Source organism: Oncorhynchus clarkii, chromosome 3, assembly GCF_045791955.1.
Source record: "Oncorhynchus clarkii lewisi isolate Uvic-CL-2024 chromosome 3, UVic_Ocla_1.0, whole genome shotgun sequence".
Taxonomy (NCBI): domain Eukaryota; kingdom Metazoa; phylum Chordata; class Actinopteri; order Salmoniformes; family Salmonidae; genus Oncorhynchus; species Oncorhynchus clarkii.
The window spans coordinates 30,662,206-30,734,294 of record NC_092149.1 but is presented as its reverse complement, the minus strand read 5'-3'; the positions used below and the strand labels follow the sequence as shown (position 1 = coordinate 30,734,294).

The following is a 72,089-nucleotide window of genomic DNA, read 5'->3' as shown; positions in this document are numbered from 1 at the left end:
CCTCCAATTGACTCAAATTATGTCAATTAGCCTATCAGAAGCTTCTAAAGCCATGACATAATTTTCTGGAATTTTCCAAGTTGTTTAAAGGCACAGTCAACTACTGGAATTGTGATACAGTGAATTATAAGTGAAATTATCTCTCTGTAAACAATTGTTGGAAAAATGACTTGTGTCATGCACAAAGTAGATGTCCTAACCGACTTGCCAAAACCATATTTTGTTAACAAGAAAGTTGTGGATTGGTTGAAAAACGAGTTTTAATGACTCCTACATAAGTGTGTGTAGACTTCAGACTTCAACTGTACATGTTCAAGCCAGAAGGTATGAATGAGTCATATTCATCTTATTTGAGATTTCACTCATTAAAAACGTAATTCATCTCTATGCTAATATATAATATTGATACTCTTGAACCTACAGTATTGGTCCTAAAGCAACAAAAAAAAACTGGCATCAAATGTGTGTACTGGGACAGTTGCTTCGCTAAAGCTTGATTGAATCAAACATCTCCCAATATGTGCCCCCCCCCCCCCCACATTGAGAAAAACAGAGTCTCTCAATTTTCAATTCAATTCAATTTCAATTCAAGGGGCTTTATTGGCATGGGAAACATACGTTAACATTGCCAAAGCAAGTGAAGTAGATAATATACAAAAGTGAAATAAACAATAAAAATGAACAGTAAACATTACACTCACAGAAGTTCCAAAAGAATAAAGACAATACAAATGTTGTATTATGTATATATACAGTGTTGTAACGATGTGCAAATGGTTAAAGTACAAACGAGATAATAAATAAACATACATTTGGGATGTATTTTCAATGGTGTTTGTTCTTCACTGTTTGCCCATTTCTTGTGGCAACAGGTCACAAATCTTGCCGCTGTGATGGCACACTGTAGTATTTCTCCCAGTAGATATAGGAGTTTATGAAAATCGGGTTTGTTTTCAAATTCTTTGTGGATCTGTGTAATCTGACAGAAATATATGTCTCTAATATGGTCATACATTTGGCAGGAGGTTAGGAAGTGCAGCTCAGTTTCCACCTCATTTTGTTGGCAGTGTGCACATAGCCTGTCTTCCCTTGAGAGCCAGGTCTGCCTACGGCGGCCTTTCTCAATAGCAAGGCAATGCTCACTGAGTCTGTACATAGTCAAAGAGTTCCTTAAGTTTGGGTCAGTCACAGTGGTCAGATATTCTGCCACTGTGTACTTTCTGTTTAGGGCCAAATAGCATTCTAGTTTGCTCTGTTATTTTGTTAATTCTTTCCAATGTGTCAGGTAATTAGCTTTTTGTTTTCTCATGATTTGGTTGGGTCTAATAGTGTTGCTGTCCTGGGGCTCTGTGGGGTCTGCTGGTGTTTGTGAACAGAGCCCCATTACCAGCTTGCTTAGGGGACTCTTCTCCAGGTTCATTTATCTGAAGGTGATGGCTTTGTTATGGAAGGTTTGGGAATAGCTTCCTTTTAGGTAGCTGTTGAATTTAAAGGCTTTTTTCTGGATTTTGATAATTAGCAGGTATCGCCCTAATTCTGCTCTGCATGCATTATTTGGGGTTTTACGTTGTACACGGGGGATATCTTTGCAGAATTCTGCGTGCAGTCTCAATTTGGTCCCATTGTCCCATTTTGTGAATTCTTGGTTGGTGAGTGGACCCCAGACCTCACAACCATAAAGGGAAATGGGTTCTATAACCAATTCAAGTATTTTTAGCCATATCCTAATTGATACGTCAAATGTTATGTTCCTTTTGATGGCATAGAATGTCCTTCTTACCTTGTCTCTGTCACGTCTGCTCCCGCTCTTCCCTCCCTCCGACGCTTGAGCGCGCCAGGTTGCCCTGCATCACGCACTCCTGCCATCCATCACGCACACCTGCCTTCCCTCATCACACGCATCAGCGTTATTGGACTCACCTGGACTCACTCATCACCTGTTTATTTCCTCCCCTATTTTTGTCAGTTCCCAGATCTGTTCCCCGCTGCTGCATTGTATAGTTTTTGTCTTTAATATTAGTTTGCTTACGCTGTTCCTGTCTCATTCAATATCTGTCTTTATTAAATGTTTTACTCCCCGTACCTGCTTCGTCTCTCCAGCGTCAGCTCATGTGTGCTCTAGGGCAACGGTGTCTAGATGGAATTATTTGTAGTTCTGGCGACTGGACCTTTTTTGGAACACCATTATTTTGGTCTTACTGAGATTTACTGTCAGGGCCCAGGTCTGGTAGAATCTGTGCAGAATATCTAGGTGCTGCTGTATGCTCTCCTTGGTTGGTGACAGAAGCCCCAGATCATCAGCAAACAGTAGACATTTGACTTCAGATTCTAGTAGGGTGAGGCCAGGTGCCGCAGACTGTTCCACTGCCCTCGCCAATTCATTGGTATATATGTTGAAGAAAGTGGGGCTTAAGCTGCATCCCTGTCTCCCTCCACGGGCCCTGTAGGAAGAAATGTGTGTTTTTTGCCTTTTTTAACCGCACACTTGTTGTTTGTGTACAAGGATTTTATAATGTCGTATGTTTTTTTCCCCAACACCACTTTCTATCAATTTGTATAGCAAATGTCAAATTGAGTCAAAAGCTGTTTGAAGTCATCAAACTTGGCCTTTGCCTTTGTTTCGGTTTGTTTGTCAATTAGGGTGTACAGGGTGAATACGTGGTCTGTCGTACAATCATTTGGTAAAAAGCCAATTTGACATTTGCTCAGTATATTGTTTTCACTGAGGAAATGTACGAGTCTGCTGTTAATGCTGTTAACTGCTGTTAACGCAGAGGATTTTCCCAAGGTTGCTGTTGACGCATATCCCAAGGTAGTTATTGGGGTCAAATTTGTCTCCACTTTTGTGGATTGGGGTGATCAGTCCTTGGTTCCAAATATTGAGGAAGATGCCAGAGCTAAGTTTTAGTATAGCCAATTGGAATTTGTTGTCTGTATATTTTATCATTTCATTGAGGATACCATCAACAACACAGCCATTTTTGGGTTGGAGGGTTTTTATTTTATCCTTTAGTTCATTCAAGGTAATTGGAGAATTTACACCTTCACTATTACAGTGGAACATTTTGTCCAGGAAGTTGCCTAAAAGTCATTGAATTTGTTTTAGCTTAATTGTTTTTTGGTACTTTTCCACACTACATTCCTTCCATCTATAGCATTTCTTAATATTACTCAGTTCCTTTAGCTTTGATGCCTTATGATTGACTATTGCTCTGTTCAAGTAGACTGTGATTTTGCTGTGATCCGATAAGGGTGTCAGTGGGCTGACTGTGAACGCTCTGAGAGACTCTGGGTTGAGGTCAGTGATAAAGTAGTCTACAGTACTACTGCCAAGAGATGAGCTATAGGGGTACCTACCATAGGATTCCCCTCAAAGCCTACCATTGACTATGTACATACCCAGCGTGCGACAGAGCTGTTTTTGTGCTGCATCTGGCCCAGTGAGCGATATACAGTTACCAACCTATATTTCCAGTTGTATTCTCACCTCGCGATGCTGAGCGGCAAAGTGAAAATTGAAGGCAGAAGGCTCATGTGACAGGATTAATTAGACAGGGCCAAGTGAAGTCACACTCCTCATGGCAAACACACTTCAACCTTCAATTACACACAGTGCACAAAGCAATTAAAAGCTCCTTCTCCCCTCCTTCCTATGGAGTTCTACCTGTGACTGGCTCTCAGGCTCCAGGTCTGTCTATAGCACCGGCCCCGGGGGCCTAAGAAGCAGCACTAGCAGCACTAGGCCAATCCACAGGTAGGTAATTACAATTGATCAATTGGTGTTGGAGGTGTAATGGTTATTTTTAGCAAGCGTTCACCTTTTTTTGGGGAGATGTTGTTTTGCAGGTGAGGATCTGGTGGAGAGGAGGGGGGACTGTGTTTCTCAGTTCGTGAGACTTTGTTGCTCTAATGGGCTCTGCCTTTGAGTGTGGTAAAGCTCATGTTAGGAAACATTTGTATTTTTACCATGTAGTCTATATTTCACCTTTCTATTCATGGCATTTCAGAGGAATGGAAAAATAGTATTTCCACTGTTTTGACTGAAGTATATAGGTTCATCGATAACCTATTACCACATATCTGTCTTCACAGTATAATGACAGAGATCATGAGCCCACTCTTGCTAAGTCAAACAGCAACTTATTATAAGACTTTAGCATGGACATGATGGCTATGCCCACCATAAAGTTAAAGCTGCTAAACACAGCAGTCTATAAAACAGTCTCTCTCCCTCTTATCTACTGCACAATACAACACTAATGGGAGTTTTACACTGTGCTCTTCTCATTAGCACTGTCTCTTCATGCTATTCCTCAACAGGGCGATTGACACTGTGCGCCATTCACCCTCTCCCTTGGTCCCCCTCCCATGCCCGTGGTGACCCCTGGGCCTGGGGCTGGGTACACCCTGTTACCACCCGCCCACCCTCCTCCCCACCCATTGATTTAGATGTCTTGCTGGTGCTCCACCGCCCCTCTAGTGTTCTAGTGACATGTATAGCGCGGAGCTAGACAGACTTAGACACTACCGGATGGCAGTGATGATGTTTACTATATCAGACGCCTTTGCACTCTTTCTCTCTCTTTCTATTTCTCTCCCTCTTCTGTTTCTCTCTCTCCCTCTCTTTTCTTTCTTTCTCTCTCCCTCCCACATCCTCTCCCTCTTTTCTCTTATTCTTTTTTTACTTCTGTTTCTTGCTCTCTTGTTCTCTCTGTCTCCTACGGCGATTCTTAGCTGGAAGCTGTTTGCAGTGTCTGCCTCCCTCACAAATAGAACGCCTTGGGGAGAAAACCAGTTATCTTACAGATTTACACCTCAAAGCAGTGATTTTAGAGATTCTGAAAGTCCAGCCAAAAGCGCCATGGGTCCTTTGAGTCTTTATGGTTGTTTTATAAATCAGAGATGCACATTTATTCTGAAAATCAGTTCATTTAGGGATGCATATCCAAATGGAAACCACACGGAGCTCTTTTTTTTTTACTCAATGGTTGAGTATTTGCACATGCCAGATGCCAAATAATCAAAGGAGAAAACCATTGGTTTGTCTGTATCTTGTGCTACATCAACAGATTAATAAAGGAATGGACATACATTTTTGTGTCTCTGATTGAAGAGTGATGTGGCTCTGCGTCTGTTCGCGTGCTGTGTACATAGCTAACAAAATAAGCCTCCTTGGAAAAACAGACCTAACTTGAGCAATGCTTGGGTTAATTCCAATTGAAGCAGCAAATTGACATACTTCCCTTAAGACCTTGACATATTATTAAGATTTAATGGTGGAATTATGATCATTAAAACAACATGACTGATACTGAGGGCAGATGATGAGCTATTCATTTAACCCTACTCTTCCTGTAATAATATTGAGACAGTCTGCCAGTTATTAGATCATAATTAGCTGGTGCAATCTGTACGGAATCTGAGGAAATGACGCCAAGTTAGCAGTGCAACAGAGCTCACTCTTCCGTGTGTACCATCACTGTATGGACCCACAGACATCAGTAACATTGTTGCTTACACAATGACTTAAAGTGAAAAATGTGAAGAAATAATTGCAGTGGATAGGGTAATTATTATACCTTCAGTTTGGTGGCTAATGTAATGAGCAGTATATGAAAGGACATGAGTCCTTCACCGAGCCAATTTGAATTGGAAGGAACACAATCCATGTGGCACCGGGCCAGATGGTAGCTAACCAAAACATAACTGGTCCGGTGCTTTATTGTGATACTGCAACCACCCAAACATCAAACCTTGTTTTGATTGTGTGCTGTCATAGTGTTGTCCCTCAGCGTTGACTCAAAGCAGAGGTCAATTGAGGGTTGGACTCACTTCCTGCCAGCTTGCCTTTTTCTTTGTCCCCCAGCTCTCTCTCTCTCCCTCCCTCTCTCCCTCTCTCCCTCTCTCTACCTCTCCCTAACTCACATCCTTTGTCCCGATCTTGTCCACATTCTGATTGTGCCTACATTTTTAGACAGGTGTAGGCATTCAAAAGACACATTGTGATCTGATTGTGATTAGATCATCCTGCCCACAACGGGAGAGTAGTCAGACATGCATAGTGTCTGGATATCTTACAAGTGTAGCTAGATGTGGACAGAGAAACCATTTAAATCATCATTATTCTGACATCTAAAATCATTGAAAGGTGGCACCATTGCCTGATTACATCAATATGTGTCTAAGTGAATACTGTGAAATACTGTGAAATAATTTGCATAAAGGAAGGGACCAGGAAATCTGGACACAGTGGGCGGATAACAGACACATTTTAATTTAAATGTGTAGACACATTTCTGGAAATGTGGGCACAATCAGAATGTAGACAAGATCAGGACAAAGGACCCATGTTACCACCAGGTATAATCAGGGCTCTCTCGCTCGCTCTCTCTCTCTCTCTCTCTCTCACACACACACACACACACACACACACACACACACACACACACACACACACACACACACACACACACAGTTTGTCATGCATGGCTGGCCTAACTCTCTGATTTCCATACAGTGCGTGCTTGCATGTTTGTGTGTGTGTGTGGGTGTGTGTTCACTGTGCCAGTTTCAGTGATGTCAAATCTGCACCCTCAGCTGTTTCCCTCACTCACATGAGAGAGCATTACCCTATGGGCGCACTTCTTTCAGCCTCCCTTAGGCATTTCTCCAGGTAGTGTTCGCCAAAGCCACCCTGTTAATAAGCAACATATTTGATTTTCAACATGCAACATATTGTGTCGGGCTCCAACTCTGTTCTGATATCCAACACGGTGACACCAGACGTATGGTAAGAGTTGAATTATTCAGGGAAGATCAGGAGTGTGGGAGAGGTGTCATACCACTCTGGGGTGCACACCATGCTTTGGGTGGGTGAGAATGTGAAACTGAGAACGTAGAGCCTCACTACATACATACTGTAGCCCCAGGCGGACTGTGAGCTGAGCAGGCCAAGTCTTGCAATTAGATTCCATTTTCCTTGTCACCACATGTTGAGATGTAAACCTGTACATCTGGAACCCACTGAAGTGGTAATGTAACTGTACACTGATATCATTGATAGGAATCGTGCATAGCAATATGTTTGTGTTGATCAGAACGCAGAAAAAACATCACATAGCATAGACATTGCGCTTATTTCCACTCAGTGCCTATATAACCTGTCATGTAGGTATTGCAAGTCACATCTAATGTGCGTACAATTTTAAAAGAGTACATTGGAATGTCCAACGGTTCAGATCCTATTTGAAGACACAACAACAACATGAGATTGGTCCATGCTGGTTGCCCCATCGCTGTCCTTGCGTGTCATTGTTTGGGAGTGGTGAGCGAAGGAGAGGAGCTTGTCCTGTGTTGATTACAGTACTGATGGGCCTCCATTTGTCACCGCTCTCGCTAGCTCCAGCGCCGAGCAGCGGGGTTCCCTGATTACTTAATTGCTTGTAAGAGCTCATTAAAGCTTCCTATCCATCATAAGTCATATGGTGACTATCCGTTTGAGAGAGAGAGAGAGAGAGAGAGAGAGAGAGAGAGAGAGACAAGGATGTTACCACAGCAGCTCAGAATTTGGTCAATGGGAAACTGACTAGTCGAGATGTCTATGCATTTGCTGAGAGACAACTAGGTTAGTGGTGAGCTATAAAAAAAGGACAGGACAAAAATGCTACATTGTACCTGATGATCAAGAAAAAAAACTGAACTGAGATGGTGGGCCAGAGTCATTTGTCTCGGTTTGGATTTCAGGAGGATTTCACATACTCACCAATACAATGAGGATCTTTATGGAATTTCAATCCATTGGATCCTTATCATGTATTAGATTTGGAGAATCTCAGAGACTTAACCAGGTGCAGGACTAGAATTGGATGCTGTTCATATTAATTGGTGTTCATTTGCAAAGCGGCTGGAAAAAAAACGTCTTTTGCCAAGAGCAAGTCTTACAAGCCCCCAGCTGGGGTTGTCAGGGGCAGGCTTGTTGGCATTGTGGCAGCATATGTTTGGTGCCAAGAACACCATCGATTTGCATTTCTTTTATATCAATTTCACAAAGCAGAAATACTCTCTCTTGTGCAGAAATGATCCAAATGTGAGTGTTGCAATTAATCACAAGTGAAATATATCGGCTGATGAAAAGCCGTAATTCTAGTTGCGACATTTTTGGGGAAAGTGGGAGCAATCATTTACGACACGCGTAACATCTGCACCATGCTCGCTTTCACATTTTGACAAATGTGCCGTTAAAGTGGTGTGGCTGGGCTCCATTTGAGACTGGCTGGAAGGATAGACAGAAAAAGAAGCTGTATGAGCATTGAGATATTGCAAACACAATAAGTCACAAAGATCTCCCCTCTGTCTCGAAAACATATACTGCAAATATGACAAGACATGGAAACTTCAAAACTGCTTTCATGATTGAAATGGAATTAAAATGTTTGTGATACAGACCAAAGCCTCCTAAATACAAAACTGCATGTGTTGCCTAAAACCTGGAAAGGATCAAGGATTAATTCAAATTCCACTTTAGAGACACTTCATGCAATCTTTTTCAACATTTTTGAGTAAATGTTTGGCGGATTGTCTTTTTTTATGTAGGTGAATAGTAGCAGAATGGAACGTGTTGTTATATTGTGTTAAAGTTTTCCATACATTTATAAACCATAATTCAACTAGGGCAGATCAGTGTGACCAATTGGGATGCCTAATTGATTCAATTACGCAATTAATTGTTTGGTAGGATTAGAGCCTTAAACAGCCTCGTACAGTATCTGTAGAGAGACAGGACTGGCCTTGCCAAGAGCTGTCTAACGAGGTCCAGGTTTCTGCTTCCTCAAAACGGTCTCCAGATGGGTAGGGGACTGGAGACTCACCAATGGCCAAATGGTACAAACCGCCTACTGGGATTCTACAGATTCAGTATCATCCAAGGTCAGGGGGACAATCTTTCTTTGGTGGTAACTGAGGAACACACAGTACAATAGTTCACCAATAATACAAGGGGTGTTTGTAAAACTCAGAGTAAACAGTTTGTTCAACTATCTCTTGCTGATGCTGAGCGATGGTGGTTTCACTTTACTTCCTGTTTTCCCTGCTCACTTTCTGTCCTCCATAAGATCCCCAGTGATCAATATAGATGAGGGGAAGGACAGAGCTCCACCAAAGGCTCTGTGGAGAAACCAACCTGTATCTCCTCCTCTTGGTGCCTTGAGTAAGATTAGTTTAATTAGCTAAGTATCTCACTCTCTCAACACTCCCGTGCAACTCCCAGTCGACTTCTCAACACACATCCCCGCGTGGATAGAAGTTGCGATCACAAACCCACAACAACAAAAAATTATCGCTGGGGATTTTTTGGGGGGGGGGGACAAATGACCCCACTTTTCACCAACTTTTTCTCCTTACACCTAGCATTGTTATACCCAGTTCAACGGCCGAGAAACGCTACACCCCTTTTTTCTCTTGCATGGATAATGCTTTACAAAATGCCCCTCATCAAAGAATTCATTAACAACGAACATTAATTAAAAAATAAATGAGTAAACATCAATATCAAATCTCAGCACTGTGGAAGTGAATACATTATGCACAGTAATGATGTTTGAAAGAGGCTTTAGCACCTCTGTGGGACTCTTTTAAACCCCTTACCTCTTTAGGCAGTTGCTTATTTTGCAACCCTTTGTTGTTAAACAACAAAGAGAATGGGCTCTCATAATGTTATATTAATCAGCGGATTAATATTTCAATTTGATTTGCTTTATAGTTGAGGTGCTGTTGGCATTTCCATTTTCCCTCCATATGTGCAGCGATGTTAAGTGGTATCATTACCATTTTCTACCTGGGGGTTCGGGAGATAACAGGCCCCAGTGATAGCTCTATTGGAAGGAGGGAGAGGGAGGTTTAGGGAGCGCTCATGCATTTTTAAAGGGCCTGTTTGGTGTGCCTTCACGTTCATTTTCTATAATGCAGCATGGAAACAGCTGAGTCACAGGCTTTCTGCTCGCCACAGGACGGGAAAGAAACAATAACGCCTTAGATTCAAATCAAATCAAGTGTTATTTGTCACATGCTCCGTAAAACAACAGGTTTAGAGACGAACAGTGAAGTGCTTACTTACAGGCCCTTCCCAACAATGCAGAGAGAAAATAAGAGAAGTAATGGAAAAATAAGACAAAAAAATACATAAATCGGTAACGATAGCTTTGGTAGAAGCTAGGAAACATGGTAGGCTTTGGAGGGGACAGGTAGACCTCATAGATGATAAGTCTGATAATGAGTTTCATTCCAAAACGCTATACATCCCTTTTTAGAAATGTTGGAATATCAGCTTTTATTGTTGAAAGAAATTATGAAAGAGATTGGTGTGTTTTTTCACTATTTAATCATGGCATGGGGTTGTTCAATGACATTCCATGTATTTGTTTTCAAATCTATCACTTGATGGTTTCATTTCAGAGACAAATAATCATATTTTTTTTTTGCAAAATGCTATACATCCACCTCACTCTCAGAGAAATAAGTAGTACTGATAGGTTTTACACAGTCAAATGTAACAAAAAACTATGTTTAAATATAGAACTGTACAATGATACATGTGATATCAATATTATATATTTCTTTCAACAAATAATTACGTCAAGTAATATCTGTATGTAAAACATTTACATTTGACATTTAGCAGATGCTCTTATCAAGAAAGACTTACCTTAAGTTACCTAAGTTACTTACCTTTACCTTCATCTTAAAGATAGTGTATGGATATAGCGTTTTGGAAATAAAATCTTCAGTATACACCAATGCTTGAATGAACTAGATAATAAACGGCACGAGTTTTAACACAGTGGGAATGATGACCAACGTCTATAGCTTCGCTGTAATTATACACACACTGTAAAGCACTTATCTAATAGTTTCGATATATAATTTAACACATTTTCATAGCGGCGTGACACTATTTTTAAAAACATTTTCACACGTTGTCATCGCATGTTTGATGACCACTTTACAAGTGCAAAGTTGTTTACATAAGGTTGTCAATGTTCGTGTTAACTTTAAGGCTAATTTGTCTAATGATGTCAATCCTACTGCTAGCTAATCATACAGCACACCTCTTAAAGAAAACAGAGGTGCAATTACATAATGGTTCATTTGTCATAAACACCACACTGCCAAGCAGTAAAAATAAACATAATTGCCAGACGGATTTTGAGTGACAAGTCATTAGATAATTGTTTGCGAAAGCTGATTAGTATGACAGGCATTACTGGAATATAAACGTATCCCCTGGATGTGCAACTAATGCAAACTATTAACACTATAATAAGCAGTGACTTTACTAAAGTATACCGTTGAAATAATTTGACAACACAATGAGCAATGACAAACAATGCAGTTAATGTTGGGACATATATTGAGATATCGGTTCGAAATAACATCATCCTTTATGCTGGGATCCATAGCGGTAAACTGCCATGTCCGTTTGCGATATTAAAGAAGCATACATACACCTTACTTCAAACAACTAACGTCCGACATCATTGCACGTGCGATAGAACAGTGATGTTTTTTTTTCTACCACGATGCTAGATGTTCATTTCCTCAAAACAATAATAAATGCACCTGGGGCGAACAGTGGCGCTGTTGCGCCTATTTCTGATTTCAGCTATAAATACTTTTGATAATCCTCAGGAAAACACTGTATGTAATGGAATTAATTCAAAATGTGTGTTTTTTTAAATCATTTTACCTCAATGTATATTTTAGAGGGGCAGTTTTACCAATGCATCACTTCCTGTCTTACAGTAATCACAGCTGATTGGTTAGAGAGCTCATCCTCTGACTCACTGACCCCTGCTTTTCTGTGTTTATGAGCAACTAATGGGACAGTTAACTAATGCTCCCTAATTACCCCAGTGACCTGTGTGTGTGTGTGTGTGTGTGTGTGTGTGTGTGTGTGTGTGTGTGTGTGTGTGTGACGTGTCTCTCACCCTTCATAATCAGGGGTCTAAACTGAAAAGGCCCCTCACTCCCAATGAAATGCTCCCAGCTGTGGGCCCCTCGTAGCGCTGGCAGCCTCAGCCCTGTCATCGAGCTCCTGCCTATCTGACCTGCTAATTTGGATCATATGTAAGTGCTCTTAAAGTGGCGGCCCTTTTGACATGCCACAAACAGCAGCTGTGGCAGCTGCCCCCAAGAAAGCTTCATTTAATTCAATTACATCTTTGGGAGATATGTAAACGAGTCGCAGAGGGGGCGTTAGGGTGGTGGTGGGGTAAGAGGGATTTGTAAGGAGGGTTAGGTGGGTAGAGGGAGTTTGTGTTGGATGGGGGGGGGGGGGTTCACGGAATGTTGAAACAACCCCTCAAACCTCCTAAACCGCAGCCCTGCCACCCCACCAGCCTTGCCCTTGCCCCCACAGACCCTCCAAATCCCCCCCCCCTTCCACACTCGCCACCCCTAGTGTCAAGGCCCAGGTGGCTCGATAGGCAAATGATTGGGTGAATATCTGTTGCAACCCCCCTCGCCCTCCCTACCTCCCTCCTTCAACGGGGGATAATCAGGGTCAGGATCCTCTACCACACTGATCAGTGCGTCTCAACCCCCGGGCAGCCCTGCAATTAATGCGCCGTTGAAAGGGAGCGAAAATATTCGCCATCTGGCAATTAAGGTTCATAGGCTTCCTCTCTCTCTCCCTCTCGTTCCCTCTCTGGGCTTTAAATGCAATTGTGATCTTATTCTTACCAGCGCTCCACCAGCGCCTAATACTGGCCCTAGGCCCAGTGGCTGCTCAGTGCTCACAGGGCCTAGCGCTGGAATTAGACACATGTAATCCAGGGCAATTCAGCAGCCCCTCTTAGCCCCTCAATAGAGGTATAATAACAACTCTACCCCTCTGTTCTCTCTCCTCATGTGGAATTCATCCCTCGTTCATCTTGTGCTCTTAGCTCCAGCTGCTTATGGCCTGAAAAGGCCTGAAAGAGCCTGGTGTCATCAAGATCAAATTAACTCTCACTGCTCGGGAGCAAAGGTTGTCAATGACACCGCGTTTGTTGTTTTACACTTCAATGATGTTATGATTAGTCATTTACCCCCCAACAATGGATGCCAAATGCGTGTGAATGCCCTTTTCACGTAAAAGAGTGAGAGGGGCTGTTGAAAGACAGTGATTTTGTGTGACGCCAGATTCTTTCCAGGTTTTTTGGAGCACATTATGAGATTAAAATCTGGAGATGACAAATAGAGTGATTAGCTCTGGCATTAATGTAAATGGTTTTGAGTTGCAAATCCTTCACCTCAAAATGTGGGCCCTGAGTGAATCACAGGCACAGACAAAGGAGGTACATATCTGAGGAAGCAATAGGTCACAGTTCATTTAGGTTACTCAAAACTCCAGAGCACACTGTGAACCTGTGAATGTTAAGCAGTAGCCTAGTGTCTCGTGAATTGATTGAGATGAACACATTTCCTCCAGGAATATATGGAATTTGAGAAAATGCTGTCATTTGTGCCCTTGTCTGTCATCTGAAGTGGCATGTAAATCATATTGTCAGTCATCCAAAGAATCCCATCGTCCCTTGATAGACGGAGGAAACAGAAGATCAAGTTAGTTTGACGGAGTCGGTCCCGACAACAACACCTGTGCGTTCAACAAAGTCGACTCGACAAGATGGTAGCCTGTCATGTCCCCCTCGATCTTGTGACCACGATCTCTCGCTGTAATTGCTCTCGTCATCCCTACAGCGCCCCGCCACCATTGTTGCTTTCCATATTGGGATAATTACACACATTGAATTATTAACAGTCATTATCAAAGCTTGTGCTTAACTTGTTTTGCTGTAGTGTAAGGTTCCTGTGATCTCGGGCAGTCATTACTTATTAACCAACTGGATGTGTGGCTCTAAACATGCACCCATCCTGTATACCCCTATTTTAACTTGAACTAAACGGCAGAAAAAATATTAGGGTTATTCCGCGCGCTGATAAAACGAAGTGAAAATGTCTATTTATTGGCCCAGATGAAATCATTATCATAAGGGGAAATTAATTAAACCAGTATTTTGAATTGACTGTGTACATAGCTGAAAAGTCGTTTTCTAAGGCCCGGTTGTGCTTAATGCCTCTGTTTCTTCAGGGCCCGGCCCACTGATGGTTTTAACCCTGGTGGAGATAACCTTTTTCTCCATGTGTTCTGTTGGAATGAGCTTATGTAGGAAAGACTATTGGGGCTACTTAATGTTAGATAGACTATGTACGCTACTTTATGTAGAAAAGATTATGGGCTCTATTCAATCTGTATCGCTGAAGTTCAGCGTTATAGAGTGACTGAAATTTCAAGGCAATGTTCCCTCGTTAGTGGAGACAGCATTCGCAGTGAACGCTGCATATGTCAGCTCAATCTGAAATTACCTTTACATTTCTATCTCGCTTCAGAGATACAGATTGTACTTTATGTAGAAAATACTATTGGGGTTACTCTATGTAGAATATACTATTGGGGTTACTGTATGTAGAACATACTATTGTGGTTACTTTATGTAGAACATACTATTGGGGTTACTCTATGTAGAACATACTATTGGGGTTACTTTATGTAGAACATACTATTGGGGTTACTTTATGTAGAACATACTATTGGGGTTACTCTATGTAGAACATACTATTGGGGTTACTTTATGTAGAACATACTATTGGGGTTACTTTATGTAGAACATACTATTGGGGTTACTCTATGTAGAACATACTATTGGGGTTACTTTATGTAGAACATACTATTGGGGTTACTGTATGTAGAACATACTATTGGGGTTACTGTATGTAGAACATACTATTGGGGTTACTTTATGTAGAATATATTATTGGTTACTCTATGTAGAATATATTATTGGGGTTACTTTATGTAGAACATTCTATTGGGGTTACTCTATGTAGAACATACTATTGGTTACTCTATGTAGAAAAGACAATGTCCTTTTATTCTCTGTTAAAAATATAAATATGCTACATCCTGTTGTCTGTTCTTGCAGTACAGTTCCTGCAGAAAAGATTGAACAAAATTGCAGGAGGGAAAGTGTTCAGTATATACAGCAATTGCAAAAACAAATTCTAAAAGGGTGGTTACTTTCTTCACTGGTAATTTCACTGCAATTGAATGATTTTTCTGCAATAAAAATATGGGTCACTCATTTTTAAATAGAATAACACAGAATCTGCTAAACAGGTCTTTCACCTCACCGTATTTGACTAACAGTAGTCTTCAGTAAAAGCCACCTGGCTCTAAATCCAGCAGCATCTAAATGTAATCAACTATGGAAATAACAAGAGAAACATTGAGGAGAGAAACCGTGACGGACAACTGTGACGTACTATTTCTGCCCTCCCTGGCTGTGCACTCAGGCTCCAAATAGTGACTGAAAATAACCTGAAGTCATGAAAAGATGGGACCAGACGAGGTATCGCCTGTCAAAACACATCAGATCAGAGCTAAAGAGAGTTGTGATGAGCCCCTTTCATAAGCACTTACACAAAGCACAAGCAGTGACAACCACACATGCTTAGAGGAGAGGAGAGTGCCACCGCAGTGGATCAACACAAGCCCTTTTTGCACATGCAAATGTGGCGCGAGTGGCACGCCGAGCTGCAGCCAGCCGTGATGGGCAAGTGCCAAGTTGCCAACCGGCACCTCACCTGCATGCCCCCCTCTCCTCTCCCTTCTGCCCTCCTCTACTCTCCCTTCTCCTCTCTCGGCCTTCTCATTCTTCCTCTCCTCCTCTTCATTGCTCTTTTTCTCCTCTCGTATCAACTGTCCCATCTCTCCTCTCTACAATATTGGATACTATATCCTCTCACCCTCCTCTTCCTCTCTCATAAACCTCTCTCCATCTTCTCTCTCATCTTTCCTCTCTCCACGTTAATAAATCACCAATCACCTCGTCTCCCCTCGTTCTCATCCCAGCATTGAACAAATGGGTAATAAGCGGCACTTTGTACCTCTCTCTCTCTCCCCTTGTTCCTCTCTTAAGATCCAGAGTGAAAAGTCTGATTAAATAATCATTGGAGAAGCGGCGCGCATGGTTTTCCCCCTGCTCCTCACCTTGGGGACATATTGTCCCCTGTCACTGGAACCTCGGGGACAGAAGGCGACACCGTGGGGAGGCTCAGCGGGGGAGCAAGGAGCTGATGAAACGAAGATCGGGTAATGAAGGCATGGCCCATGGCTTCCGCGGCTCCGCCATATGTTTCACAAAATGCAAATTGCCCCCAATTCAAACAACTTTTTCATCTTGATATATGCAAATGTGTTTATAAATACTGCCTTATAAATATAGCATTACACTTTTAAAGAGGGAGCTTAAATCCTTTCTCCCTCCTTGTTGTTGTTGTCGGTGGCGACATGTGACATAGGTAATGAAAAGGCTCGGACCCATGGATGCTTAATGGTCATCTGGCCCATAAGGGAGAGCCAATAAGAAAAAGCCCAGTGAATGCTTTTACCAATCAGAATGGGTGCACTTATCTAATGAACCAATGAACATTTAAAATACTTATATTTAGCAATGAGCTATTGAGGTTGTCTGACCTGGGCAAATGCATTATATGACATAAATTACCAATATTCAAAACAACATGTCTATGAATAAACTGGTGTCCTTTTACAAAATACTGCTGGTTTCTGGTAGTATAAACATTTTATGCTTGATTTTTACAATACAGTAATAAGTTTCATATGGGCCAGCAGAATGTCATGGCTGTATTCCTTTGATTTAACAAGGAAAGATAAAGTTGATCCTGTTACATGGAGTTGAGCCCTGTCAAACAGCTGCTTCGGGGGGACATCACCCAAATATGAAAAAGCTTGGAGTGTGTACAGTACTTAGCTGGGAGGGATGAATAACGACAAAGCGAGGATTGCACTCTAACTTGATTGAGCTACCCAGGAGCTCAAGAGCCTTTATTTCAGCTCCAACTTGGAAAACTTTACAATATGTCATCATATAAGAAAAGCTTACAAACTCAATTCCCATCTTATGATATTACCAAATATGCAGCCTACATAAGTGTCATAATAACCCTGAAGAAGGCACAATGATCCCCAAACGTTAGTGTGTTACCTAATACATTACTGTGTGTATAGAGTGAGACTTTTATTTTTATATACTAACTGTGGTCAACACAGTTAAGGAAAATCACTCAAGTAAAACATCTTAAACATATTAAACTGAAGCAATAATGAGATAATAATAATCAAATACAGAACTTAGTGTTAAGTCAATTATCATACATAAAGTATCCCACAGTCTTTCCTACATAAAGTATCCCACAGTCTTTCCTACGTAAAGTATCCCACAGTCTTTCCTACATAAAGTAGCCTACATCGTCTTTCCTACATAAAGTATCCCACAGTCTTTCCTACATAAAGTAGCCTACATCGTCTTTCCTACAGAAAGTAGTGTATGCAGTCTTTTTACCATAACCTTTGTCTTCATCTCCGTTGTCATGACCTTTTATAACCTGTCATAAAAGGCATTGTGTCATTCATACACTGTAACGGTTTACTGTATGAGAAGGAGAGTCGGACCAAAATGCAGCGTGTAGATTGCGATCCATGTTTTAATAACCAAACGTAAAACACGAATTAATACAAACACTACAAAATAAAGAACGTAGTGAAAACCTAAACAGCCCTATCTGGTGAAAACACATAGACAGGAACAATCACCCACAAACACACAGTGAAACCCAGGCTACCTAAATATGGTTCCCAATCAGAGACAATGACGAACACCTGCCTCTGATTGAGAACCATATCAGGCCGAACATAGAACTGGACAAACTAGACATGTAACATAGAATGCCCACTCAGATCACATCCTGACCAACCAAAACATAGAAATATACAAAGTAAACTATGGTCAGGGTGTGACATACACAAGCCTTATCAGTCTGCTTCCAGTTAGGCAGGCTGGGGTTAGCAGGCGTCAGTCGCCTGAGAGGTGATCACATTGTCACAGTGCATGCTGGGTCCCTTGGAGATGGCACCTGAGTCTGTGTTGCTTGTGCCAACATCTTCATCATCACCTGTAACAACGGTAACAGCGGCTGGCAGCTCGGGATGGGACCATGTGGTTTACAGGCCAAGTGGGTTAGCTGTTAGCGAGGTCTCTGAGAGCTAACAAGGTACAGTTACATGTATTCTGCTCTGTCTAGGTAACATGTTTGTTTTGTGTCCACCCGAAAACCATCAGGAGATTGTGACTGAATGGCAAAATAATGCATTTGGTTTGGATGTAGTATGAAAGAAATAAGAACTACACCCTATATGTTTGTGCAGCTGTCGTTACTGCCACTGTGCTTGACACTGACGGCGCTGGTTGGGGCTCTGGCTGAGACTGGTGAGCTCACTGGCCAGGTATAGTCACTCAAGGTGAATGTTTGAGAAAGACCCGCCTGTGAGACAGACAAGGCTATAGGATATGAGAGAAAAGGCATGGGCCATTTCATTATCTGTATTTTACTATGGTCAATGATGTATAAACTGACAAAGAGAGAGCGAGAGAGAGAGAGATTCAGTTAAGTCATGCCTGGGCCTATTTAGCTAAGAGAAAGTTCAGTATTGATAGATGAGGTGTGGTTTGGTTATTGTATCCTCCAGGTTCACAGTCAGCTCATTAGCCTGTGTGCTCCAGCGCTAATTTGGGGGGTTATGAACTGGATGTTAATTAATCACACCGCTCGCAGATACTGACGGCCCGGCGTGCGACTGTGAGCATGCATACAAAGCAGCTGCGAACGCTGCTGCCGCCCATGTACTCTCTCAAGTGTTGCTGTTTGTTGGAGAAGAACTCGGAGCAAACTGCAAAGTGTTACTGCGGTCTGTGGTGTGACACAGTGCCAGGTCGAGGAAAAACAACAACAGAAAAGCAGTTTCAAAGGGCCTAGGAAGGTGAAATTTGGTAAAATGACTGAAAGTTGAGTTGACATGATATTTTATACAATGTATGGCCTGTTATTACCCATTTTTGGGGGGTAGAAAAAATATATTAATTCAAGTAATTAATTAAATGAATTAAAATAGATATTAATGGTTGAATATCTAAAATGACCGTTTTTAGTTTGAGCAGAGTGCTTGTATTCAGTGGCCCTGACGTCTGTTGGTTAAAAACAAACGTTTCATCTTTGGGCTCTTCAAAGTTAACTCGACACATTATTACACATTTCAGAGAATAATGTCCAAAAATACATGCCTAAAGCACATAGTATACAGAATGTCAGACAGGCAAATAGACAACATGTAAAACTCCATTGAGGACTCTCTTCAGTGTTCATAGGAGCTGCAATTGCGCCCTCTGTTGAATGTTTGATGGATTAAACCAAAAGACTTCAATAACGATCACAGTGATGATGATATGAAAATAAAGGGCTGAGATGCTCTGAAAAGACATCCGTAATACAACAACGGGAAAACAAAGAGCAGACAACACTGTACAACAATGAGAACTCATGCTGCCAATTAAGCAGAGTGTTGATTAGTACAGTAGGAATCACTCGCTAGCACTTTAAAGGGGATGGGTGTGGGGGCTAGGTGCTAGGGAGCATCCCTGTGACACACTAACAAAAACAATGACAGTCACTCATTAACACTACACAAGAAGAGAGCTAGTGTACAGTAACACAATATCAGGAACCCTGCTGTTGACATGACAATAGTACGAAAGGCTGTGACACTGATAACTGATTGTATGAAATCAGAACATCAAACTATTGTGATGTATGGGGATGAGTCACCACAGAGGCTTTGCAGTCACTCTACATGGTGAGAACTATATCAAAAAAGTGTATAACAATGTCATGATTTTGTATCTGTCTATGTAAGCAGTACCGTGTAGGTAGGTATAGGTATATTAGGGACACTTAGGACGAGATTCAACCAAAGGCACGTCGTCGACAATGTGCCTTTTGAAGGCAATTCCCCTGATGTTCACGGAGATCATACTGATGGTAAACACTGGGATGTCGGCTCAATTGTAACTTGCCTTTAAAAGTCTCGTGCTGCGTGTATGTCGACAATCCTCGTCCTGATTGAATTCTGGTCTTACTGTAATGTAGGACCTGACAGAATATCTGCAGCCACACCTTTCTACACTAGAGGGCAGTTTAGCATCAGATAACGGCCTTTACTGTTAAAACCCCCACTGGGCTGAAAACCAACAACCCTCTTAATATGTATTTTACCACTTTGTGTTACATGGTTCCTCACCCTTAAAGTAGCCTATGGGCCCGGATAAAGTGTAATCCATGGTTCTTTAAAGAGCCACTACAAACTTTTGCTAACTTTAGCCACCACAAGCTAACAATCAATGGAAGTGATGGGGGCATGTGAGCATGTTAAAAAAAAAACTTCAACATGCTCACATGCCAGCCATCAAATCCATTGATTGTTAGCTAGTGGTGGCTAAAGTTAGCTGAAGTTTGTAGTGGCTGTTTAAAGAAAACTGATCCATGAATTATAGATTCTCTTGGCCCATAGACCACTTTCAGGGTGAGCAACCTTTTAACATCAAGTTGTAAATTAGTGAACTAAACCTTTTACTACTTTTACAGAATAACACAAACTAATAAAACTGTATATCTCTACTATTTGCATGTATCTTTTAATTATAGCCATATGGCAATATATACCAGAAATACAGCAAGGGGCTGTGAAGTACTTAAACTCATCAGTCTAATTTCATGCCTAAAGTTCACAGGTCCATTTTGCCACATTGTGCCGATCCTGAAGGCAATGAATGGAGGTTGTTAATAAGCTCAAAAGGATAAAGTAATTGAAATTGTTCTGATTACAATTGAAAAACCGTGGAACCGGCATTTAAATAAAAAATCTTTCCCCTTTCAAAACACAAATATTGGTAGTAGATTATTCCCCAAAGTCTCACAGGGTATTTCCACATAGGCACCAAATATTATTCTGCTATCCCCTTACTAAACTGCCTTAAGAGAATAGCATTAAGAGAGGTTGGGCTGCATGAGAACTCAACAAAAACACATTTCTCAAATACGTCTCCCCTATGGCACTCAGAGATGTTTACCCCCCACAGATCCTAGAAGTCTCTCTCTCTCTCCTCTCTCTTCCCCCTCTCCTCCCACTGACAGTAGAAACATTCCCTCCAGACACTTGGCATAAACCAAAGGAGTGGGAATGTATGGCTCGGTTATAATTGCTGAATGATAAATTCCTCTGCACTGCACTGCTATTGATTTTACTCTCTCCCAGTTCCCCAGTGCATCCATATCAAAGAAGTGTATCTGTATGTTTTATTGTTAAAAAACAAAGTTAATGTTAGTCCTCTGGCCCCTCTGTGTCTTCTAAAGTCATTAATGATGTATGAAGTGAACGTTCTGCAGTTTTGGCCATAGTTAATGTGGGCAGAGGATATGTCGTCTATGGGGGATTGATGCACATACAGAAACGCATTACTCAATGATTTAGCCCCATGCGATCATCTTAAAGATAGCCAAAATGTGACTTTGAAGGGGAAATGAAACCATTAAATGGTTTAACCCTGTTTGAAGGAGTTTTTCATATTAATGTACCACACACAACTGGAATCTTGCCGTTTTACAGCAGATATTATAATATTACAGCAGAGCCTCATACACCACAAATGATCCAAAGAGCTTGCTTCATATCTCAAACGTTTTCAGTTATAAGTCAGTGTTGAATCCTGTCACGTTCTGACCTTTATTTCCTTTGTTTTGTCATTATTTAGGATGGTCAGGGCGTGAGTTGGGGTGGGCAGTCTATGTTTGTTTTTCTATGATTTTGGTGGTTTCTATGTTTCGGCCTAGTATGGTTCTCAATCAGAGGCAGGTGTCATTAGTTGTCTCTGATTGAGAATCATACTTAGGTAGCCTGGGTTTCACTGTTTGTTTGTGGGTGATTGTCTATGTTAGTTGCTTGTGTCAGCACAGTTCTTAGGATAGCTTCACGGTCGTTATTTGTTTATTGTGTTTTTGTACAGTTTACTTCGTGTTTTTCGTCATCTATTAAATGATGCATTCACACCGCTGCGCTTTGGTCTGCTTCTTACGACAATCGTGACAGAATCCATTCAACTGGATACACTAAATAACGAATGTTCAGTGCATAGCCTACATACTCCATCGCCTGAAAAGACACATTTGAAGTGTTCCTAAACTTGACCATCGACCTCCTATTGGAGTGATTGGCCTGCAGACATGTTGACGCCCATTTTGGGAAGACATAACTGATACCCACACTATGAATCATTTTGGGGCTATAAGCAACATTTCTATTTTTAAGGTGCAGGTGTAAGTATCCACATACAAGTGCCACTCCTAATACTTAAGTCCTGATAAACACTGCTCTCTATAGTAATTTGCTGATCTAAGGTCAGTCTTGTGCACTGTAATATGTTACGTGCAAGCAAATACTGGATTAAGGGAGCACAAACTATTCTAGATCTGTGCTTAATTAAGGGCAACTCAGAGCAGTGATTTAATACAATGCACTCCCTACCCTCACCCCACCTGACCCACACGGCCTGTACCAGCCACAGAGTCCTCACACCTCTCTCTTCTGTAACTCTGTAGAATGTAGCTTTTGGTACAGCCTTTCACCACTATGCTATTATACACCTCAACCAATAACAAAGGCCGCCATTGGAAGTCCTCAAATTCCAGGAAACTATATCTCTGAAGCATTGTAGTTCCAGGCAAGCATATCTCAGAAAACAGGGAGAGCAACTAGCATGCTATAGTTCGTCCACAATAATAAAGTATTATTTCTTGCTAAGAATCTACTGTTAACTTAACAATAAACTAGAGCTGGCTATTAAGGATGTAAAGAAAAAATAGTGGAAGGTTAAGGAATTTCATGTTGCGTTTGTTTAATGCTGTAAATCATATTTTTTATGTTGCGGCTCAGTAGAATGAGGGATGACTAACTCGTATCGCTCTTCTCCTAGCCTTCTCCTCCTCTTGCCCCTATTCCTCCTTCCTCCTTGCTCCTCTCCTTTATTGTTTCCTTCTCTTTTAAGAATCCTTTCTATCTCCCTCCTCAATGGCCCCCTTTCATTTTCTCTCTTCTTCCGCTGTTTTTCGATGGCCTTTATAACGCTTCACTCATAAACATACGTGCCAAGTCAATGACCTTCCTTTCCTTCTTCACATTTTTATCCTCTATCTTTCTCTTTTCTTTAAACTTCTCTCGCTCCTTGAGCATCTACTCCTTTTCAAGTAGCATCTCCATTAGCTCATTCATCAACCTCTCCTCCCTGAGCTCCTCTCCCTCTTTCTCCAACGTCTGCCTGTACGACACCGCCTGCACTCTTAGTCTCCTCAGATCATCGCTTCCTCTCGCAATCTGCCTTTTTTCTCCTTTTGAATGTTCTCTGTCTCCTTCTGAATCCGCTCCCTCTTCCTTTAACTGCTCGCTCTCTTCTCTGACCACTTCCAATCCCTCCAAGACCATCTCCTCGCATTTATGGAACTTCTCCCACTTTTCCTTCATCCTCGTCATCTCCATCTCTTGTTCCTTTCTGTCCATCGCCGCCTTACTCCTCTCTGTTTTCTCCTCTCTTGCTTATAATCTTGCCACAATGGCGGCTTTTGCTTTCTTCATCCGTTCTCCCTCCGTTCTGTAGTAATCTTCCCCTTCCTCTTCACTGTCACTTGTCACCTTCTCCTCCATTCCTTCCTTTGATCTGGCCCTCCTGGACTTTCTTTTCACTTGTCCTCCTTCATGTGATCCACAGACGTCATGAGCTGCTTGTTGAAAGAAAGACACTCGGTGAGAAAGTGGTCACGCAAGCAACTGTACACACAGAACCAAGCCAATGATCAACAACAAACAGAAGACACCCAAACCCTCAACATAGCTGGTTTTGCACTTGATTCACATAAGATGGCCTTCTTACAGTCTTGTCTAGTGGCCTTTGTTTTGCTCAGTCAGTAGCCCACAGATGTGATGAACCTAATGCATCATGTATTGTCAAAAGATTACTTAGAAATGGTTGTCACGGTGATAATGATTTATAGAATGATGCACGGGTACTAACATTCTGAATGTATAAATTGTAGAATACATGGGAAGAACAGGACACACACACCTGATGTTCTAATCCTGGGTCATTACACTCAAAAGTACCATACTGACAACTGTAATTTTGGCAAAGCTGAAAATGACAGAGGCCTACTGTATAATATTCTCTTTGAATGGCACCACAGGCAGGTAGGAGGTACCTGTAGGAGTCAATGTTTAGCATGACTACATGTAATGACTGTTGTGTTAGACTGCATGGCACAAAACATTGGCTTTAGAGTTAGACTTTGACCATTGTGGATGAGCTAACACCCACTGGTAAGGCAACGTCAACAAAACATTGGGAAGAGTTTTATTACTATTAGGTTCTGTTGTTTGTTTAACGACGTCACGGCGGGTTATCTCATAGTGAATGGAGTCTTGTTTGCTTACGAGGTGTAGCTGGTCATTACTGTTAGAGGGAGGGCTGTTTTCACAGAGGTGCTTCTGAAATGACTAAACCAAGTCATTGTGAGCATTGACTATCCTTTAAACTTACAGGGCAGACTTGTTATGTGTTGAAAATGCAATAAACCAGTTTGAGATCGTTTATTATCTACTGTCTTTACTGTCCTTCCCATTAAGCTGACAGATCTCAATTGGTCAATGTCCACAATGTGAACCACAGAGCCTCATTCCCATAGATCTAAATGTCCATTAATCTGTCCAGTGATTGGGTTAACAGGAAATTAGACTCTGACCTGTCAAAATGTTGCACTGCATAATTCAAACATTCATTTAGGGAGACCTCCTGCAATCCGTCAGAAAGGACATCCCCATTTCTGGAGAAAGCTCGTTCTTTTAAGTGCCAGGAGGAAGTTGTTGATTTGCTGAGCGTTATGAGAAAGGCCAGTTAGATAACTGAGAACCATAGCACATCTCGTATCAATGGCGAATAAACAGTCCTCGACAAATGTTTAGCTAGTTGGTCAATTGGGTATGATTAGTAACACAATCCTCATTGTGACCTCTCTGTTGTAGTGTGAAGGTGATCTTTTTCTACAATCACAATATCATGCAAACTTACTCCACCCCTTCCTTTACTAGCATGGGAGTGCCTCAGGTCCCTGAGGCTCAGAATATCTTTCTTTGTATTGGAGTCCAGGTAGGACACATATCTCTAGCTCTGTCTCTGCATCAGTGGAGGCTGCTGTGGGGAGAATGGCTCATAATAAATGGCCCGGAACGGAGCAAATGGAATGGCATCAAACACATATTTGATACCATGCCACTAATTCTGCTCCAGTCATTACCAAGAGCCCTTTCTCCCCAGTTAAGGTGCCACCAACCTCATGTGCTCTGCATGGGCACATGTGTTTTATTGGCTGGGTTATGGCCTTTCTTCCCTAGCCTATAGCACCGCTTGTCTCTCTGCCTGTAGAGTGGGTGAGTGTGAAAGAGAATGGGGAGAGAGGGTGAAAAGGGGGAATGGGTATCCCCCCTACTGTGAGACAGGACAGCGGATGGGGGAACAAAACCAGCCCACATTCTCCCTCTCTCCATTAGCAACAGTACAGAAATAGGACACCATCCACTAATGTATGCAACGATTGATGGCACACTAGATATTCAAATGGCTCGAAGCATCATTGACGGTGTGGAACCGGAGTGGTATGTGGACAGGGATTTCCCTAAGTGGTTCAAAATCAGACTGCTTCCTTATATACTGGTCGTGCAGCTTTGTTTAGGAATGATGAAATGTGGACTTGACTATTGTCATGACAGACCATGAAGATTTCTTCCAGGCTTTACAGCAAGTCCACAACAATGTCACATTCTATGCCAAAATAAAACGTCACTGTATTTCTATCATTGATCGTCTCCGGGCCTTCCGGTGGTATGCCCTCACATGACAAGAAACGCTGCGATGCTGATGTTAACAATGGCTGATGAGGGATTATGTGCAATGGGTTTTCCTGCCAAGAGAGTTCCCTTTCTCCACATGCCTGTTGTTTGTCCTTCAGTGACCGGTGTGCTCTGCAGCTGGTGAGGATTTTGTACAAGGAAGCACCTGCTCTAGTGAAACCGGTCCTGAGCAGAGCTAGTCCAAATCACAACACCAGCCACCCACGCCATGCCTTCTCCCACCGGAGGGGTCCATTGTGAGGACAAGGAGACAGTTGAACTCAAATAATACTCAGCAGTGAGCAAAGTGTCAACAAATACAAACATGTATGTTCTTTGTGAGTAATATGGAGTTTTAGAGGGTTTGGCTTGTACTTTTCTTCAACTCTCTATCAAAGTTTTTGCTGACCCCAACTCAATACAATTATCATTCTTTACTGGGTGTTTGTGAGAACAGACATAAGCAGAATCACTTTGGCATTAAATAACAGCATTTGCACACTTACTGTCTGAGTAATCAAGATGCCAACTGTCATTGTCTTAAGGTCCACGGCTCAGAATACAACATAAACAACACCTCAAGCAGTATGGAATGGGATGTTATAGATAGTTAGTGTTTTTGCCATCTGCTAGCCAATTGCCTTCCTGTTTCTGCATCATTTACTTTACCTCTCATTCAAACCTTTCCAGTTACCTGCCAGGCTATTGTGGTTCCCAGAGCGAGTGGGCCACACTTCAAGATCAACGTCAACAAGCATGGCAGCCTTCCAGTGAAGAAGTGAAGTGTTAGTAGCGGGGTATCAAAACTTCCCAAATCATCCAAGTGAAGTACCAGATTCCACAATTGTGGTATTGCACCTGTAGTCATCTCATCTGTGACCACATTTGTAGGATGAAATGCACCTGCATTAGTGGAATCTGTATGACAATTACGATCTCTATTGAGCTCATGTTCAAGGGGAGATAGGTACTGAACTGGCCTTGCCCTTGATGAGGGTGGATGATGGACAACACCTAACTGTCCTCTGTGGTTTCAGGGAGAGGTAAAAGGTGGAGCCAGCCCTCTTTTGAAGTGTCTCCGTCCTGAGTCAGATTGTCTTTCTCAGCACAGGGCCTCACTGTGTCAAAGACCCGGACTGCATAGAGACAAAGCTACATTGTGTTCAGCCAATGCAGCCAGAGAGATATACTGCTAATGAGCTTCCAGTCTACAGCCTCAGATCTGGCACTGGGAGGCTCGGCTAGAGTTTCAACTACCATCACAAAGTCATTATCGCTGTGCTTTCATTTCTGTAACAAAGTACCGCTCAAAGGAATCTGTTTGTTTGATCCCATGGTGGGCGCCTGGGCGGAGCAGCTTCTTATGGAACGGCGGAGAGTCAAGTCCCTTTCACAGAGACAGAGGAGTGAAACTTTTATCGAGTCGTCTTGATGTGCTCTCATTCAATGGGACGTTCTTTGGTTATAAGGAACACGTGAAATAGAATAGAGTTATTGTATTTCTACTTTTCAGATGTGACAATTAGGGTGTAAGAAAGCCCAATATGTGCGTGTACATCAATTCAAGACATACAAACGCTTCTGTGTAAAGGCGTTAGAAAAGGTCTACGGTATTGGAAGTGGGGAGAGGTAAACGCAGGAAAGAGAGACTGTGACCGTAGCAGTAGCAGGAAACAGATTGAACCGGAACCACCTGGTACAGTAGAAAATCATAAAGGTTTCCCACAGAAAGGAACAGGAACAACGGCCATAACGATCACAAGGAGTTCTGTGTGTCTCAGGTTGGCAGAGCAGCAACTGTTGGATGCATGGCCATTTTAGCATGCCAAGTCTAATTGCTTTAGGCAAGATAATCACCATCCACTCAGCCCTCTGACTGTACGTAGTTGCACTTGTAGATCTACCCATTCTTACAGTTCATGCTTGGGTTAGCATGTTCATTGCAATCAAGGACAAACCAAGGTGTGTTCACAGCCTTGGGTCTAATTCGTAGAACAACACCTAACAGCGTACGACATACTGAACCTGTCGAATTCACATGAAAGTGTCGGTCAGCGGTGTCAGAGAGCTGCATTTGGGTCACGTGTCCACACTAAGGCTGTAGCAAATCACCAGTAACACTGAGAGTATTCCCCTTTTTAAAAATGGATTATCAGACATATCTAGGGAGATTAAACCACAGCTTTACTCGGGACTTCCCTACAGCTTATCAACCCTTCACGTACCCAATGCCATGGAGCATCTTCTAGGCAAGCACTGAACATACTGGATGTCTTCACACTGGACAGGTCGCAATTGTTCCGCTCAATTTAAATTGGCTCAATTAATTAGCAACTTGCCACTTGTCCATTATTCTTTGGCGACACCCTGATTGTGTCTTATCAAATAGCAGTCATTGATAAACAGCATATGAACATATGTACTCTGGTGATTTCGCAAATAGCTCCAATGTGGCCGTCACTCCAAGGGAGAATGCTTGAAGAATTTGGGGGGTGAGTTGAGAGTGAAGGGTTCATGAAAACAGTGGGAGAAAGTGATAGGCTTAACTGCAGATTGCTGCTATATGATCCATCAGAGTGAGAGAGAGACAGAGAAAGAGAGACAGAGACAGAGAGAGAGAGACAGCGAGAGAGAGAAAATCTGAAGAAACCTGGGTTGAAGAAAAGAAGAATCCCCTTGCTTCCTCCTGATAACAGGGGTTTCCTGCCTGGCAGCCTGTTGCGCCTTCCTAGATGGGAGTGTTCCAGTGTGTTGGATACAGATGAGTGAGCACACCAGGGAGAAGCAGTGATGAATGCAGAGGGAGAGCAAGGGCAACGGCAGGGCCAGGCTCTGTTACCAGGGGTGGGGCACCAGACGCACTGGGGATCCTGACTTTAATTTAGTTTGATTTATGACTAAGGGGGTCAGAGGGCAATAACCGCCCCACAAGGTTTCACTTGTAGAGAGAGAGAGAGAGAGAGAGTGTGTGTAAGGGGTCCTGTCCCGTGTCTACTTCATATGAAACCTACACTATCATTGTAGTTCATGTCTTTTGTAATATTGTATATTTGGGTTCACTACCTGACATATAACAGCTATGTTTCAAAACTGATTAAGCTGATCAACCATGAAACCTTTTCTATGAACAGATCAATGTACTTAATTTGAAGTACCCCACTGGGCACACACTGGTTGAATTTCATTCAAATGACATGGAAACAATGTTGAATAGAGGTTGAATTGACATCTTTGCCCAGTGGGACCATTCTTGCAAGTTACTTTAGCGCACACATTTTGGTCAAACAACATTCTTCAAAGCTGAACACAACCCCAATGTTCAAATTGCTAGCTGTAGCCTACAAATCAAGCCCTGACCCTGTAAAATAAGGGTTTGAAAATAATTGAATTATTTCTCAGAGATTCTGTCAGCCCACTAACAGTTCCAAGCTCTCCATGCCGACAGCTGAGGACAGAGTGAGAGAGATTAACCAGACATTTCCTCTTACTGCCATTACAAAAGAGAGACACTGAGAAAGATAAAGGGTATGCTTGAGTGCAGACCCATGAAACACAGACTCCACTGAACCCAATCATTTGCTCTCTTATCTTGACTTTAATGTGGCTGTGGGCCAGATGGCGCATTCGTACACCAGAGTACCGAAGCAGAGAGCCTCGGCCTGAAAGCAAAGGGCTCGTACAGTGAGGGCCATCCCTGAGTGCCATGGAAATCGAAACAGATTGAGGACCCCTGGCCAGTCGGTGGTGGGCGTAAATGACTGGGCAACATCAATACGACCCCTCCTAGACTCTGTTAAAAGCATCTGGTTCCATTATTCAATCCCAATGTTCTTTGTAGTTAATGAACTCCTCCTATAAAGTCTTTATGGCACGGCTGTTGAATTACCTTGCAGATATTAGGGTGCCCCCACAGTGTCTCATAGAAAATGCTTGCCAAATGTCAACCTTGACAGTCAAGCCATTTTCTGAGATGTCTACCCCTTACAACTGGAATGGAATTACATTTTAGTCACTTAGAAGACGCTCTTATCCACGGTGACTTACATTAGCAATTAGTGTTACGTTGTCCAAAACCTTCTTCTGCACGCTGATGTTTAACAGTTAGATTATGATCCAATGTGATTACAATCACATCCATTAGATATGGCATTAGTGACATACTGTATGGAACAGGAATGAAATGCAATGGGACAAAGACAAGAACAAAGTCAGGAGGGGCGACTGCATTAACTTCTGTATCGTATGGCACATTACACAAACCTCTCAAAAGAACCCTCTCATGGTTTGCAACTTCATTTTAGGCCCGACATCCTTATGACAGGCTGATTTGAAAATCAATGCAAAACAGAGAGGGACAAAACAATGTGTCATTTTTCATAAACATCGTTCAAACTAAACAAGTTGGTGAGACAACAAGTGGAACAAAATACTTCACAACTAGCCTATTTAGATTGAGCTGCCTCCATCAAAATATATTTTCTCCAGCATCCCCCTCACCAAAAGAATCAGTCCTTTGAGTTGAACCCTTGCTTTTGCAGGTCACAACTTCCCCTGACGTTTGCCACCAGACAATGGAGCCACTACAAAGCTTCAGTTTTCCTCTGTCCTAATCCTTCATGCACAAATGAAACGAAAGCCAGATTTCACAGGCTTGTGCTTCACAATGACTAGACTGGCGGGAGTTTTTTCATACATATATAGTGTGTGTGTGTGTGTATGGCCCGAATGGCAGAGAATGACAAAGTAATCTACACATTACCTCTCTCTCTCTCTCTCTCTCTGTGTCCCCCTCTCTCACATTGACAGTCTCCCATTCAGATCACAGCTGCCAACATTCAAGCCCTCTCAGTCACACACAAGAGTTGACAAAGCAATCATCACCTTGACAATGAGCCTTTCACAGAGCCTTCCACACAGGGTAAGGCAGGGGATGCCATCACAGAGCCTTCCACACAGGGTAAGGCAGGGGATACCATCACATGAACACGCAGGCAGCACTGACTTCTATGCATAGCAAAACAGCCCAGACAGGAATAATAAAATCACATTGACATTCAGTGAGTAGCTAATGAACTAACTCATAGTGATGGCGTTGCCAGCAGGATATCCAAACCAACTGAGCGATATTTTATCAAAAATAATCACCGCAAGCAACAACAGCAAGGATAACACAATGTTTATTGGTCTTACTTCCCATGACTTCCAAGACCCAGAATATTAAATGGATCATTTCTAGGAAAATATTCACAATGATTCAGAAAGTTAGAAACCCTAATAAATGGATAATGAATTAATCTATGGGACCAATGAAAGATTATATGCCAAAGATCATAAACTACATTAAGCCGCTGTCAAGTATTAACAAGGTAGGTGGAATCAAGCGCAGAGAGCAGGTGCAGTGAGTCGATAGTTTATTCTCCGGAACAAACACTGAAAACCCGAAAACAGGGTGAAATAATCCAACACAGGATTAAGATATATCGGAGCAAATAACACAATACGTAATCACTAAAATACATGAAACCAAAACAATCCCGCACGAAACAAGGGCGGGACAACCTACTATAAATAAGGACGTCAATAAACTAAAATACACACAGGTGAAACTAATAAGACAAAACCAACAGACAAACGAAAAAGGGATCGATGGTGGCTAGTAGGACGGTGACGACGACCGCCGAGCACCGCCCGAACAGGCAGGGGAGCCAACTTCGGCGGAAGTCGTGACAGTACCCCCCCCCTGACGCGCGGCCCCCGCAGCGCGCCGCCACCGTCCTCGAGGACGACCCGGAGGACGAGGTGCTGGGCGATCCGGGTGGAGGCGGTGGAAATCACTCAGGAGCGAAGGGTCCAAAATGTCCCTCACCGGAACCCAGCATCTCTCCTCCGGACCGTACCCCTCCCAGTCCACAAGGTACTGTAGGCCCCCCACCCGGCGTCTCGAATCCAGAATGCCCCGAACTGTGTACGCCGGGGACCCCTCGATGTCCAGGGGGGGCGGAGGGACCTCAGGCACCTCACCTTCTTGCAGGGGACCAGCCACCACCGGCCTGAGGAGAGACACATGAAACGAGGGGTTAATACGGTAATACCTAGGAAGTTGTAACCTGTAACACACCTCGTTTATTCTCCTCAGGACTTTAAACGGCCCCACACACTGCGGCCCCAGCTTCCGACAGGGCAGGCGGAGGGGCAGGTTCCGGGTCGAGAGCCAGACCCTGTCCCCCGGTGCAAACACGGGGGCCTCACTGCGGTGTTGGTCAGCGCTCCTCTTCTGCCGTTCGCCCGCTAACCGTAGTGAGTCCTGAACGGCTTTCCATGTGTCCTTGGAGCGCTGTACCCATTCCTCCACCGCAGGAGCCTCGGTCTGGCTCTGATGCCATGGAGCCAGGACCGGCTGGTAACCTAGCACACACTCAAAAGGAGACAAGTTAGTTGAGGAGTGGCGTAGGGAGTTCTGAGCTAGTTCAGCCCAGGGAACATACCTTGCCCACTCACCAGGCCGGTCCCGGCAATAGGACCGCAGAAACCTGCCCACCTCTTGATTTACGCGCTCCACCTGCCCATTACTCTCGGGGTGAAAACCTGAGGTTAAGCTGACCGAGACCCCCAGTCTCTCCATAAACGCCCTCCATACTCTGGACGTGAATTGGGGACCCCGATCAGAAACGATGTCCTCAGGCACCCCATAGTGCCGGAAGACATGGGTAAACAAGGCCTCAGCAGTCTGCAGGGCCGTAGGGAGACCGGGCAACGGGATGAGACGACAGGACTTAGAAAACCGATCCACAACGACCAGGATTGTAGTACTTCCCTGGGACGGGGGAAGGTCGGTAAGAAAGTCCACCGATAAGTGTGTCCACGGCCGTTGTGGAACGGGGAGGGGTTGTAATTTCCCTCTAGGCAAGTGCCGAGGAGCCTTGCTCTGAGCACACACGGAGCAGGAGGAGACATAAAATCTCACGTCTTTAGCTAGCGTGGGCCACCAGTATCTCCCTCTCAGACTCCGCACTGTCCTCTCGATGCCCGGATGACCCGAGGAGGGGAGAGTATGAGCCCACCGAATCAGCTTGTCCCGGACCCCCCTCGGTACGTACTGGGTTCCTACTGGACAGTTGGGGGGGGCCGGCTCTGACCGTGAGGCCCCCTCTATCTCTGCGTCCACCTCCCATACCACCGGTGCCACGAGACAGGACGGTGAAATGATGGGAGTTAGCTCAACGGGCCGCTCCTCGGTATCATAGAGGCGGGACAGCGCGTCGGCCTTGGTGTTTTGGGAGCCGGGCCGGTATGAGAGGGTAAACCGGAATCTGGTAAAAAACATGGCCCATCTAGCCTGACGTGGATTCATTCTCTTCGCTGCCCGGATATACTCGAGATTACGATGGTCAGTCCAGATGAGAAAGGGGTGTTTAGCCCCCTCAAGCCAATGTCTCCACACCTTCAGAGCCTTGACTACAGCTAACAACTCCCGGTCCCCCACATCATAGTTTCGCTCCGCTGGGCTGAGCTTGCTCGAAAAAAAAGCACAAGGGCGAAGTTTGGGTGGCACGCCCGAGCGTTGGGACAGCACGGCTCCGACCCCAGCCTCGGACGCATCCACCTCCACTATGAACGCTAAAGAGGGGTCCGGATGCGCCAACACGGGTGCATTGGTGAACAGCTCCTTCAAACGAGTGAATGCTCTGCCCGCCTCTGCTGACCAGCGCAAGCGCACCGGTCCTCCCTTCAGCAGCGAGGTGATGGGAGCAGCTACCTGACCAAAACCCCGGATAAACCTCCGGTAGTAATTGGCAAACCCTAAAAACCGCTGCACCTCTTTCACCGTGGTCGGAGTCGGCCAATTACGCACGGCTGTAACGCGGTCATCCTCCATCACCACCCCAGAGGTGGAAATACGATATCCCAGGAAGGAAACGGACTGTTTGAAAAACTCACATTTCTCCGCCTTGCAATACAGATCATGCTCCAGCAGTCGCCCAAGTACCTTACGCACCAGAGACACATGCGCCGCGCGTGTGGCAGAATAGATCAAGATGTCATCGATGTACACTACCACTCCCTGCCCGAGCAGGTCTCGGAGAATCTCGTCTATGAAGGATTGGAAAACGGCTGGAGCATTCTTCAACCCGTATGGCATGACGCGGTACTCATAATGACCAGATGTAGTACTGAATGCAGTTTTCCACTCATCCCCTCCCCGGATACGCACCAGATTATACGCGCTCCTCAGGTCCAGTTTTGTGAAGAAGCGCGCCCCGTGAAATGATTCCACCGCCGTGGCGATGAGAGGTAGTGGGTAACTAAACCCCACTGTGATGGAATTTAGACCTCTATAATCAATGCACGGACGCAGACCTCCATCCTTCTTCTTCACAAAAAAGAAGCTCGAGGAGACGGGTGATGCGGAGGGCCGAATGTACCCCTGTCTCAGTGATTCAGTAACGTATGTTTCCATCGCTACCGTCTCCTCCTGGGACAATGGATACACGTGACTCCTAGGAAGTGCAGCGTTCTCCAGAAGGTTTATCACGCAGTCCTCTCGACGATGAGGTGGTAATTGGGTCGCCTTCTTTTTACTGAAGGCGATAGCCAAATCGGCATATTCAGAGGGAATGCGCACGGTGGAAACTTGGTCTGGACTCTCCACCGTAGTCGCACCAACGGCAACTCCTCTACACCTACCTGAACACTCCTCTGACCACCCCTTAAGAGCCCCCTGTCGCCAGGAAATCACCGGGTTGTGTTGAGCTAACCAGGGAACCCCCAACACCACCGGAAACGCAGGTGAATCTATAAGGAACAGACTAATCTGCTCCTTATGATCCCCCTGCGTTACCATGTCCAGTGGCACCGTAGCCTCCCTAATCACTCCTGACCCTAATGGTCGGCTATCTAATGAGTGCACGGGGAAAGGTTGATCTACCGACACCAGGGGAATCCCTAGCCTTAACGCAATCCCACGATCCATGAAATTCCCAGCTGCGCCTGAATCGACTAGCGCCTTATGCTGTAGAGAGGGAAAAAACCCAGGGAAAGAAATCAAAACATACACATGACCGACAGGAGGCTCTGGGTGAGTCTGGTGCTTACTCACCTGGGGTGATCGAGCAGTGCTCCGCCTGCCCTCCCGACTCCCAGACGAGTTCCTCCAGCACCGGTCTGACGTGTGCCCTCGTCGACCACAACTGGTGCAGGAGGACACTCCTCCTCCGGTCTCCCTCGAAGCTGCCCCTCCTAATTCCATAGGGATAGGGGCAGGAGGGCTGGGAAGTGGAAACGACAGGGCCTGATCCGAACGCCCGCGAGCAGCCAGCAGATTGTCGAGACGGATAGCCAAGTCAATGAGCTCATCCAGTGTGCAGGTGGTGTCCCGACATGCCAGCTCCCTGCGGACGTCCTCCCTGAGACTGCATCTGAAATGGTCGACCAAGGCCCTGTCGTTCCATCCTGCTCCTGCGGCCAGGGTCCTGAACTCCAGAGCAAAGTCCTGAGCGCTCCTCGTCTCCTGCCGCAGGTGGAACAGCCGTTCACCCGCCGCCCGACCCTCTGGTGGATGGTCAAAAACAGCTCGGAATCGGCGGGTGAACTCTGGGTAATTATCCCTCGCCGAGTCCGGGCCATTCCATACTGCGTTGGCCCACTCGAGGGCTCGCCCAGTCAAGCAGGAACGAGGGCGCTCACGCTCTCCTCTCCAGAGGGAGCAGGACGCACGGTAGCCAGGTATAGCTCCAGTTGAAGGAGGAAACCCTGGCACCCAGCCGCCGTTCCGTCATACTCCCGTGGGAGTGTCAACCGCAGAGCCCCGGAGCCAGATGTGGTCGCAGGAACAGGAGGTGCTGGAGAAGGGGGTGCTAGCGATGATGTGGGAAGACCACTCCTCTCCCATCGATCCATCCTCTCCATCATTTGGTCCATGGCAGAACCAATCCGATGGAGCACGCTGGTGTGGTGGAGGACTCTCTCCTCCATCGATGGGAGAGGAGACGCGGCTGCTCCTGCTGATTCCATGGTGGTGCGGGATTCTGTCAAGTATTAACAAGGTAGGTGGAATCAAGCGCAGAGAGCAGGTGCAGTGAGTCGATAGTTTATTCTCCGGAACAAACACTGAAAACCCGAAAACAGGGTGAAATAATCCAACACAGGATTAAGATATATCGGAGCAAATAACACAATACGTAATCACTAAAATACATGAAACCAAAACAATCCCGCACGAAACAAGGGCGGGACAACCTACTATAAATAAGGACGTCAATAAACTAAAATACACACAGGTGAAACTAATAAGACAAAACCAACAGACAAATGAAAAAGGGATCGATGGTGGCTAGTAGGACGGTGACGACGACCGCCGAGCACCGCCCGAACAGGCAGGGGAGCCAACTTCGGCGGAAGTCGTGACAGCCGCAGGCTGATTTTTTTCTTGAGCGGATAGTCAGGAGGCGAGAACATAATGACAAATAATTTGAAGACTGCAAATTTGAAGCCCAAATGATATATTTGACTAAAACATAATAATTTCAATCCTTGCTTACATTTGTATACGATCACATATATCTATTATGCGTGGGAATACTTTGGAACAGATTTCCAAATTAAAATCACTTGGAGCTGATTTGCTAGTGTTTTTTTTGCTCAGAAAACTTGAGGGGCCAAATAAAATCACCCCCGGGCTAAATTCGTTAAAACCCTGTTACACACCCATCTGGTCCTGTTAATTTCTTCTCAGTCTCTCTTTTCATGCCTCTGAGGATTAATGGAAAGAGAGCTTCCTTACACCAATGACGAGCAAGAGCAAGCTTCTCTAGAGCTCTCTGTCTTTCTTTCCCTCCCCTTTTCTTCCCCCCTGCAGGTGGCCCCGTTCACCCAACTTTAAGAGAGGCTGCTAGGACGATGGAAGAATTCACATGTAAATAGGCCACTCGCTCGCTAAGACAGGAAAAAGACAGATGAATCCTGATATGATAACCCTGCATAATGAGCAGCAGAGGAGTATGCATTATTGCTACTTCCCTTGAGTACAGTGTACACAGCTTGAAAATGTATACACAGTTAGAGAAAATATATGTTTACTACACAGTTAGAGAAAATATATGTTTACTACACAGGTAGAGGAAATATTTGATTCCGACTTGCTCCAGAAGACAGACGATGTACATTTTATTGCCCTTTGAGAAAGTGAGTTGACCCACGACATTCCTAATCTCAAGGATAGCTAGTAGAGTAGTGGAATGAGGAGTGGTTTTCCCCTTTCCTACAATTGTCTTCCTAACGTGACACGCAGTTGCCAGAGCAGACGTGAGACAATGCCTTTTGCTACAGTGATCCTGTCACTGAGGAGAGGGACTTACTATCGTCACAGAGTTGACCTCAGCCAGGGCCAAGTGGTCAAATAAAACCCACCGCATAGTAGATGTCCAGGAAACTAGTTGGGCACAGGGATATCATGTGACGACGGGCCATTACAGGCCATGAATATTACTTTTCCATGTTAGTTTATAATTGAGTTAGCAAAAGCAAAGTGTGAGAAAGGAAACCAACTTTAGGATTTCCAAAACTATGTCCAATCCTAATCCCTAGTTAATTACATCAGAGGATGAAAGGAAGAGACCCTGCCACCAGGCATGTATCAGGATCGGACGCCAAAACAGGGATAAGGGGCGACCAGTCCCATGATCAGACTCACACTCACTCCCATTACCTCCCTTTCCTAGAATGGAGAGCAGGAAATGGGAATAGCAGGAATATGTCGCTGCAATCCAACAGGGTTTCCTTCCTTAGAAAACAAACTGGGGGGGTTGTTCAACACAGATGAGTGACACCTCAAATTAATCTTGGACCTGAGGCCGTACTGTCTTTCTTTAAAACCTGATGCATATCAATCAAAGAGAGACATTGTAAAATGTGGTGTAGGTTTAACATTACTAATATCATTTGAATTGGGGGGAAAAGGACAGTGAAATGGCATCTATAACATACAGGACCATTACAAAAACAGATCTAATAATTTTGTCAAATAAAGCACGTTAACAAAGAGAAGTGGAGCATTGGAAAGAACAGAATAACAGGGGCAAATATAGGACTATATTTAGTAGGTCAACTGCTGCTCCCCCTGTTGCTCTACAGCACAAGGTTACAATTGCTCTGAAGGGATGGGTGAGCAACAAGCATCACTTCACTGAGCTATGTGACAACAGCCTCTCCCCATCACAAAAATGCTCTGCCTCCCCAGCCCCAGCCTGTTGTACAGGGTATGTCATCTGGCTTGGCATGCACAGAGTAGACTGCCCTGACTGCATTGCTGATCCTCTTGGCTCCAGAAAACATAAAAGGACTCCAGGCCCTATAATCACACTGCAAGTAAACACTCCCCATCACCTCAATCATATCCATCTTGTTTACTTTCAGAAAGAGAAATAAGGGAGATTCATAATCTATCGGTACAAAGAGTGAGCATGAGCAACCAAAAATCATTGTTGATTTACTTCAGTTTCTTTCAAATATGAGAATCTGAAGACATACAGTAGAAGTCGGAAGTTTACATACACCTTAGCCAAATACATTTAAACGCAGTTTTTCACACAATTCCTGACATTTAATCCTAGTAAAAATGCTCTGTTTTAGGTCAGTTAGGATCACCACTTTATTTTAAGAATGTGAAATGTCAGAATAATAGTAGAGAGAATTATTTATTTCAGCTTTTGTTTCTTTCATCACATTCCCAGTGGGTCAGAAGTTTACATACAGTCAATTAGTATTTGGTAGCATTGCCTTTAAATTGTTTAACTTGGGTCAAACGCTTTGGGTAGCCTTCCACAAGATTCCCACAATATATTGGATGAATTTTGGCACATTCTTCCTGACATAGCTGGTGTAACTGAGTCAGGTTATTAGGCCTCCTTGCCCGCGCACACTTTTTCAGTTCTGCCCACAAATTCTCTATAGGATTGAGGTCAGAGCTTTGTGATGGCCACTCCAATACCTTGACTTTGTTGTCCTTCAGCCATTTTGCCACAACTTTGGAAGTATCTAGGAGACGGAACGTGTCTCCTTCCTGAGCGGTATGATGGCTGCGTGGTCCAATGATGTTAATAATTGCACACTATTGTTTGTACAGATGAACATGGTACCTTCAGGCATTTGGAAATTGCTCCCAAGGATGAACCGGACTTGTGGAGGTCTACAATTGTTTTCTGAGGTCTTGGCTGATTTATTTTGATTTTCCCATGATCTCAAGCAAAGAGGCACTGAGTTTGAAGGTAGCCCATGAAATACATCCACATGTACACCTTCAACTGACTCAAATTATGTCAATTAGCCTATCAGAAGCATCTAAAGCCATGACATCATTTTCTGAAAATGTCCAAGCTGTTTAAAGGCACAGTCAACTTAGTGTATATAAACTTTTGACCCACTAGAATTGTGATACAGTGAATTATAAGTGAAACAATCTGTATGTAAACAATTGCTGAAAAAAATAATTTTGTCACGCATAAATTAAATGTCCTAACGGACTTGCCAAAACTATAGTTTGTTAACAAAAAATGTGTGGAGTGGTTGAAAAACGAGTTTTAGTGACTCCAACTTAAGTGTATGTAAACTTCCGACTTCAACTGTACATTTTACACATCACATCAGGTTTATCAGATCTGCAGAACTTCTCAAAAAATATTAGAGTGACAAATAATCAAAATAGCAATATCCTTCATACAAAACAAAAGCAGTGCTGTAAAGAGGCTTTATTAAAGATGAAAACATGAAACACAAATCCCATCTATTGTCCATGTGGTCAATAGGGACCCAGTACAGTTGGCTTCTTGTGAAGCAACTAAACTCTTTGTGTAAAAAGCTCTATTGGGAAACCTCAAGGCTGTAAACTCCAACATCAAAAAAGTAATCGAAAGTGCATTAACAAACAGACAGAGGTACACTAGACAGACAAGAAGCGCAAGACCGTACCTTCCTTTTGAGAAAGAAAGAAAACTGTAAAAAATAATTTAAAAAATACAAAAAGGTACAACATTAAAAAGTAGCTTAGGCACTCTTTACAAGGTTCAAAGGTTCCCTTTGTTGTCCTTCCACTAACCTTTGTAAAGAAAAGTGACTTATTTTTTCTGTTCATCAAACTTGTCATTTTTGGTGTTCAATTCTGAAGTAGCCATTACTAATGGTCTACTACCAAGGATCAAAACCCTTCTTTGTAACGACAACTTAAATTCCTATATAAAATCATAAACCACAAATCCTTTACCTTCATAGTGCTTTCTCAAACACTAAAAAGGAACAAATACTGAAGATGAAGCAAGAGAGTTTGCTGTCTGAGACACGAGAACCTAGTTTAACATTGACTGATACAACTCAGTGTGCCGAGCCTATGGGAGAATTCCTATATCCACCCAGGTACATCTCATTTTGTCCTTCATTTAAAACAAGAGATTCAGTTCCCTCCTTGATCATCTCTTTCTCGTCTGTTGGCGGAGCATCTTTCTACGTTTAAGGATCATGTCATGGAGTTTCTCCATGCCATCTTTCAGTCCGTCTCCTATGATGGCACAGGTGGGCTGCAGGTGCCAAGGCGTGCCAGGGCCCAGTTCCTTCAACGCTAGTGCCTTTTCAATCTCCGCCAGGCTCAGAGAGTGCCTCAGGTCTTGCTTGTTAGCCACCACCAGCAGTGGCACTCCCTGGTTGTCTCCGGTCTTGGCGATTTTATGGAGCTCTGTTTTAGCCTCCTCCATGCGTTCGGCATCTACAGAGTCCACCACGAATACAATTCCATCGGTACAGCGTGTGTAGGACTTCCACAATGGACGCAACTTCTCTTGACCACCCACGTCCCAGAAATGGAAGGTCACCGTCCTGTGGCCGCCCAAAGACACATTGACCTTTTCTGCGTTGAAGCCTTTGGTAGGCACTGTGTTGACAAACTCATTGAACTGCAACCTGTACAGGACAGTCGTTTTACCTGCAGAGTCCAGTCCCAAAATGGCGATATGGAACGACTGAAAGAAGGGGATTCTCGAGAGGAAGGTCTGTGGTTCAGATAATCTATTCCCCATCTTTTCTCATGTGGGGAACAACAGGTGGAATAAAAGGGATGGTCCACTTCTCCAACAACGATGATTGGCACTGATTATATTCAAATTGGATTGCAGCAGTGACCTAAAAACAAAACAAATATTACTTTAGCCAAGCAAAAATCAGACAAATATAAAAGTCTACCACAAACTTAAAATCGACACAGAAAACCTATAGATGACATAAAAGTGATCAAATCAGTTATCCAGGTGTTATTCACTTATTGAGGGCATATGACATTCACTAGACACCCCGAATTATATAGGCTCAAATGAAAATACCAGAAATACCGGACGTTTGTCAAGGTAAACTACACACTTGAATTTTAGGCGGCAGCAATGCGCAAACCTATTTCCAAGGATAGGCGCGTAAATTAATATAAAGTCGATAGGCATACAGATGCTGACAGCCAGGAACGTCACTTGACGTGAAACCAGCCTCTCAAATTGGGGCATGAATCTTTATCATAGGCTACAACCGTTCCGTTCAGCCAGACATTTTCGTGCAAGGGCATCACTTACATCTATCCACTCTGAATATGCGGATCTGTGTTCACGAGGTCCAGTAACATGTTTTCCAATGCTCACAATCCAGGGCTTCCGATGACTGTCGCGCGGTCAGCAGCGTTCTATTATTTTACTATACGGTTTAATTCCCATAGAAGAATACTGCAGTGCAATTTGTGGAAAACTCCACTCATGTTCTAGCAACCGATTGGTTTAAGGAGAAGTCCATCAATAATGTATCCATTCAAACCACGCCCATCACCTGTTGCTGTAACGTCATTATTCTAGCCAATAGATTTATTATACTTATCGTTACACAATACAATGCAACATGAACAATGCCTAAAATAAAACGTATCTAATAGTAGGCTAGGTCAAAGTCTAAACATAATCATTACAAATGGTTATTAACATAACATAGCAAGCCAAGCATTTATGTAAGCCTATATTCGTAAAAAGTCGAAGTAAAAGAAACAAATAGTAAAAGAAAAGTCACAAAATAGTTAGTGATACGAATGTATTAAAATGAACAACTTCTTGAACTATAAAAAAATCCTAATTTACCGTTTTTTTGTTGCTGTGTTCGTGTCGCGTGTGCTTTGGTTTGGATTTTACTGCACGCTAAACAGCGCCGCCCCATGATGCGTCCTTATCTGTTTACTTTCAAAATGATTGGTCAATAGTACAAAATGTATTCCACGCGTACTGATTTTATAATGAGAATATTCATAGAATTAATTGTATAAATTATAATCCTGCGCCGGTATCTATTGAAATAATGTTCATTATATATGATACATGTTATAGTCATTTTATTTCATAATAAATACGGTAGCCTAAGTTTTTATGAATAGCGACTCATTGGAGTTTACATTTAAAATTGTGAAGGTATGGGTTTAGGGACGTCCCAGGGATCCCCGATAGCACTGACCGTCTTGTCAGGGGGCTACGGAGAAGGAGTCAGACGGAATCAGGGGCAAAATGCCGAAAATGGTGGAATGTATGTACAGGTGCAGAAGGTTAGCTTCATTTTTAGGCAGGCAGAGTGCCGACAATTCCGCACACAGCTGAGTTTAGCAGAGCTCCAACTGGGACAACATGCCATTCCAGCCTAAATTTTCACGAAAATGAGCCATCTGAGGCTAATAAAGTTAAAAGAATAGCACAACCCTTAACACTGGGATAAACCAAAATGCACATAAACAGGTATTTCCTCAATTTAAATAAATATCTCACTCAATAGCCTAATCAATACTTCACTCGTTTCAATATCACTAGCAAATACATAATACATTTCAACACATCAGGACATACAGGAAGAGAAAGAGAGGCCCAACTCGGCGGAAAATCTGCCTCCCTACATACAGCAGGTGGCGTTTTTTCGTTGTTTCGCTCACCAAGCAAGGAGTTTTTGCATGGAGGTAAATGAGTGTCGAATTTAGTCAACAACAAAAAATGTAAGACTTATTTGCTACGAGGTTATTTGCTATGAGGTTTATTTGATCAAATAGAAGTTTTGTAGTGCTTAAGTTGTCATGAGTGTACAGATATAAGTAGGACACGTGACATCCCGGCAACTTTGAAAAAACAAACACTTTTTATATTGGAGTTGTCTCGAGATGGCTATGCATACTCAATCATGAGGCTAGTAGCATTGCATCTCTCTCCATTAGAATACAGGCGGTTGACATCAACGACCCTAATCAAATATTTTTTTAAGTATTACAATAATTAGATGTATCCACCAATTCAAAGAAAGGATAGGTTGGAGTTAGACAGCCCTCCGTGCTGCTTTGTGGACAACTGTTTTGTTAGGGCATGTATCTTGTCAGTATATCCATAGTCTGGTGCAGAGGGGTATATGGCCAATATACCACAACTAAGGGCTGTTCTAAAGCACAACGTCTTACACTCTTATCCAGAGCAATTTACAGGAGCAATTAGGGTTAAGTGCCTAGCTGATATTTTACCCAGTCAGCTTGGGGATTCAAACCAGCGACCTTTTGTTTACTGGCCTGCGGAGTGCCTTGATTCAGCCATTAGCCGTGATATATTGGCCATATACCACAAGGTGCCTTATTGCTTTTATAAACTGGTTACCAACATAATTACAACAGTAAAAATATTTTTGGGCCAATCGGCATTCAGGGTTCGAACCACCCAGTTTATAACAAGGTTTAGAAACTCTGTGGGTATATAATCAAAACAGGATTACGGAGTTAGCCAGTTAACTTGTCTAAATATTCTGATAGCTTTTTATTTTGTAGAAAGATGAGCTTGACATGGGCATGGTCTAATTGATTTAACAAACCAATAAAAATGTATTTTTATTAACCATAAAACCAAGTTATGGTTGCTTATAAAAGTTGATGCTGCTTTGTAATATACCCCCCTGTCACGACTTCCACCGAAGGTGGCTCCTCTCCCTGTTCGGGCGGTGCTCAGCGGTCGTCGTCGCCGGCCTACTAGCTGCCACCGATCCCTTTTCCTTTTCTTTTGGTTATGTCTGTTTTGTGTTCACCTGGTTTCACTTTGGTTAATTAGGGGGGATTTAATTCGACATTTCCTTTGGGGTTTTGTGCGGGATTATTTTTCGTTGTCAGTGAGGTTGGGGTGCGTTTTATTTCGCTCTTGTTCTACGGGGGGGTTTTCCCTGGACTGTGTCTGAGTGGGGATTTTTCCAGTGTATCTTCTATAGCCCTGAGTCCTGTTGGTTTTCCTTTTGAGCTTGTTAAAATCAAACACCCTTTCTTTGGAACTCGGTTCTCCTGCGCCTGACTCCACACCCACATCTCCTTGGGGAGATCTGACAGAATCCCGCACCAATTATGAAATGTAGTCAGCAGGAGCGGACGCGCTCATCCCGGAAGAGCGGGTGCAACAGCAAACGGCGGTATTACACCGTTTGGGGACAGCGATGGATCAGGTGCTGACGAGAATGGAGAGACGGGAAAGGAGCGGCCTCCCTACCTCGTCTTCAGCCACTCTCCAGCCTGCACCACCACCTTCTCCGGCGGCGTCTGGCCCGGGATTCGTCTCGCTCTCCCGAGGGACTACGATGGAACGGCTGCCGGGTGTAAGGGGTTCCTGCTCCAGCTGGAGCTTTACCTGGCGACCGTTCACCCGTCCCCCTCAGGAGAGGAGAGTGTTAACGTCCTCGTCTCCTGTCTTTCGGGTAAAGCTCTGAAGTGGGCCAACGCGGTCTGGGAGGGCCAGGACTCGGCAAGGAGCCATTACCCAGAGTTCACCCGCCGCTTCCGGGTGGTGTTTGATCACCCACCAGAAGGTAGAGCGGCGGGTGAACGGCTGTTTCACCTAAGGCAGGAGACGAGGAGCGCACAATTTCGCGCTGGAGTTCCAGACCCTGGCCGCCGGCGCGGGGTGGAATGACAGGGCCCTGATGGACCATTATAGGTGTAGCCTACAGGAGGACGTCCACAGGGAGCTAGCCTGTTGGGACACCACTCTTTCACTGGACCAGCCAATCGACATGTCCATCAGGCTGGGCAACCTGTTGGCTGCTCGCGGGAGTCCTGATCAGGGTCTGTTCGTTCCACCTCCCAGCTCTCCTGCTCCGACACCCATGGAGTTAGGGGGTGCTGCTGGTAGGGCCACCGGAGGAGGAGTCTCCTCCTGCACCAGCTGTGGTCGGAGAGGACACACTGCTGACCGGTGCTGGAGGAGCTCATCTGGGAGTCGAGAGGGCAGGCAGAGCACGACTCAAACACCTCAGGTGAGTCAGCACCCGGCTCATCCAGAGCCCCCTGTTGGTCATATGTATGTGTTGATTTCCTTTCCTGTGTTTTCCCCTCATTCCCAGCATAAGGCGCCTGAATCGCAGCGGGGAGTTTTATGGACCGCGGTTTTGCGCGTAAGTTAGGGATTCCCTTGGTGCAGATAGACCAACCCTTCCCTGTGCACGCCCTAGATAGGTCAGGGTTGATCAGGGAGGCCACGGTTCCGCTGGACATGGTGACGCAGGGTGGTCATGAGGAGCGGATTAGTCTCTTCCTCATTGATTCTCCTGCGTTTCCAGTGGTGCTGGGTATTCCCTGGTTGGCTTATCATAATCCTAAAATTTCATGGAAACAGGGGGCTCTTAAGGGGTGGTCAGAGGAGTGCTCAGGTAGGTTGGGAGTTTCCATCGGTGCAACGACGGTGGAGAGTCCAGACCAGGTCTCCACCGTGTGCATCCCCCCCGAATATGCCGTTTTGGCAATCGCCTTCTGTAAAAAGAGAGCGACCCTATTACCACCACATCGACGAGGGGATTGCGCGATAGACCTCCAGGTAAACGCAGCACTTCCCAGGAGTCATGTGTATCCCTTGTCACAGGAGGAGACGGTGGCTATGGAGGCATACGTTACCGAATCTCTGGGACAGGGGTACATTCGGCCGTCCACATCACCTGTCTCCTCAAGTTTCTTTTTTGTGAAAAAGAAGGAGGGAGGTCTGCATCCGTGCATTGACTATAGAGGTCTAAATTCCATCACAGTGGGGTTCAGTTACCCACTACCTCTCATCGCTTCGGCGGTGAAGTCATTCCACGGAGCACGCTTCTTCACAAAACAGGATCTTAGGAGCGCATATAACTTGGTGCGAATCCAGGATGGAGATGAGTGGAAAACTGTGTTTAGTACCACATCTGGCCATTATGAGTACCTGCTCCAGCCGTCTTCCAATCCTTTGTTGACAAGATTCTCAGGGACCTGCACGGGCAGGGTGTAGTGGTTTACATCGATGACATACTGATCTATTCCGCGATACCCCAGGAAAGAGACGACTTGTTTGGAGAACACGCATTTCTCGGCCTTGACGTACAGGTCATGCTCCAAGAGTCGCCCAAGTACCTGCACCTCTTTCCTGGGGTATCGCATTTCCACATCTGGGGTGGTGATGGAGTGTGACCGCATTGCTGCGGTGTAAATTGGCCGAGTCCGACCACGGTAAAGGAGGTGCAGCGGTTTTTAGGGTTTGCCAATTACTACCGGAGGTTTATCCAGGCAGCAAAGCGGGCAGGTAGCTGCTCCCATTACCTCACTGCTGAAGTGGGGGCCGGTGCGTTTGCGGTGGTCGGCGAAGGCGGACAGAGCTTTTAGTCATCTGAAGGCGTTGTTTACCGACGCTCCCATATTGGCGCATCCGGATCCCTCTTTGCCATTCGTAGTGGAGGAGGACACGTCCGAGGCTGGTGTTGGAGCCGTGCTATCACAGCGCTTGGGCACGCCCCCGAAGCTTCGCCCCTGCGCTTTCTTTTCGAGGAAACTCAGTCCGGCGGAGCAAAACTATGATGTGGGGGATCGGGAGTTGCTGGCTCTGGTCAAAGCTCTGAAAGTGTGGAGACATTGGCTTGAGGGGGTGAAACACTCTTTTCTCATCTGGACTGACCACCGTAACCGGGAGTACATCCGGGCGGCGAGGAGACTTAATCCTCGTCAAGCAAGGTGGGCGATGTTTTTTTACCAGATTTGGCTTCACTATCTCCTACAGACCAGGTTCCCGTAACGTGAAGGCCGACGCTCTGTCCCGTCTAGATACAGAGGAGCGGCCCATTGATCCCACACCCATACTTCCGGCCTCTTGTCTGGTGGCACCGGTGGGGTGGGAGGTGGACGCGGACATCGAGCGGGCGTCTCGGTTAGAACCTCCTCCACCTCAGTGTCCATCGGGTCGGAGGTATGTCCCACTTGGTGTTCGTGATAGATTGATCAGGTGGGCCCACACGCTACCCTCCTCTGACTCCACACCCACATCTCCTTGACGAGATCTGACACCCCCAGGTCAGGAATACAATGTGTAGGCTACAACTTCTAAATATACATCACTTTTTTCTCCAATGTGAACTTTTATATAGCCTACAAATGTGGGGCATGTTTAGCAATAGGAATGTGCTTGTAATCGCTAGTAACATGAACAAACTTTTGCAATAATTTGGTTCCAGTTTCTGAAATGAGTGTGGCTGCTCTCTAATCTCTCGTGGACAGACTACGTTAACATAAATGGTACACTAATTTGTCATGATACAACTGGAAGTGTGAGATAATGAGCAGCATTAATTCCGATGCTTCAGAATTTCGGAAAGGGCAGAGAGCATTTGGCCCATAGACTTGCCCCTATCTTGAAAAGAGAGAGGGTGGAGCTCTTTGTTCCCTTCTCCCTCCCTCATGTATGGACTCAGAATTTAATCAAGCCTCTGACCAATTACTCATGACTTTTGTTCTGGATTAACCGAGATTAGCTGCTCTCCAATTGTGAACTTTAATTGCATATAGGCCGGCATTTTAGAAACGAGTTTCAATGGCATTGTAATGGCACGCTTTGTTTACATTTTTCAGTTTTCAGTTACTGGGATTATCTTCAACCATTGTCTGAGAGAATAGATTTATACACACACAATGGTTTATTAGGCATATATAAAAAAACTGACATATTTCAAAAAGAGTCATGGCAAGGGCAATTGTTTTGCAATGAACTATTGTATTTTCATGATACCTTGAAGTATTTTCATTAGGTTATAGCCTACATTATTTATTTCTGTGAATGCAAGTATTTCGTATTTCAGCCATGTCTTTCACACACCCAGATTAGAACATATTGTCTGGCTTAACACACTGGAAATTTTAGGGGAGCCGATGCACATATCACTGCACAGCTGTGGACTCCATAGACGATTTAGGAGGTCAAAATGTCAGCCAGTTTTCCAAGAGCTGGAGATCTATTCCTCTACTCTGTCCATGAAAGCACTGTACACTCCGCGCGTATGTGCCTGTGTCTCTGAGAAGAAGACAATATATCAGAAAATGTATATTTTAACTTGAAGCAGAAGATACTATATTTATTATGGGTTTGCCTTATGCTCTAGGCTTTTTAATGGTGGAAAGATGATCCTAAACTGTATAGCCTTAACATGTAGTTAAAACAATAATTTTGATATCATGGGTGGTCAATCTTTGCGTCGATATCTCTGCCTATGAATTTGAGTGGTTACATTTCTCAAGCCCTAAGCTTTTTACCAAAACAGTGGCGGGTGGGGAAATGGTTTTGTTTTAGCACTTTTGGGTTAAACAGCATAATAACTTGGTAACTCACCAATTCAACACTCACGCTACTGGCCTAAAGTAGCATGAAAGCATTGAATTAAAATGGTGTGGAGCCTATAGCCAGGCTGGGCATAAACCAGCCCACTCACAGTGTAGGAGGCAGGTTTTGGGTGCCAGGGCAATTTAGGGAGTGTGAGCCTGGCCTCCCATCTAGGTGTCCATCTTCCCCGAAGGTTCCCTTATAAGTGTCTGTGTCCGATCTGGTCAGCCTAACTGGAGTAGAATGGAAACCAGTGTCACAGTTGGCCGGATATTGCTGAGTTTGCTGTGTAATGTAGGCATCGTTTTGATAAAAGGCCATGGACTGCTTATGTCATGAGTAAGCACAAAATGGTTGATGCTTAGGAAATTGTCTGATTACAGTAATAGAGCGGTGGCTACGCACCAATATTCAGGAAAGCTGACTTACTCAGGTGCTGAGATTTGAAGTTCAAGTGACCAGAATCCCTTTCAGCTGCAGTAACTATATTTGGCATGTCATCAGCAAGCTGAAAGGAAATGTTTCAGGGCAAAACGTTTTTCAACATATTTGTCGCCACCTTGTGTTGGAATCATACACAGTAAGAATTTAGTACCAGTATTTTGCACAGATCATGGAAATCACAAAGAACATGTAAGGAAGGTGTTATGTTATGTTCCAGCACCATACAGGTCTAAAGTTATGTGGTTTGGGGTTCTTGTAGGCCACAGGAGAGTATTTCCCTGTTTTAACGAACATCAGCTTGGATTCTGAAGAGCCAGGAGGTCTGTATGATGTGCTGAACTTTGGCAGTGCTTTTTTTTTTTATTCTGGTCAATCTCAGGAATTAGAATGTTTGGGGTAAATCTGTCCACTCTGAAGGCTGTCTCACTGGAGGCAAGTGTCAGTAAAGGTTGGTGTGTATTTTTTTTGTCTTTTGACACTCAGAGATGTGTAGAGTTTAGGAGAGAAATCAGGCAGCTTCAAGTTCCATGGGTCAACCTGATGTGAATAATGAGGACGGATAAAACCTTTGCTTCTTATGGTGGCCAAGTTCAGGCTGGCAGAACTTGATATCAAAAGCAGCACTAAGGTCTAGGAGCACGAGGACAGATGCAGAGCCTCGGTCTTGATATGTTCGTCATAAGAGAGATCAGGGTCCAGAGTAACGTTGAGGTCCTTCACAGTTTTATTTGAGACGACTGTACAACCATCAAGATTAATTGTCAGATTCAACAGAAGTCTCAGTGCTATGATGGGGTCTAAAACGAGACTGAAGCATTTCGTATACATTGTTTGTCTTCCGGAAAGCAGTGAGTTGCTGCGCAACCGCTTTTTCTAAAAATGTTGAGAGGAATGGAAGATTCGATATAGGCCGATAGTTTATATTTTCTGGGTAAAGGTTTGGCTTTTTCAAGAGGCCTTATTACTGCTTCTTTTAGTGAGTTTGGTACACATCTGGTGGATAGAGAGCCGTTTATTATGTTCAACATAGGAGGGCCAAGCACAGGAAGCAGCTCTTTCAGTAGTTTAGTTGGAATAGGGTCCAGTATGCAGCTTGAAGGTTTAGAGGCCATGATTATTTTCATAATTGAAAATGATGGCAAGTGTCTTTACTGACATTTTCAACCTCTCTCTGACAGAGTCTGTAATACCTACAGTACATTTTTCAAGCAAACCACCATAGTCCCTGTGCCCAAGGAAGCGAAGGTAACCTGCCTAAATGATTACCACCCCGTAGCACTATGTCGGTAGTCATGAAGTGCTTTGAAAGGTTGGTCATGGCTCACATCAACTCCATCATCCCGGATACCCTAGACCCACTCCAATTCGCATACCACCCTAACAGATCCACAGATGACGCAATCTCAATCACACTCCACACTGCCCTTTCCCACCTGGACAAAAATAACACCTATGTGAGAATGCTGTTCATTGACTACAGCTCAGCGTTCAACACCATAGTGCCCACAAAGCTCATCACTAAGCTAAGGACCCTGGGACTAAACACCTCCTTCTGCAACTGGATCCTGGACTTCCTGACGGGCTGCCCCCAGGTGGTGAGGGTAGGCAACAACACGTCTGCCACGCTGATCCTCAACACTGGGGCCCCTCAGGGGTGTGCTCTTAGTCCCTTCCTATACTCCCTGTTCACCCACGACTGCGTGGCCAAACACGACACCAACACCATTATTAAGTTTGCTGACTACACAACAGTGGTTGACCTGATTACCAAAAATGATGAGACGACCTATAGGGAGGAGGTCAGAGACCTGGCAGTGTAGTGCCAGGACATCAAACTCTCACCCAATGTGAGCAAGACAAAGGATTTGATTGTGGACTACAGGAAAAAGCTTGCCGAACAGGCCCCCGTTAATATCGATGGGGCTGTAGTGGAGACATCACCAACGAACTATCATGGTCCAAACACACTGAGAGTCGTGAAGAGGGCACAACAACACCTTTCCCCTCTCCATAAGATTTGGCATCGGTATCCAGATCCATCGAGAGCATCCTGACCAGTTGCATCACTGCCTGGTGTGGCAACTGCTCGGCATCTGACCGTAAGGCGCTACAGAGGGTAGTGTGTAAGGTCCAGTACATCACTTGGGCCAAGCTTCCTGCCATCCATGACCTATATACTAGGCTGTGTCAGAGGAAAGACCAACAAATTGTCAACGACTCCAGTCACCCAAGACATAGACTGTTCTCTCTGCTACCGCACGGCAAGTGGTACCGGAGCGCCAAGTCTAGGACCCCCAAACCACAAGACTGCTGAACAATTCATCAAATGGCAACCCTATTTCATTTGATTTTTAATTTGTTTTTACACTGCTGCTACTCACTGTTTATTATCTATGCATATTCACTTTATCCCAACCTACATGCACAAATGACCTCGACTAACCTGTACCCCCGCACATGGACTCGGTACCGGTTACCCCCTGTACACTGTATATAGCATTGTTATTTTATTGTGTTTCTTTTTAGAATTGTTTTGTTTTATTTGGTAAATATTTTCTTAACTCTTTCTTGAACTACATTGTTGATTAAGGGCTTGTACGTAAGCATTTCACGGTCTAAACCTGTCGTATTCGGCGCATGTAACAAATAAAGTTTGATTTGACTTACTACTTTTTAGCTACTTTGCAACTACTTAACAAGTTATCTAACCCTAACCTTAACCCTAACCCCTAGCCAAGCTAACATAAGTCAACATTAGCGTTAGCTAACGTCAGTCACAACAAATTGGAATTTGTAACATACACTACATGACCAAAAGTATGTGGACACCTGCTTGTCGAACAACTCATTCCAAAATCATGGGGTTGGTGCCCCCTTTGCTGCCATAACAGCTTCCACTCTTCTGGGAAGGCTTTCCACTAGATGTTGGAACATAAGTGAGGTTGGGCATTGATGTTGGGGGATTAGGCCTGGATCACAGTCGTCGTTCCAATTGATCCCAAAGTAAGTTCGATGAGGTTAAGGTCAGGGCTTAACAGACTGACAGGCCAGTCAAGTTCTTCCACACCAATCTCGACCAATGATTTCTTTGTGCATAAGGGAATTGTCATGCTGAAACAGGAAAGGGCCTTCCCCAAACTGTTGCCAAAAAGTTGGAAGCACAGAATCATTTATAATGTCATTGTATGCTGTAGTGTTAAAATTTCCCTTGGCTGGGACGAAGGGGCCTAGCCCGAACCATGAAAAACATCCCCAGACCATTATTTCTCCTCCACCAAACTTTACAGTTGACACTATGCATTTGGGCAGGTAGAGTTCTCCTGGCATCTGCCAAACCTAGATTTGTCCGTCGGAATGCCAGATGGTGAAGTATGATTCATCCCTCCAGAGAACGCGTTTCCACTGCTCCAGAGTCCAATGGTGGCAAGCTTTACACCACTCCAGCCGATGCTTGGCATTGCGCATGGTGATCTTAGGCTTGTGTGAGGCTGCTCGGCCTGGAAACCCATTTCATGAAGCTCCCGACGTACAGTTATTGTGCTGACATTGCTTCCAGGGGCAGTTTGGAACTCGGTAGTGAGTGTTGCAACCCGAGAACAGATTATTTTTATCTACGCGCTTCAGCACTCAGCGGTCCCGTTCTCTGAGCTTGTGTGGCCTACCACTTCACGGCTGAGCCTTTGTTGCTCCTAGACATTTCCACTTGACAATAGCAGCTTGCAGTTGACCGGGGCAGCTCTAGCAGGGCAGAAATTTGACGAACTGACTTGTTGGAAAGGTGCAATCCTATGACGGTGCCACGTTGAAAGTCACTGAGCTCTTCTACTGCCAATGTTTGTCTATGGATATTGCATGGCTGTGTGCTCGATTTTATACACTTGTCAGCAATGGGTGTGGCTGAAATAGTCTAATCCACTAATTTGAAGGGGTGTCCACATTCGTAACATATTGTACGAATTGTAATTCGTAACATATCATACAAAATTGATGATGGACATCCACAAATGTATACATACCATACGAAACCTAACATATCATACTAATTGGAGTATCCCTGATTTACCTTTACTATGCTATGTCTACCCTTGAGTCCAGGTTGACAGAGGGCATTTCTAATTATTTCTGAATTATTCATTTGTTTTCCAATAGTCTACCTCTTGTCAGGTGGGGTTAGGTAAATAAGAAACCACTAGATGGCACTACATACTCTAAGTGAAAAGTATGTAGTGTGTTGATAACATCAGTTGAGGAGGCTCTGTGTGTGTGTGTGTGTGTGTGTGTGTGTGTGTGTGTGTGTGTGTGTGTGTTTGTGTGTGTGTGTGGCAGGCAAAGACAGGCCAGGCAAAGACAGCAAGGGCGGTTCGTTGCTCCAGAGCCTTTTCGTTCACCTTCACTCTCCTGGGCCAGACTACACTCAATCATATGACCCACTGAAGAGATGAGTCTTCAGTAAAGACTTAAAGGTTGAGACCCAGTCTGCGTCTCTCACATAGGTAGGCAGACCATTCCATAAAAATGGAGCTCTATAGGAGAAAGCCCTGCCTCCAGCTGTTTGCTTAGAAATTCTAGGGACAATTAGGAGGCCTGCGTCTTGTGACCGTAGCATACGTGTAGGTATGTACGGCAGGACCAAATCAGAAAGATTGGTAGGAGCAAGCCCATGTAATGCTTTGTAGGTTAGCAGTAAAACCTTGAAATCAGCCCTTGCCTTAATAGGAAGCCCATGTAGGGAGGCTAGCACTGGAGTAATATGATCAAATTTTTGGGTTCTAGTCAGGATTCTAGCAGCCGTATTTAGCACTAACTGAAGTTTATTTAGTGCTTTATCCGTGTAGCCGGAAAGTAGAGCATTGCAGTAGTCTAACCTAGAAGTAACAAAAGCATGGAGTAATTTGCATAATCTTTGGACAGAAAGTTTCTGATTTTTGCAATGTTGCGTAGATGGAAAAAAGATGTCCTTGAAACAGTCTTGATATGTTCGTCATAAGAGAGATCAGGGTCCAGAGTAACGTCGAGGTCCTTCACAGTTTTATTTGAGACGACTGTACAACCATCAAGATTAATTGTCAGATTCAACAGAAGATCTCTTTGTTTCTTGGGACCTAGAACAAGCATCTCTATTTTGTCCAAGTTTAAAAGTAGAAAGTATTGAGCCATCCACTTCCTTATGTCTGAAACACAGGCTTCTAGCGAGGGCATTTTTGGGGCTTCACCATGTTTCATTGAAATGTACAGCAGTGTGTCATCCGCATAGCAGTGAAAGTTAACATCATGTTTTCGAATGACATCCCCAAGAGGTAAAATATATAGTGAAAACAATAGTGGTCCTAAAACGGAACCTTGAGGAACACCGAAATTTACAGTTGATTTGTCAGAGGACAAACCATTCACAGAGACAAACTGATATCTTTCCGACAGATAAGATCTAAACCAGGCCAGAACTTGTCCGTGTAGGCCAATTTGGGTTTCCAATATCTCCAAAAGAATGTGGTGATCGATGGTATCAAAAGCAGCACTAAGGTCTAGGAGCACAAGGACAGATGCAGAGCCTCGGTCTGATGCCATTAAAAGGTCATTTACCACCTTCACAAGTGCAGTCTCAGTGCTATGATGGTGTCTAAAACGAGACTGAAGCATTTTGTATACATTGTTTGTCTTCCGGAAAGCAGTGAGTTGCTGCGCAACCGCTTTTTCAAAATTTTTTGAGAGGAATGGAAGATTCGATATAGGCCGATAGTTTATATTTTCTGGGTAAAGGTTTGGCTTTTTCAAGAGGCCTTGTTACTGCTTCTTTTAGTGAGTTTGGTACACATCTGGTGGATAGAGAGCCGTTTATTATGTTCAACATAGGAGGGCCAAGCACAGGAAGCAGCTCTTTCAGTATAGTTGGAATAGGGTCCAGTATGCAGCTTGAAGGTTTAGAGGCCATGATTATTTTCATAATTGAAAATGATGGCAAGTGTCTTTACTGACATTTTCAACCTCTCTCTGACAGAGTCTGTAATACCTACAGTACATTTTTCAAGCAAACCACCATAGTCCCTGTGCCCAAGGAAGCGAAGGTAACCTGCCTAAATGATTACCACCCCGTAGCACTATGTCGGTAGTCATGAAGTGCTTTGAAAGGTTGGTCACGGCTCACATCAACTCCATCATCCCGGATACCCTAGACCCACTCCAATTCGCATACCACCCCAACAGATCCACAGATGACGCAATCTCAATCACACTCCACACTGCCCTTTCCCACCTGGACAAAAATAACACCTATGTGAGAATGCTGTTCATTGACTACAGCTCAGCGTTCAACACCATAGTGCCCACAAAGCTCATCACTAAGCTAAGGACCCTGGGACTAAACACCTCCTTCTGCAACTGGATCCTGGACTTCCTGACGGGCTTCCCCCAGGTGGTGAGGGTAGGCAACAACACGTCTGCCACGCTGATCCTCAACACTGGGGCCCCTCAGGGGTGTGCTCTTAGTCCCTTCCTATACTCCCTGTTCACCCACGACTGCGTGGCCAAACACGACACCAACACCATTATTAAGTTTGCTGACTACACAACAGTGGTTGACCTGATTACCAAAAATGATGAGACGACCTATAGGGAGGAGGTCAGAGACCTGGCAGTGTAGTGCCAGGACATCAAACTCTCACCCAATGTGAGCAAGACAAAGGATTTGATTGTGGACTACAGGAAAAAGCTTGCCGAACAGGCCCCCGTTAATATCGATGGGGCTGTAGTGGAGACATCACCAACGAACTATCATGGTCCAAACACACTGAGAGTCGTGAAGAGGGCACAACAACACCTTTCCCCTCTCCATAAGATTTGGCATCGGTATCCAGATCCATCGAGAGCATCCTGACCAGTTGCATCACTGCCTGGTGTGGCAACTTCTCGGCATCTGACCGTAAGGCGCTAAGTCTAGGACCCCCAAACCACAAGACTGCTGAACAATTCATCAAATGGCAACCCTATTTAATTTGATTTTTAATTTGTTTTTACACTGCTGCTACTCGCTGTTTATTATCTATGCATATTCACTTTATCCCAACCTACATGCACAAATGACCTCGACTAACCTGTACCCCCGCACATGGACTCGGTACCGGTTACCCCCTGTACACTGTATATAGCATTGTTATTTTATTGTGTTTCTTTTTAGAATTGTTTTGTTTTATTTGGTAAATATTTTCTTAACTCTTTCTTGAACTACATTGTTGATTAAGGGCTTGTACGTAAGCATTTCACGGTCTAAACCTGTCGTATTCGGCGCATGTAACAAATAAAGTTTGATTTGACTTACTACTTTTTAGCTACTTTGCAACTACTTAACAAGTTATCTAACCCTAACCTTAACCCTAACCCCTAGCCAAGCTAACATAAGTCAACATTAGCGTTAGCTAACGTCAGTCACAACAAATTGGAATTTGTAACATACACTACATGACCAAAAATATGTGGACACCTGCTTGTCGAACAACTCATTCCAAAATCATGGGGTTGGTGCCCCCTTTGCTGCCATAACAGCTTCCACTCTTCTGGGAAGGCTTTCCACTAGATGTTGGAACATAAGTGAGGTTGGGCATTGATGTTGGGGGATTAGGCCTGGATCACAGTCGTCGTTCCAATTGATCCCAAAGTAAGTTCGATGAGGTTAAGGTCAGGGCTTAACAGACTGACAGGCCAGTCAAGTTCTTCCACACCAATCTCGACCAATGATTTCTTTGTGCATAAGGGAATTGTCATGCTGAAACAGGAAAGGGCCTTCCCCAAACTGTTGCCAAAAAGTTGGAAGCACAGAATCATTTATAATGTCATTGTATGCTGTAGTGTTAAAATTTCCCTTGGCTGGGACGAAGGGGCCTAGCCCGAACCATGAAAAACATCCCCAGACCATTATTTCTCCTCCACCAAACTTTACAGTTGACACTATGCATTTGGGCAGGTAGAGTTCTCTTGGCATCTGCCAAACCTAGATTTGTCCGTCGGAATGCCAGATGGTGAAGTATGATTCATCCCTCCAGAGAACGCGTTTCCACTGCTCCAGAGTCCAATGGTGGCAAGCTTTACACCACTCCAGCCGATGCTTGGCATTGCGCATGGTGATCTTAGGCTTGTGTGAGGCTGCTCGGCCTGGAAACCCATTTCATGAAGCTCCCGACGTACAGTTATTGTGCTGACATTGCTTCCAGGGGCAGTTTGGAACTCGGTAGTGAGTGTTGCAACCCGAGAACAGATTATTTTTATCTACGCGCTTCAGCACTCAGCGGTCCCGTTCTCTGAGCTTGTGTGGCCTACCACTTCACGGCTGAGCCTTTGTTGCTCCTAGACATTTCCACTTGACAATAGCAGCTTGCAGTTGACCGGGGCAGCTCTAGCAGGGCAGAAATTTGACGAACTGACTTGTTGGAAAGGTGCAATCCTATGACGGTGCCACGTTGAAAGTCACTGAGCTCTTCTACTGCCAATGTTTGTCTATGGATATTGCATGGCTGTGTGCTCGATTTTATACACTTGTCAGCAATGGGTGTGGCTGAAATAGTCTAATCCACTAATTTGAAGGGGTGTCCACATTCGTAACATATTGTACGAATTGTAATTCGTAACATATCATACAAAATTGATGATGGACATCCACAAATGTATACATACCATACGAAACCTAACATATCATACTAATTGGAGTATCCCTGATTTACCTTTACTATGCTATGTCTACCCTTGAGTCCAGGTTGACAGAGGGCATTTCTAATTATTTCTGAATTATTCATTTGTTTTCCAATAGTCTACCTCTTGTCAGGTGGGGTTAGGTAAATAAGAAACCACTAGATGGCACTACATACTCTAAGTGAAAAGTATGTAGTGTGTTGATAACATCAGTTGAGGAGGCTCTGTGTGTGTGTGTGTGTGTGTGTGTGTGTGTGTGTGTGTGTGTGTGTGTGTGTGTGTGTGTGTGTGTGGCAGGCAAAGACAGGCCAGGCAAAGACAGCAAGGGCGGTTCGTTGCTCCAGAGCCTTTTCGTTCACCTTCACTCTCCTGGGCCAGACTACACTCAATCATATGACCCACTGAAGAGATGAGTCTTCAGTAAAGACTTAAAGGTTGAGACCCAGTCTGCGTCTCTCACATAGGTAGGCAGACCATTCCATAAAAATGGAGCTCTATAGGAGAAAGCCCTGCCTCCAGCTGTTTGCTTAGAAATTCTAGGGACAATTAGGAGGCCTGCGTCTTGTGACCGTAGCATACGTGTAGGTATGTACGGCAGGACCAAATCAGAAAGATTGGTAGGAGCAAGCCCATGTAATGCTTTGTAGGTTAGCAGTAAAACCTTGAAATCAGCCCTTGCCTTAATAGGAAGCCCATGTAGGGAGGCTAGCACTGGAGTAATATGATCAAATTTTTGGGTTCTAGTCAGGATTCTAGCAGCCGTATTTAGCACTAACTGAAGTTTATTTAGTGCTTTATCCGTGTAGCCGGAAAGTAGAGCATTGCAGTAGTCTAACCTAGAAGTAACAAAAGCATGGAGTAATTTGCATAATCTTTGGACAGAAAGTTTCTGATTTTTGCAATGTTGCGTAGATGTTAAAAAGATGTCCTTGAAACAGTCTTGATATGTTCGTCATAAGAGAGATCAGGGTCCAGAGTAACGTCGAGGTCCTTCACAGTTTTATTTGAGACGACTGTACAACCATCAAGATTAATTGTCAGATTCAACAGAAGATCTCTTTGTTTCTTGGGACCTAGAACAAGCATCTCTGTTTTGTCCAAGTTTAAAAGTAGAAAGTATTGAGCCATCCACTTCCTTATGTCTGAAACACAGGCTTCTAGCGAGGGCATTTTTGGGGCTTCACCATGTTTCATTGAAATGTACAGCAGTGTGTCATCCGCATAGCAGTGAAAGTTAACATCATGTTTTCGAATGACATCCCCAAGAGGTAAAATATATAGTGAAAACAATAGTGGTCCTAAAACGGAACCTTGAGGAACACCGAAATTTACAGTTGATTTGTCAGAGGACAAACCATTCACAGAGACAAACTGATATCTTTCCGACAGATAAGATCTAAACCAGGCCAGAACTAGGCCAATTTGGGTTTCCAATATCTCCAAAAGAATGTGGTGATCGATGGTATCAAAAGCAGCACTAAGGTCTAGGAGCACAAGGACAGATGCAGAGCCTCGGTCTGATGCCATTAAAAGGTCATTTACCACCTTCACAAGTGCAGTCTCAGTGCTATGATGGTGTCTAAAACGAGACTGAAGCATTTTGTATACATTGTTTGTCTTCCGGAAAGCAGTGAGTTGCTGCGCAACCGCTTTTTCAAAAATTTTTGAGAGGAATGGAAGATTCGATATAGGCCGATAGTTTATATTTTCTGGGTAAAGGTTTGGCTTTTTCAAGAGGCCTTGTTACTGCTTCTTTTAGTGAGTTTGGTACACATCTGGTGGATAGAGAGCCGTTTATTATGTTCAACATAGGAGGGCCAAGCACAGGAAGCAGCTCTTTCAGTATAGTTGGAATAGGGTCCAGTATGCAGCTTGAAGGTTTAGAGGCCATGATTATTTTCATAATTGAAAATGATGGCAAGTGTCTTTACTGACATTTTCAACCTCTCTCTGACAGAGTCTGTAATACCTACAGTACATTTTTCAAGCAAACCACCATAGTCCCTGTGCCCAAGGAAGCGAAGGTAACCTGCCTAAATGATTACCACCCCGTAGCACTATGTCGGTAGTCATGAAGTACTTTGAAAGGTTGGTCACGGCTCACATCAACTCCATCATCCCGGATACCCTAGACCCACTCCAATTTGCATACCACCCCAACAGATCCACAGATGACGCAATCTCAATCACACTCCACACTGCCCTTTCCCACCTGGACAAAAATAACACCTATGTGAGAATGCTGTTCATTGACTACAGCTCAGCGTTCAACACCATAGTGCCCACAAAGCTCATCACTAAGCTAAGGACCCTGGGACTAAACACCTCCTTCTGCAACTGGATCCTGGACTTCCTGACGGGCTTCCCCCAGGTGGTGAGGGTAGGCAACAACACGTCTGCCACGCTGATCCTCAACACTGGGGCCCCTCAGGGGTGTGCTCTTAGTCCCTTCCTATACTCCCTGTTCACCCACGACTGCGTGGCCAAACACGACACCAACACCATTATTAAGTTTGCTGACTACACAACAGTGGTTGACCTGATTACCAAAAATGATGAGACGACCTATAGGGAGGAGGTCAGAGACCTGGCAGTGTAGTGCCAGGACATCAAACTCTCACCCAATGTGAGCAAGACAAAGGATTTGATTGTGGACTACAGGAAAAAGCTTGCCGAACAGGCCCCCGTTAATATCGATGGGGCTGTAGTGGAGACATCACCAACGAACTATCATGGTCCAAACACACTGAGAGTCGTGAAGAGGGCACAACAACACCTTTCCCCTCTCCATAAGATTTGGCATCGGTATCCAGATCCATCGAGAGCATCCTGACCAGTTGCATCACTGCCTGGTGTGGCAACTTCTCGGCATCTGACCGTAAGGCGCTAAGTCTAGGACCCCCAAACCACAAGACTGCTGAACAATTCATCAAATGGCAACCCTATTTAATTTGATTTTTAATTTGTTTTTACACTGCTGCTACTCGCTGTTTATTATCTATGCATATTCACTTTATCCCAACCTACATGCACAAATGACCTCGACTAACCTGTACCCCCGCACATGGACTCGGTACCGGTTACCCCCTGTACACTGTATATAGCATTGTTATTTTATTGTGTTTCTTTTTAGAATTGTTTTGTTTTATTTGGTAAATATTTTCTTAACTCTTTCTTGAACTACATTGTTGATTAAGGGCTTGTACGTAAGCATTTCACGGTCTAAACCTGTCGTATTCGGCGCATGTAACAAATAAAGTTTGATTTGACTTACTACTTTTTAGCTACTTTGCAACTACTTAACAAGTTATCTAACCCTAACCTTAACCCTAACCCCTAGCCAAGCTAACATAAGTCAACATTAGCGTTAGCTAACGTCAGTCACAACAAATTGGAATTTGTAACATACACTACATGACCAAAAGTATGTGGACACCTGCTTGTCGAACAACTCATTCCAAAATCATGGGGTTGGTGCCCCCTTTGCTGCCATAACAGCTTCCACTCTTCTGGGAAGGCTTTCCACTAGATGTTGGAACATAAGTGAGGTTGGGCATTGATGTTGGGGGATTAGGCCTGGATCACAGTCGTCGTTCCAATTGATCCCAAAGTAAGTTCGATGAGGTTAAGGTCAGGGCTTAACAGACTGACAGGCCAGTCAAGTTCTTCCACACCAATCTCGACCAATGATTTCTTTGTGCATAAGGGAATTGTCATGCTGAAACAGGAAAGGGCCTTCCCCAAACTGTTGCCAAAAAGTTGGAAGCACAGAATCATTTATAATGTCATTGTATGCTGTAGTGTTAAAATTTCCCTTGGCTGGGACGAAGGGGCCTAGCCCGAACCATGAAAAACATCCCCAGACCATTATTTCTCCTCCACCAAACTTTACAGTTGACACTATGCATTTGGGCAGGTAGAGTTCTCCTGGCATCTGCCAAACCTAGATTTGTCCGTCGGAATGCCAGATGGTGAAGTATGATTCATCCCTCCAGAGAACGCGTATCCACTGCTCCAGAGTCCAATGGTGGCAAGCTTTACACCACTCCAGCCGATGCTTGGCATTGCGCATGGTGATCTTAGGCTTGTGTGAGGCTGCTCGGCCTGGAAACCCATTTCATGAAGCTCCCGACGTACAGTTATTGTGCTGACATTGCTTCCAGGGGCAGTTTGGAACTCGGTAGTGAGTGTTGCAACCCGAGAACAGATTATTTTTATCTACGCGCTTCAGCACTCAGCGGTCCCGTTCTCTGAGCTTGTGTGGCCTACCACTTCACGGCTGAGCCTTTGTTGCTCCTAGACATTTCCACTTGACAATAGCAGCTTGCAGTTGACCGGGGCAGCTCTAGCAGGGCAGAAATTTGACGAACTGACTTGGAAAGGTGCAATCCTATGACGGTGCCACGTTGAAAGTCACTGAGCTCTTCTACTGCCAATGTTTGTCTATGGATATTGCATGGCTGTGTGCTCAATTTTATACACTTGTCAGCAATGGGTGTGGCTGAAATAGTCTAATCCACTAATTTGAAGGGGTGTCCACATTCGTAACATATTGTACGAATTGTAATTCGTAACATATCATACAAAATTGATGATGGACATCCACAAATGTATACATACCATACGAAACCTAACATATCATACTAATTGGAGTATCCCTGATTTACCTTTACTATGCTATGTCTACCCTTGAGTCCAGGTTGACAGAGGGCATTTCTAATTATTTCTGAATTATTCATTTGTTTTCCAATAGTCTACCTCTTGTCAGGTGGGGTTAGGTAAATAAGAAACCACTAGATGGCACTACATACTCTAAGTGAAAAGTATGTAGTGTGTTGATAACATCAGTTGAGGAGGCTCTGTGTGTGTGTGTGTGTGTGTGTGTGTGTGTGTGTGTGTGTGTGTGTGTGTGTGTGTGTGTGTGTGTGTGTGTGTGTGTGTGTGTGTGTGTGTGTGTGTGTGTGTGTGTGTGTGTGTGTGTGTGTGTGTGTGTGTGTGTGTGTGTGCGTGCGCGCGCGCGCGAGAGAGAGAAAGAGGCATCTACATAGGTGTAGAGAGTGAATGTCTCTATATTTCAGCAGTTCCCGCTATTTCAGTTAAATTCCGAGGCGTATTTCCATCAGTAAGACATAGTTTAGCCTACTTGGTAAGCAAAGAGTTTATAATGAATGCTTCATCAGAAACCCCCTAGAGACAGGCCAGGGCATGCAGAGATTATGCCTCTTCCAGACCCTGACTTGCTACAGTATCATTCTCTGAATCAGACAGCTGTTTTATGTCTATTATAGCTACATGGAGATACTTTTACAGACTAAACCCCCCAGACCAGTCAGACTGTCAGCAGCATGTTCTGCCCTGCACTATACATTTCCATCTTTAATTATGTCTTTGTAACAACTGTCCCAATAGTAAAATGAGTAGCCCCCTCATCAACATTTTGTGGTCATTTTGAAATGGATCTGGTCGCATCTCAGTGTTTTGTCAGCTTTATGAACTGCATTCATCATTGTATTCAGTTGCCATTGTGCTATGCTAAGTCAGCCATTTATAATGGTCAATTGTGCTATGAGTAAAACATTTTGGGATATTCTGAAAGAAACCTTTCTATTTTTTCCCCCTGGTAGATTCCCAATATCCTGTGGTCGAAGGAGGATGGAACCTCAGGTCTTGACACAGACAGAGGAGGTCAGAGGTCACAGCTGCAATTTATTGGGGTCAGATGTAAAGTGGAGGGTATCCCCTTACACAAATATTTATCTGCATGTGGGAGAGTTTACCAGTTGTTGTGGTGGCCTTTTTATTTGGGCCCATCGGGACAGCTGACAGGGGAGGCTAAAGGCAACAGGAAACCTGATCCAGGCCATACAGCCCCTGTAAAGGAGTTGACCCAAATGCCCCTATAAAGCTGAGATAGAGCACTGTGTTCAACCTTTGCCTTTTCAGCTGTGTCTTAGAGTAGTGCTCGCCATTGTATCCAGTGTCATTTACAGCTACCAAGCCCTCAAGGTTCGATTGTATCAAATTATTGTGGGTTTTTGTTAAAGCTGTCAACCTGAGAGGCCACTGTTGACCCTCTGTTTAAGTGCACATAAACATATCCCACTTAACCCCACGGTAAGTGTAGTGGAGAGTGCCAAAGCAGAGAACTGTCAACGGTGCCTAATTGCTATATTGACTAATTGCTATATTAACACAAACAAGTGAATAGCCCAGACCAATCATGCTGTGAAACCGAGAGATATCTCTGGTAGCTGTAGGTGTACTGAAAGAAAGAAAAACATCCAAAGCTAAATACAGATGGAGAATACAAAGAACAACTGACATCCGATGGTGTATGTGTGGACTGTGGAGGTGGGCTGTGGAAATGGTTCTCCCATTAACTGCTTGGGTTCATTACTAAGCTGTCTCCTATTTCCTCCCCAGCCATTCTCCTCCAGCTCAACTCCCTGTCTGCTTGGGCCACAGCCGATCTCTGACCGCGTTCCAGGTCCCACCGTCTGTTTTTAACGTTGTTTAAGCTCGGTCACGAAAGCGACTGGGTCCTAGATCCAGCCATTCCCCCCCATCCCTTCAACTGTCTACCCTCTCACCCCTCCTCCCTTAGGTAGGCCTACTTTTATATTTGTCTGGAAACAGGATGTTTGGTCTTAGAAATAAAAGAAGCAACACATGCAACAGTGGAGAAGCCGTCGCTCGCCTCCACTCGGATTGGTTGCGTAGTTAATTGAGACATTACTGTGTAGCCGTATTCATTGACCTGGCCAAGGCTTTTGACTGTCAATCACTGCATTCTTATCGGCAGACTCAACAGCCTTGGTTTCTCAAATGACTGCCTCGCATGGTTCAGCAACTACTTCTCAGATAGAGTTCAGTGTGTCAAATCAGAGGGCCTGTTGTCCGGACCTCTGGCAGTCTCTATGGGGGTGCCACAGGATTCAATTCTCGGGCCGACTCTTTTCTCTGTATACATTAATGATGTCGCTCTTGCTGCTGGTGATTCTCTGATCCACCTCTACACATACTTCTTCCCCTCCTTTGGACACTGTGTTAACTAACCTGCAGACAAGCTTCAATGCCATATAACACTACTTCCGTGGCCTCCAACTGCTCTTAAATGCAAGCAAAACTAAATGCATGCTCTTCAACTGATTGCTGCCCGCACCCGCCCGCCTGTCTAGCATCACTACTCTGGACGGTTCTGACTTAGAATATGTGGACAACTACAAATACATAGGTGTCTGGTTAGACTGTAAACTCTCCTTCCAGACTCACATTAAGCATCTCCAATCCAGAATCAAATCTAGAATCGGCTTCCTATTTCGCAACAAAGCATCCTTCACTCATGCTGCCAAACACCCTCGTAAAATTGACTATCCTACCGATCCTTGACTTCGGCGAAGTCATTTACAAAATAGCCTTCAACACTCTACTCAGCAAATTGGATGTAGTCCATCACAGTGCCATCCGTTTTGTCACCCAATATATACTACCAACCACTGCGACCTGTATGCTCTCGTTGGCTGGCCCTCGCTTCATATTCGTTGCCAAACCCACTGGCTCCAGGTCATCTATAAGTCTTTGCTAGGTAAAGCCCCACCTTATCTCACCTCACTGGTCATCATAGCAACACCCACCCGTAGCACACGCTCCAGCAGGTATATTTCATTGGTCACCCCCAAAGCCAACTTCTTCTTTGGCCGCCTTTCCTTCCAGGTCTCTGCTGCCAATGACTGGAACTAATTGCAAAAATCACTGAAGCTGGAGACTTATATCTCCCTCACTAACTTTAAGCATCAGCTGTCAGAGCAGCTTACTGATCATTGCACTTGTACATAGCCCATCTATAAATAGCCCACCCAACTACCTCATCCCCATATTGTTATTATTTATTTACTCCCCAGTATCTCTACTTGCACATTCATCTTCTGCACATCTATCACTCCAGTGTTTAATTGCTAAATTGTCATTATTTTGCCTCTATGGCCTATTTATTGCCTTACCTCCCTAATCTTACTACATTTGCACACACTGTATATATACTTTTCTATTGTTTTATTGACTGTACGTTTGTTTATCCCATGTGTAACTCTGTTGTTTGTGTCGCACTGCTTTGCTCTATCTTGGCCAGATTGCAGTTGTAAATGAGAACTTGTTCTCAACTGGCCTACCTGGTTAAATAAAAAAAATTAACATAATTATTATACAAGACCTAAAGTGAAGTAGCAGTATGATGAAGTGCTCAATGTCTGGAAATAGTTCTCCGTGGTGATCAAAGGGTCAAGGGGAGGTTCATTTCCCCAGTGCATTGGGTTTAAGTAAGCACTTTCCTCCTTCAATTCAGTGAACCGATTTCAGTGTAAATCAGGGTGCTGGGTCAATGTCATATTTAGATGTCTTGTCAGAAAGGGTGGAACACCGTATGCATATTTAAAAGGTCAGAGGTCAGCAACTGACATGAGACCTGATGAAGACATATTTTAGGTTGTTTCCTGTATAGCTAAGGCACCAGAAGCAAGGTCATGTATATCAACAGCTTTAATACTGAATAGTGTCTTGTGAAATAATGGAACTATTTCCATAGTTTTCACCATGTTATCTAATAGCCTTCCATCCTTTTTGTCTGTATAACAATTGAAAATCTGCTCAGCAGTACCTCCTCCTTGGCAACTGATTATAATGAGCATCACTTTCTCCATTTCTCTATAGTGCCATCTTTCTATCAATAATCTGAAGTGGGCTGGGCATGTGAGCCCATGTCTGGATGCGTGTGTGGCTTTGGCCTCTGGAGTGGTTCCCTGTTGCAACTTCACTGGGCTACATGGACAAGTTCAGTCCGGTAATGGTCCTATAAGGCCTGTCACTAGAGCTATCCGTTACTTTTCCTACTGCCATGAATCATGGAGCCTGTTCTGTAGTTTATCTTTAGTATTTTGCTTCCTTTGTTTTGTTCTGTTGGTGATTATAGTTAAAACTGTGTGTGCTTTAGTAGTAGGCTTTACACTGTTTTTGAAAATATTGTTTGTGAGAGGGCCGCGTTTTGTGTCGCACAAATTAGGTGCTAAAAGTATAAATAGCAAAACCATGTTGTATGTACATGAAGTTGTGCAATCAGGGTTTGGAAGTGGAGGTCGAGGTAATTACACACCAGTGTTCCATTAGCTATCAGATTTCCCACAACAGGTATAGGAAGTAGTATAATTTCATCCTCCCTCCATGCATGCATAACTGATTGTAATGGGGAAAATTGCTCAAAATGAGGTTGTGTTTAGATTAAACTATCAAATTGTCAATTACCTGTATTTGTTAATGGGTCAGATCACTTATTCTTTCCCAATATTAGACTTATACATGATTATATATAGTGTTTACATGGTTGAAAAACTAAGTGATTAGGAATGCACGATAGAGATATGACCTAATTACTTGTTATGGGAGAGAAACTTCATGAGGGGAGTAGCTGTGTTTTACCTGATAGATTTTCCAGACTCTCACAGGTTGATGGGGGTTTCTCCCTCTGCCTGAGAGTCAAAAGGAGAAAGCCTTGGACAAGATGGTTAGGGAATCTTTCTCCAGCAGAATATAAAGGTCATCATGTGAAAACCATTCTATGACTTTCAGAAAAAAATATCACCCATCTTGATTGGTTTGTCTGTTTTTCAAAAGCTCTTTGAGCCGATCAGTCCTGTCTTTATAGCGTAATTCTGTGTTATGTAATTTCAACAGTTCTCAAACAAAATGTCAGTGTGGGATTTCAATGTGTTATTGAATGATGTCCACAGCTATGTTAAAATGTAAGTCTTTATAAACACAATTCAACAGCTGGTTTCCTTTTTGTCTCACACACATCACTGAACAGATTTGCCTTTATATCATAGGTTAAACTGGGGCTCAGCAATGAATAGCATTTCCCATTTTTCACAATGTAGGATCTTAATTTGATCACTATTGTTGTTGAGAATTTCCCCATACATCAGGAAAATCAAACATGTAGTGTATGTGAGATGTATTTATTTTTTCTAACATTAGTAATTTCCACTTTTAATATTTCAGACTTGATTTGCCATAACAAAGAAACATATCAGCCCCTACAAAACATTTCCATATTACAATCCACATGATGCTGCATGATTACTTTCCTGCAGTAGCAAACTGGCTCAAATTAAGATCCTACATCTGTGTATAAACAATTCAAACTGAGCGATCATTGTCGGGTCAAATCCAAACACTGAAAGAGATCTTGGAATGCAGTAAGGTATGGTTGCACAATATACCGTTTAGAGTGAGCTATATTGGCCTAAATGATATCTGGCCTATCCAAAATCTCACTCTTTGGCCGAGTCATTTTCCTGAAAGATACAGTATGACCATCTGGTTTAGTGGATTGGAGAAGTGACTAAACATCCCATGACTGCATAGTGGATGGATTATTGTATACTGCAGAATAATGAGCTCGGTCAGGTTCAATCAACTAATGGTATTGTCATACATTTTAGTGCTAATATTCATTTCCATAGTTGTTTTTGTTTATTATGCATTTGTAAATGTGATAGTGTACAACAATGTCATCCACTCAGCAGCAACAGCCGTGACAAAAGTATGTGTTTTGGGTAGAGTTCAGTTTGTTGAGTGGTAATTACAGTCCAGAGGAAAAATCAATAATGACTAATAACACTGTACCAAGAACAAACATTGTAATAACAGTCCATTATTTTCAACAACAACAAAAAGCATACATTCTACTTTTATTTCATTAATTTAAGCCTACCATTTTTACATTTGCTCAAAATGGAAAGCTGCATCCGTTCTCAGTGAATGAATGACCACAATCATGATGACGACTCGACCACTTTCCTGCTGATGCAGTTGAATAGTCCCCGACTTAAATCCTGTCATCGCTTGTCCTTGTCCAAACAGTCGCGGTTGTAGATTCGGTGGAGATAAGGTTCGTGGACGCTCCTCCTAATATGATGCTGCTATTCCTCTTGGAGTTTGTGGTCACGCGCCGCAGTCCGGTGTGCCGGGGAAAGTGCTTTTATCAGCTCTTGTGAACCTCTTAGAAACTGACTTTCTTTGACTCTCGGTTGTGTCTTTGATTGTCGTTTATTTCTGTAGGCTATTGGAAAACCGAAGACGGCTGAACTGAGCATACCCGTTGAGGAGCCAAGAACCTTTGTAAAACCGTGGTCATTTTGGAAGGCTTCACATTGGGTCGTGAGCGATGAAACTTAAATTAGTTTTGGATCTTTTGTATTTCCTCATAATTTTACTCCCCAATACAACGTTTTGTCAAACAGGTAAGTGATATGCCATGTAATTAATTGATCATGCCAAATTGGGACTAAATTGTATGTAGACCGTAAAATGAAGTGCTAAAATGACCTGTAGCCTACCAATGGGTTTCAAGCTTATTTTTTCAACGGACATGGTCTACGATTAATATTATGAAAACAGTAGACCTACTTTATGAACTGGGGGATAAATGTAGCATAGCTATGGAAGAAAATGTGACAATACCGTTTTTATTGCTGAAAATATATAATGTATTTCAGCCAGATAAAGTCTCCGGTGATTTTTTTGTACCTGCTCTCTCAATTCCTTAGTCCTGTCCATCTGGTAAGAATGGTGTAAATCTGTGGCATGCATACCTCAATCGAGGTGCTGTTATCTAAGGGCACATACCTACGACTCTCATTGCTATGGCAGTCTATTGACCTGTCATTGGAGGCAGCAGGGGCTAAGCCTGTCTGTTCCTTCTCCAACCACACAAGCCTTTGAACCCTGTGGCCAAGGTGGGAAGAGACACGTGTCCATGAGGGCCGCCTACTCTGACAGGGATATGGTGCTGAAGGGTATCACAGGACATTGACTATGAGAGTTCCCGTCTTGGCCGAAGAGAGACGGACTGACCAGGCGCTGCTGACAGTGAACAATGATAGGGTAGCTCTGAAAGCTCCTGTCATCACCTGCAACGGCTTGTCCGACTGTCGTCACTATGTCATAGTTAGTTGGGCTATGACTTTTCACTTGGCTGTGAATACTCTCACTCATCTCATTTTGGCCTTTAAGTCCCACAGTTCTCACTTTTAGAGTTTTCTCTTTTTCCCTCTATTCATTTTGTCTTCGTCTTTATTTTCCCTCATGCTGTTCTGCTCTTCATTAACCACTAGCATATATACGTCTCTGTTGCCTGACTTGGAAGATTCACCACATAACCGTCCCATCTCTGATAGTTTGTACAAGAGGTGTCGTCAATTTTGATTCCAGTCTTGCCCATCACCGTCATCAGTCTCCTATATTTCTGAGGGAAACTGTTAGGGTCTCTTTTTGCCCTCGACCTAACAGCTGGTTGCATTTTATCCTTCTCTCCTTTTCATCGCCGTAGAGGGGATGCTGGGATCAACCACTGACACGGGAGGTGACGCAGCACCCACCATGGTTGGAACACAGTATGGCTGTGAGGGCCAGGCCGGTCCAATAGGCAACATCGGAAAGGGCTGAGGGTGTGGAGTGGAGACATAATCAATCAACGGAGTAGATGGCTGGATAGAACCTCCAGAGGTGTAGGCCTCTGTGGAAATGTTTGGAAGAGCAGCAGAATCTAGGCCCATATTCTGTGCTGTATATCGAAGACAATCGAATTAGTTTGATTTTAAATATTTGAGAAATCATGACATTATATTTTTGTTAGGCTTGCAATTAATAGTAATCATATTTGATGGTAGTATGACCTAAGTACACTTTTTCCTTGTTAAGGAATTTCTGATTGTTTCATCATTTTTTGTTTTGTGGTTATGCTACTAAAAGACGTTCAAACAACACACTTACCATGATCTTGTTGTAATAAGTGTTGTTGGTAATTGTACTGAAAGTTCATTTTTATCCTCTGCTCTTATGCCAGATACATTGTAAAGGGCACACCTACATAAAATCAAGAGCATCAGTAGCACATTTTTGATTTTTTTTTTACAATGTTGCTCCACCATTACCCGACTGTGGTGTCAGAATTGTTACTCAGGTGAACACAGCTGGTGTTACTGTGGCAACTACCAAACATTCCTGCTTCAGAACAGCTGTATTTGCAGTAGGCCCTACTTTCCCTCTCAGCAAAGTTTCAAGAGAATGTCTTTCATTTAGATTCTGTCCAACACCCAAGGGTCTTGCTTTGGTATGCTCCAAATAAATTATTTCCCTCCTATTTCAATTTCACATTTCACCCTAAACCGAGAAGTCAGACTGTCTTTGATGCTGTTTTAAACATGCTTATCGTAAGCAGAATTCTGATCACCACAGCAGTTTTTTACCACATGCCATTGAATAGCAAGTACCTCATATTCCTTCCCCATTTTATGATACCTCTCATGTGAAGGCATATATTAAAGCGGAGCATATGGAAATTAGCAGTCACATCCTGCCAGAGCTGAAGTGTCTCTACTTGACTTGGAAGCCTATAAATAATAAGGCTGTTAGCTTTGGCTACGACTTAGTTCCTGATCAATATTGGAGACGCCATGTTTGGTAACGGATCCTTTCATACTAGACATTTCCACTCTGACTGATCCCAGCTGGGACTGTCATTGGATACATTAAATTACAACATAGATGTAGGGGAAGTAGAAGACAATCACGTTCAAAGTGGATCTCCTCACTCTGCATACTGGATTTGACAATAACACTTCCCTGTAAATCAATGAATTAGTGGAACATGACTGCCCGTGACTTGCATGCAGTACAGTGACAGTCAATGTAGAAAACATAGACGTGAACCATCTTTACCATCTTTTGTAGTATACCCCGTGCACAACTATAGTTTACGAAAAGATACACAAAGTACATGTTCAAACCCCAAAAAATGCCATTCAGTTATTCCATATCCATGAGTTATTTTTACCAGGCGCTCATGGTGCCCTTCAGCATGGGTACTGTGGGACTACTCAGGTATTTCTCCAGAGTGTACTGGTCCCTGTTGATGAACACGTTGTAGTCCCAGCCCTGTTTCGTGATCCGGGACACCCTTTCTCTCTGCTGCTGGGTCTTCTGTCCTCCCTCTCCTCCCTCTGCCACAGAGAGATGGACACGAGGCCTGCCACGGGCTGGGGAAGTAGAGGGAATCAGGCGGGGGTAACCTCCCGTACTGCCCAGGAGGGGTTGGGTGATGGCACGTGTTGGGTAACGAGGGAAACTGATGGCGAGAACCACGGTACCTTCTCCTTGGGTGAGGGTTGGGGGCTTTGAACAGGGTGTAATTTTGGGTAGTGGGTGGCGCGAAGGGTTGGGAGTATATTGTTCCCTGTGGTGAAGTTGGTTGCCTACTCTGACAGGATGGGGAGACGTACTTGGTTGTGGAGCTAGCAGACGTCTGTGATAGGTTG

General features: G+C 43.9%; 2 protein-coding genes across 3 annotated transcripts in view; one reads left to right on the top strand and one right to left on the bottom strand.

Annotated features, from left to right (window-relative positions):
- Positions 1–39,663: 39,663 nt before the first annotated feature.
- LOC139392993 (ADP-ribosylation factor-like protein 4A) lies at positions 39,664–42,165 on the bottom strand. Of its 2 annotated transcripts, none has more exons than XM_071141305.1 (2): positions 42,085–42,165; positions 39,664–41,098 (listed from the first exon to the last, which is right to left on the bottom strand). In XM_071141305.1, the coding sequence occupies exon 2, from the start codon at positions 40,993–40,995 to the stop codon at positions 40,393–40,395; it is 603 nt and encodes a 200-aa protein (XP_070997406.1). In that variant the 5' UTR covers positions 40,996–41,098; positions 42,085–42,165; the 3' UTR covers positions 39,664–40,392. The 2 variants fall into 2 exon arrangements, with proteins under 2 accessions (XP_070997406.1, XP_070997415.1); XM_071141314.1 differs by having other exon boundaries at positions 41,536–42,143.
- Positions 42,166–68,938: 26,773 nt separating this feature from the next.
- LOC139405895 (von Willebrand factor D and EGF domain-containing protein-like) overlaps positions 68,939–72,089 on the top strand; it is a 21,715-nt gene continuing 18,564 nt past the window's right edge. Inside the window, exon 1 of the mRNA XM_071148338.1 lies at positions 68,939–69,014. Coding sequence (XP_071004439.1) covers positions 68,939–69,014 — 76 coding nt within the window. The remainder of the gene's footprint in view (positions 69,015–72,089) is intronic.

Bases quoted from the DNA above. Each gene is read 5' to 3' on its own strand.
- LOC139392993 (XM_071141305.1), bottom strand. From the start codon at position 40,995: ATGGGGAATAGATTATCTGAACCACAGACCTTCCTCTCGAGAATCCCC.